This window comes from Andrographis paniculata, unplaced genomic scaffold (assembly GCF_009805555.1).
Source record: "Andrographis paniculata isolate CXL003 unplaced genomic scaffold, ASM980555v1 Contig46END, whole genome shotgun sequence".
Classification (NCBI taxonomy): Eukaryota; Viridiplantae; Streptophyta; class Magnoliopsida; order Lamiales; family Acanthaceae; genus Andrographis; species Andrographis paniculata.
Genome location: NW_026137580.1, coordinates 2,439,425 through 2,511,513, shown reverse-complemented (window position 1 = coordinate 2,511,513; position 72,089 = coordinate 2,439,425). Strand labels below are relative to the sequence as shown.

General features: G+C 33.5%; 3 protein-coding genes across 5 annotated transcripts; all 3 read left to right on the top strand.

Annotated features, from left to right (window-relative positions):
- The first annotated feature begins 23,074 nt into the window (after window positions 1-23,074).
- On the top strand, window positions 23,075-28,903 carry LOC127252669 (U-box domain-containing protein 10). Of its 3 annotated transcripts, XR_007839116.1 has the most exons (4): window positions 23,075-23,562; window positions 26,857-27,733; window positions 28,388-28,505; window positions 28,626-28,903. XR_007839116.1 is itself a non-coding variant. In XM_051276948.1 (2 exons), exons 1-2 carry the CDS (start codon window positions 23,141-23,143, stop codon window positions 27,638-27,640), a joined length of 1,206 nt encoding a protein of 401 aa, XP_051132905.1. In that variant the 5' UTR covers window positions 23,075-23,140; the 3' UTR covers window positions 27,641-27,905. The 3 variants fall into 3 exon arrangements, 1 of the variants encoding a protein (XP_051132905.1); XR_007839117.1 differs by lacking the exons at window positions 28,388-28,505; window positions 28,626-28,903 and adding an exon at window positions 28,307-28,382; XM_051276948.1 differs by lacking the exons at window positions 28,388-28,505; window positions 28,626-28,903 and having other exon boundaries at window positions 26,857-27,905.
- Window positions 28,904-51,848: 22,945 nt separating this feature from the next.
- Window positions 51,849-56,855, top strand: LOC127252552 (putative inactive flavonol synthase 2). The gene is made up of 2 exons (XM_051276770.1): window positions 51,849-52,439; window positions 56,179-56,855. Exons 1-2 carry the CDS (start codon window positions 51,913-51,915, stop codon window positions 56,750-56,752), a joined length of 1,101 nt encoding a protein of 366 aa, XP_051132727.1. The 5' UTR covers window positions 51,849-51,912; the 3' UTR covers window positions 56,753-56,855.
- An 8,772-nt stretch (window positions 56,856-65,627) lies between these two features.
- Window positions 65,628-70,728, top strand: LOC127252553 (flavonol synthase/flavanone 3-hydroxylase-like). Its single transcript, XM_051276771.1, has 2 exons — window positions 65,628-66,256; window positions 70,025-70,728. The coding sequence occupies exons 1-2, from the start codon at window positions 65,730-65,732 to the stop codon at window positions 70,584-70,586; spliced, it is 1,089 nt and encodes a 362-aa protein (XP_051132728.1). The 5' UTR covers window positions 65,628-65,729; the 3' UTR covers window positions 70,587-70,728.
- The last annotated feature ends 1,361 nt before the right edge of the window (window positions 70,729-72,089 follow it).

The window sequence follows — 72,089 nt, the reverse complement described above, 5'->3', positions numbered from 1 at the left end:
TGGAAATTTCTTACTGGTAAGAATGTTTTGTTGTTTATACTTTTGAACGACTTTGTTCAAGGACAAACAAAGGAAAGTGTGAGATGTTTTGTTAGCACTAATTTTTGGTACGTTTCGTAATGATTTCTATAAGCATGTGTCCTGATTATAGACTGAACTTTCCATTAAATGTGTCAAAATGCCTTGGTAAATGAGTGTTAAGTCTTTCTTGTATAATTTGATATGCCTTGGTATTTTTAAAGTGTTTTAGATGCATTGTAAGGAGAAAAATGGAAAAATAAGGATGTGTTTTGAGAAGGAATGTGAGCCAGCATGTGCCTTGCTTGGTCGCAAGCTAGAAGATGATTTCATAGGATACAAATTGTACGGTAGGTTGTTTGTATTAGAAGAAAGACTGACTTGATAAGGATCCATGTCAAAGTGATTTGAACCGTTGATAGATAATTTACATCCATTGGATTAAATGATGGAGAATCAATTTGCCAATTGGCAATGGTAACCAAAAACCTTATAGAAGTTTGGCCGAAACCTGTAAATAGGACTCAATTTAAGCTTATTTAACAAGATTTTACAAGTTGAAAATCACATAGTGTAGTGAAGAGATCAAGTTGTAAGAACTTTGGATGCTTAGAAGCGGGTGGTCAGCAACACTCGTGACATGAGTCACTTTGCTCGCCATCCATCCTATTTAATTTCTGCAGTTAGATAAATTTACATCTTTGCAATATAAACACAATGTTAACTTCATAGGGTAATTGCAACATTCAATTTTTTAAATGCTTTAAGTAATGAAATATCACAATTTATCTATCATATTATCACATACGGATAACATATACTTATAATAAAGACTCAAGAAGCACCTCATGATAAATTCTATTAAAATGCAAATATAAGTCACTTAACCAAATGTAGTTAGATGAATCTGAAGAAAAATATGCTGCTAGGTAGACCCAAGACTATTGTGAAAGCGATTCTTGGACTCAATTTGACTTGGAAAATATATTAAAAGGTAGTAGTGAACTAATTTTTTGTTCAGAGCCCAAATCATGGTTTTTACTTCAATTTTATTTAGATCTCGAGTTTCAACTCTCATTCTATTTAGAACTCCGCTCCCCCTTCCAATTCTAAATCCATTCAAATCTTTATTTCTGACTCTGACTCTTATTTCAAACTATGATTCTATTAAGAACCCTAGTTATAATTGTGATTCCATTCAGAGCACTGTTTTTGCTTGAATATCTGATTCTCTTCAAAGCCTTGCTTTTGACTTTACTCTATTTACAACCTTACTTCTATTTTTGAATTTATTTCCATTCAAAGTCCTATTTCAACTCTGATAGAGCCTTAACCCTGACTCTAAGTCAATAGATGAGAAAAAAGGTTGAGTTGATAAGGATATGTGTCTTAATCCATATCAATGTAATCTAAGCCGTTGATTAACAATTTGCATTTGCTGGATTGGAGAGTGGAGAATCAATTCTCCAGCTATAAATGGTAATCGCCAATCTTCTAGAAGATTGACCAGTGATTATAAATAAGAGTCAACTCAAGCTCATATGAAAGATTTCACAAGTTGAAAATTATATTTGTGTTGAGAAGAGCTCAAGCTATAAGGAGCTCTGGAAGCATAAAAATGGATGGTTGACAGCATTTATGATAGAAGTTGCATTCTCACTATTCATCATATTTAATTTTTGCACTTAGATAAATTTACAGCTTTGTAGTATGAACAAAATGTTAATTCATAGTGTAATTGCAATATTCAATTCTCTAAATACTTTAAGTAATGAAATATCACAATTTCTCAATCATATTATCACTCATGGATGGTATAAACTTGACATAACAACTCGTAAAGTACCTCCTGATAACTTTGATTGAATGTGAATATAAGTCATTTAATAGAATCTAGTTAGATGAATTTGAAAAGAAATCATGCCACTAGGTGGACCCATGACCATTGTGAAAGTGACTCTTTGAACTCAATTTGACTTTAAAAAACATAGTAAGAGGTAGGTAGTGAGAATGCTTGATTTATCAGTCACGAGTGTCGATGATGATGACTCGCAGAGCAGTAAAGTGTGAATCTAGATAACAGGTCATCCGCTCAATAATTAGGAACCAAATTATTTTTCCACGTTACATAGAGACTAGAAACGTCTTAGAATCGTGAAGTATAATAGCAAGTGAATATTCCCAGTAATTATCTTCACGGAACATTTTAATGCACAAAGTATATAAATATGTTGCATTCATCTACACTCACCAGACGGGCATTATTTCAATTCTCCAATACTTATATCTAAGTAGCATCCAACTATTCATTAAAATGCATCCATACACCCATTGCATTCATCTTATCACCCAAAACCATAATGCATTTCAATCAAATTCCACCTCTTCAATCATTCTTTTAATTATACACTCGCAGTTTGGTTTGATAGTATAAGGTTACATTCAATCACACTAAATCCAATTTTGGATTCATAAACTGACACTTTTATTTGAATTTGTTTTACACAAATAACCTGAGTTCGATCCGACACTCACTAGTTAATATGAGAAAGTTTATCATTTGATGAAATACTTTTGGGCTACAATTTGACACATTTTTAATATGCTCTCAGCACACTTTTAACATTGAATTTATACAAAAACTAATTTTCAAACATCGGTTTATTGTGTAGACTATGCTACTGCTATTCCAGAATAGATTGTTAATATTTGTATATAACCAATTTGTATAAGGTCTATGCATAAGCATTTGATTTTAGTATTATAAAAAAAACAACTCTAAAATTCTACAAATTATAGTGTCGATATATGGCTATCAAAGTAGAAGATTTAATTATTTTATTATTCTCATATTTGATAAGGTAGCGACGCGTAATAACATCACGGGAAAATTGAAAAAAATATTTCGCACGTATACCTCAGTATCATTTTTGTCATGTATTTATCTCACTGGAAAAATATATCCTATGTGTTTGTAGAAGTCGCTATTTATGTCCTTTGGCCGCGTGTGACATTCACACCACGCACAGCCACGCGCGATCACGTGTGGCCAAAGGATATAAATAGCGACTTCTGCAAGCATGTAAGATGTATTTTGTCAGCGAGATAAATACAAGACAAAAGTCATAATGGAGTATACATGTGCCATAATTTTTGCAATTTTTGTATTTTCTAATATTTATGTTTTGTCTTCACATAATAATTAGGTTTCATATTCACATCACATGTTTTATCAAATCTTTTATTTTGTCGTTAAAAAAATAAAAACCCATGCATTATTTTTAACAATATCTTACTATATGTTTTCACTACAATAATTAGAAGCATTAATTAACTTTATATATATCAGCAACAAGAATTAATTTACCTTGCAATAATTGTAACTTACTAGTATTTGTAATTTACAAATCATGTTTACTCTATATAAATGTATTAATATAATTTACATTGTATTTTCAATATAATTTTATTTAATCTCATAAGTTCATGATTTTTGAGAAGTTACCATAAGTGTTGTAAATACGAAAGCCGCAAAAATCCATCTATAAAGTGGAGACAAATAAGGCTCGAGGAGGCGTGAATCAGAATATGTATAAGGAGACGAATGAATTTGGGATGATGAAGCGTGCACCATCAGTTGGGTTAAAGACGCGGGCGTCTCCAAATGTGGTGTTGAAGGTGGCCGGGAAGGATGCAGAATTTAGCAGCAACTGCCCCCATACCAACCCCAAGCCCCAGCTACTTGACAATGTTTGTTTCGTTATACGCAAATGCAACTTCCTTCTAGTCAATACACAGCTCAACACCACTTCTTTGGGACACATGATCTTCCTCCGTGTTAATGTATTTTCATTCTGATTTTCAATTACTGATTCATATTTTTTCATCTTAACTTGATCTTGGGATTGGAATTTTGCAGGCAAAATGGGCACCAGATCACGTCCCAGAGGCGCTTCGTTTATTGGAAGAAATTTATCAGGAAATCGCTTCCTAAATCACAGACTTGGTTAATGCTTAAGTACTTACTAAATGTCTTTCTGTTAGCCCAATTTAATATTGACATTGTTGTTTTTTTCTTTAAGTCAAATATGACAGTTTATATGCGGCAACAAGTTCCATCAGTTATTGATGGTAGGCAAAAATATATCGTGGCTACATTATGTGCTTCATAGTTTTCAATTTTATTGCCTATGCTAAATAGAATTTATTACATATATGTGCCTACATTATGTCTTCATGTATGTTTCTGTTGTCGTAAAAGAATTACCTTCGATGGCTTAACCAGAAAAGCGTATCGAAATCGATTTGTTTTAAGGGTTCCCCACCTCCTCAAGAAAGGAGTCGGGCTATCTCACGATATTTGAATATTTTACAAACGGGGAAAGTAAAAATAACGCTGATAAGATAAAGAATGAGGCTAAAAATTGAAAAAAAACTGAAAATTAAAGCTGGAATTGAAAAAAAAAATGTAATAAAATGTTGTTCTCGAAAGAAAAAATACAGAGAAAAAATTTTAAAATGAAAGAAGATGATGAAATCCGTGTGTTCTGCTCTAGAATGATCTCCAAACTTGTTGTTAATTTTTTGAATTTTTTTTGGATAAATCTTTGTCCCTAATTATTTTTAACAGCTCCAACCACCTTCACCACTAGTTCTCAGCCGGGTTTGTACCTTCATAGCTTCAATTGGGTTGTTTGCACTTCCAACTGGGTCTTTCTGTGCAATGGGCCAGGCAGGTCACCAAACCCGCTCGTCGATCTAGACTAGCTATAATCATATATCGGACAGTGAATGACTTTGGGCCAAAGGTCACTTCATTTTGGATTGTACTTGCATGGGGCCGGTGCTGATTAATAACTTGGGTTATACAATTTGTTTTTTTTTTTTTATGTTCTAATGATTCATTTGTTTTTGTTTATGTTTTTGCAATTGGTTTTGTGCTTACCTTATATTTGGCACAACATCATATCAAAATTGTTTCATTCATTTGATCATAATTGAAGTACATGAATAGTTATAATAATATATAAATGTTGTAGATTTTAATTCCTAGTATACTTAGTAGTGAAATATTATTTTAGATGATTCACAATGGTGATTTAAATAGTATTGATGATTAGTTTTAATTTCTGATATGAATTTCAAAACTATGAGTGGTCTAGATGGCAAATTCGAAATATACCATGTTATAGTTTTTTTTTTTTTTAAAAAAAAAGGTTGATGCTAAAGGTAGTAATATGTATGGTAAAAGTGATATGTAGTTAGTTTGATGAAGATATGACAGGGATGCCATCTAGTGGATGAAAGTGCTTGCAATATATGTATAACCTTTGTGTGTGAGAGTGTTGCGTGAAAGTGATTACATAAAACTTGTACTTGTATATACCCTAAACTCTAAGCTTCCATTTTGAAAACTTATTACCCTCCCAGAACATTAGTATCTGATGCAAAGAAGACAACACACATTGGGACGAATGAATTCAATCTCTTCCTTGCGGCACTGAATATGTGGTATCTTCATCTACCACAATGAAGATAGTGGATATTATTTTTGGCCCCACCTCTATTGTAGCCACCATCGTACCTTTTGGCTTGGTCGGTTGACCCGCAAAACTCGTCATTTTAATGTCTACCGATGACAAATCAGAGATTTTTTTGCCTAACCTTTTAAGTGTCTTTAGAGAAATAAAGAGGCTAACCTTTTTTACTGATTGGTTTATCACAGATATGAGTGTTGACATAAAGAGGCTTCAAATGCGGAACCATCCCTTCAGGGAGGGGAAAGAAAGTCATTGGTGAAAAAGTATCCATTGATGGATCCGGATTTATTATCCTTGCCCATTCAGGTTTCTCAAAATAATCATTGGCTAAACTAGCCCAAATTGGCTCTTCCTAGGTCGGCTCCTCTTGTTGCCAGTGCAATCTTGTCATCCTGACCTCGAAAGAGGATCGTCAATGGCTTGATCCGTCTGTTGATCCATAAGTGATTGAATCTCAGTTGGTGAAAAAGACGTAAACAGAACTTTACGACAGTCTTCCTTGATCTCTCTTATGGTTGGATCTATATTGATTCTGTTGTAGTATTGACACATGTAATACTTTGTTTTCTTAATGAGCCTCTCTTGATCTTCCTTCTATACGGTTCTGTGGTCCGTTGCAGTATCAAGAGACACTCGAATCTCAGGTTCAGGCCGCATCCCAGGTTCAAACCCCGACTTGAGAAATCCTTTGTTGTTAGTATGACGACTATGTCAAGCAGCATATCTATACTTAGCATTACGAATCTGAGTATGATTCGTACCTAGAAATTGAGGATCAATATTTACTGGCAATGGCTTCCTATTTTGACCACATTTACCGTCGACTAGATATGGCTTTCTAGTTGGCCGATTTCGTACTAATATATGGTGTTTAAGCTTCACCTCATATGTTCCGTATGGGCGATCCTACTTTTCTGCAACTCAATCTTCGCATATTTTGAACTCCTCTTTTTGGTTTTCATTTGGACGTGCCTTCTTTTGGAATCCTTTGTTTGGGCAATTCCGATTGTGGCTATCGTCATTTTGGGGAATGATTGTTATTCTACTCCTCGGGTGACATATTTGAAATGTCTAGCTTTGATGGCCCTTTGAATTTCTTTTCTGAAATGTGTATACTAACTTGTACTATGGGTAAATGAATTGTGCCATTTACAATATAGCCTTCCTTTGATTTATTCTTTCGTGGCTAGATGTTGGCCTTTAGGAATCCGAATTTGTCCATCTACTAATAAAATATCGAAGATTTTTTCTGCTTTAGAACTATCGAACGTCAGCTGATCCTTTCCTTCAGTTCTTGGAATTGGTTTCAGCTTTGGGCAGACATACGGCATCCCACTTACTATCTCTGCCCCCATTTCTTCTGCTTCCACAGTCGGGTCCATATCTGGGGCATATAATTCTATTTCTATGCTAGCTACCTACTGGACCTTGTTGTGCCAGAAATTCTAATATTTTTCTCTAAACAACAATTCTAAACGTCCAGCCTTAGATGCCAGACAAGCCAGATCCTCGACATCATGGGCGGTTAGTGCCTCATAGATACATCCATGTATATTTTGGACCACGAGATTGGTCATTTGTTTCTCCTCTATCACAGTTGGGCATCTACCCTTCATAAGATAAATCATCTCTATAAATTGTGCAGAAGATTCTTCTGGCATTTTCCTAATTTTCAACAAATCAATTAAAAACATTGTTCGAACAAGATTGATAAACCTGGCATGAAAGACTGCTCCAACCATTCCCAGTTATGAATCTACCATGGCGGCAGGTTGACAAACCATGAGAACGCGTTCTGGTCAAAGATAAACCAAAAAATTGTAGCTTGTAAAAAGAGTTGTTGCCTATTTTTCTCAATTGAGCCATGAAACGACCTATGCGCTCAATAGTAGACGAACCATCCTCTCCCGAAAATGCATGAAAAATAGATGGCCGATAATTCCTTGGAAGAGGACGTTCATTGATGATTCTCTCTGGGAATGGTCGTTGATGTGTTGGTCGGTTGACAACTTTGAGAGCCATACCAAAATAGACCCTCAAAACTTGTGCAACATCTGCTGGATCAAATCTGAACGGATGGTGATCCGGCACCGGGATAGGATGATGTGTTTGCCCCCCTAGTTGCTCTCCTCTTTGCACATTTGCAAAAGGTTGAGTCCTTGCTCCCAAAAGAATGTCGTTAGGATAAGTAAGAGGATTTTTTCCCCTTTCCACCCTACTAGGGGCGGTAGCACTTGGAATGGTGTTGTCCACAAAAGATGGCCCTACAAAAGTTTCTTGTATACATGAAGGAGACATTCCTAGAGGAGTAGGCACGGAATGCAAAGTGACCCTAAAAGGGCTTGATCCAACATATTCTGCATTAAATTTTGTTGATCATGCAACATTGCTTGCATGGTTGTTGTTTACTGGTTGTTCATTTGCTAAACATATCTTATCCATTCCGATGGTACTTGTGTTGGTGCCTGAGAAACCCCCCTGTAGTAGGAATTGACGACGGAGTTGTTGTGGTGGCTCCGACGGCTGTGCTGATACTTAGGGATTGGGAACCCACCATCAGGTTCCTTGCAACTATTCAAACATATTGGAGTTGTAAATAATACTCTTTGGATGTAGGATCAGCAATTTTTCCTCGACTCCCACTGTGGTCGCTAATTTGTTGATGTCGATTTTCAACAATAAAAAGTAAAATTTGAAAGTATATTCCAAACTTGAAATAAAAGAGTGTGAGAGATCACAGATCCCTAAAACAAAATACATAATGAACTAGAATATACACTAAAATTGAGAAATTAAAATGAGTGATCCGCAATAAAACTTTCTCGTGAGATGATTGAAGATCCCCTTTCCATCCTCCATCAGTTTGTTTAAATAAAATCCCACTTGAACCATCTTAAACCGTCTCTGGGTTGGTTACCTAAGATCGTGTACTGAACCTTCGTCGATTATCCTATCCATACGATCGTCAGTTTGCTTTAGGAAACCTTCTGCCGATACGAGGTATATTGAAACCACAGACGTCCGATTCTGCTGTTCTAGTCGGTTCCTTCATAACCACCCGACCCAGCACTCGAGATCGGATGGGCCACTCATCTGATGAACTGACTAAACAAACCTAATAGTCTATTGGGTTCCGTCAGTCGGCCCGATTGAAATTCAATCATGTCCCATCACTGGGCCCACACCCTTTCCCTTTCTTGGGCCAGAACCATAATTTCAAACTTTCGTGCTCAACAATATTCAAACAACTGTAATGCATAGCTAATTTTTATTTGACCCTTTTTGGTTAGGTGTTCAAAATATGTAAACAATACAACAACAAATATCCTTTAAAAAAAATAGATATAGCAAGGGCAAAAGCACAAGCCAATTATTAACGTAGATGGTAAAATTAAGAAATGAATATACAAGTGAAATATATATCTCTGAGGTAGCTAGCAGATAAATTTTAGAAAAAATGCAAGTGGGGTTTGACCCTTGTTGATTATTTTTCATTTCATCCTTGATTAATTGAGGTGGTTATCATTAATCCCTCATCCCTCGTTCATAGGCTGTTTTAACATTTTTTTTAAAAAAAATCTCTACATAGTTCAAATCTAATAATGCATTATTTTTCTTTCCAATATATATCCTTTTTACAAATTAAAAAATTCTATGATCATACAATCATACACACATATGCACTATTTTTTATAATAATCCATCTATGGTTCTTACATTTTTTGGAAAATTATTGAAATGGGTTCATCTGCATTCATTTCATATTTTCTATTCCATAAATAAAAATTTCATTTTAAAAATATTCTCTAATTCTCTTCTCAACTTTTAGTTTAAATAAATAGACTTTGAAATGAGTGAGGTGTAATGGGTAATGAGTTTGTCTGTTGTCATCCTCCAGGGCAAGCCTTTGCTAATGATATTGATACAAAACAATAATTTACCTTTATTTTTTATCACTCATCTACTCTCAGATGCTCTTCTCCTACAAATGGTGGATTCATGAGAAATAGCAAAGTATGATGTCCTCAATGAGGTCATGTGTTCTTGGCACTGCAACATAAATGAAAATTACAAAATTTTGTTTTTTAGATAGACCATCATATCTAGGTGTAGTAAAACGAACTTCTAATGAATGAATGTGCTTGGAGACAGATTGTATTGTAATATATATATATATATATATATATATTAATGTTACATTTAGATTATAAACTCTCTCTCAATTTCTATCATATTTGTTCTGAAACAACTAAAAAGAAAAAGAAAAAAAAAAAGAAACAATAATTTCAACAATTTTGATTTTTGAGATAGAAAAAGATGGTTAAATATATATTTAAGTAGGATATAGAAGACACAAAAGGATGCTTGGCTTGCGTGGGGTTTGTTGAGTTCATCTATGAACCGGATCCATACTTCACTATATATATATATATATATTGTACTCTATAATTTCAATAATTACCAATCCCAGTATGAAGTAGTAATGTTTGTGGGTGTTGTATTCATGTTACAATTGTGCAACTATTAGGTGTGTTGTTGGCGGCTCAACATGATGATTGAAGTACATAGGATATATATTCTTATCCTCATTTGATGTTATTATGTTCATGACTAAACCTAGTTTTATTTTTTAATCTCATTCTCACTATAATATTCTTCGTAAACAAGTACTCATCACAAATTTCAGATAATCCAATAATGGTAGATCGAGCAGAAGAAAATAGAGTGGATGAAGTGCATGAACTGGTTGTGTTGTCTAAAACAAATATTAGGCTTCAAACAGTTCTTCAAAACTCAACTCTTTGCACTGAAAGTAGCCTAGATTTGGCTACATAACAAATGTCTTTCCTGAGCCACTTTAATATAGGTTTCAATCGATTTTTTCCACCAATGCAGTACTATCCCCAGCACGATGATCCGATATTTTTCCCAAATCTGTTAAATTTTGTACCGTCTAGAGCACCACGTCAGGTTCCTTACCAGGATACCCAATCCTCACAAGCCAACACACCACCCTTCAATCCACATCATCGATAGTTTCAAAGTGAAACTTCTTCCCATAGCAACCTACAGTAAGGCCGACTGAAAGTAGCCAACGTGCAAATAAGAATTAGAATATTAATGAGGATGTAGAGCTAACTACAACATGGTGTAATGTGACAACATATGCACAAGTAGGGGAACGTAATAAGAAGCAAAGTTGTGGAAATGTGTACGCAATAACTTTGCTATGCTTATGGAAGATAATCATGGGTCAGAATAGATGAAAATAAAACAATTTTGGGTGTGTGTGCGTGTGAGAAGTTTTGGATGGAACTTAGATCATGCACTAAGTGGACTGCAATAAAAGTTCAAGCAGATCAACATTATTGAAGAGGCTGGAGTCCAGCTGATTTTGTATGTTCATTTTTTTTTTCTCAAGTTGTGGTATTTCTAAAATACATATTTTCTCTAAGGGTGACACTCTCTAATGGCCGGGAACACTTCTGGCATGAAACTTTCAAGGCAAAAAACACAATGCATAGTTCAAACATGAGGCTTGTTGGAATATCCTAAAAGATCAACCTAAGTGGTTGGAGTTTGGTAACGGGAAGAAGAGCCGACCAAGAGAGAGGTCGAGTAATTTTGAGAATGCTATAAATGGGGAACCACATTCGGTACAAGGATCCTTTGACGTGCAAACACCAGTGACCACAATTGACACCTCCATTAGGGCTACACACATAGCTGTAGATGGCTCAAATGGACAAGCTGGTCAAAACAAACTAAGTGAGCCTGCTGAATAAATCTCGAGCATCCTGGGTGTTAAGAAAGAAAAGGCCAATACCAAAGTAACCAACCAATTGAAACATAGAATCAGAAAACATGAAGAGTCTTAAGCCTCGGTACTCGGATGATAATTGCAAGTTTTATGGCACTTGATTCATCGCAGAATGATAGATGGTCTAGAATAGATGATAAATTAGGAAAGGAGAAAAAGATGGACGAGCGCTACGAACACATGTCCGAAAGAGTAAATAAGAAGATAATTATAATTTGTCTTTACATATCATCCATAATTTTAGTAACTGTTGTACTCTCCAATGCATTAACATTTTCTACTTGACGTTTTTCTATGTGCATCGTAGCATAACCTTGATATTGCTAGAGAAAAAAATCTATTAACTAAGGTGATGGCGAACATTGTTGAAGAGATTATACGTGCATTCCACAAGCTTACAGATATGAGTCCAGAGGATCTCTTAACTGAAGTTTTTATAAAAGAGTATTTGATACAAAAAGAATAGTTGGAATACTATACCAATGGTACATTTGCATTCTTTTCATGATTTCATAATATTGTAACTGTAATAACAAAGATGTTTGGATATAAAATATTAGCAATGTCCAAAAATCAAGGCAGCAATTGTGAGCATCAAGATACCGAATTCCCCATCCGTGGATGTCGGTAAATCAAGTGCTTCACCGATTTGAGGTAGAAAATGTAGCCGAGAATCAAGCCTTGAGAACATTAGCTTTTACTTGCGATGGCAGCATCTTGTTTGGTCCTTCTTACAGCCTTAAAGCATGTTTCTTAAATTTTTTTTTTTTTTTTGTGTTGGCGTGTGAGATTAACTAGAGCTCGCTTCGAATAGAGTCGGAGGTATACCAATAGCATGTATATTTTTATTTTGCGCATTCAGGCTCATTCATATTTAAATATTGTGTATTGTAGTGGTCTGAGACAAGTCAGAGCTTCAGTTATTTTTGGGGAAAATATTGTTTTTATTTTGGTTTTGTAATCATGGAAGAAAAAAAATTAGACTGAAAATTAAGGATATGAAAATCTTTTCTAAACTGTAATTTTTGTCGAACAGAGTTTGCTTTATACACTGCTCTGTGGTGGGGGCATGCAAAAGTCTTTTGAATATAAATGAAAGTTGTCCTCATATATATTCTACCTTTAGCAACCATTATTTCATATAAATAAATAAATAAATTTCCATGATATTTCCGAGTTTGCTTCTCCAGTTTAGTATGCGATAATTGTCTATTTATCCATAATGATATGTGAATATAATAACTATAAAACAAGATATCATTGGTTTGCAGGGAACATCAGTAATTATCCATATTTATTTATCCAATATTTATATTTTTTTTACTATAATTATGAATAATATAAATATTGCAAGGACCATTAGAGTTAGTTAAATTTCATTCTAAGTAGGAAAACAACATAAAAGATCCCTGAATGAGATAACCTACTAAACTAAATGGCCACAATCAAACTATAAATCCTCGCAATAACTTAATCTTCCGCCAACCTTTCTTGCAATGCATCTTAATGAAGTAAATCAGAGAACTTTTATGATAAGTTCTTACCTCTCGAAAGTATCCACTGATGATTTGTGAGATCTTATTATAGCCTCGAATTCTTTCCAATCTTATTCGATATAGTAGGCAAACTTCATCAACTGATTGCTCGTGTTGGGGTACAATTTGATATTCTTTGTTTGTTGCTCTCCATTCCAGGAGGTTATGGCCACGCTCATCCTCCACGATCATGTTGTGCAGTATAACACACGTGGTCATCACTTGGAGGAGATCACTTATTTTTTTAAGCCTTGCCGGAATCTGCAAAATTCGTCATTTGTGTTTGCCAATCTTTACGACTTCATCAATGCTATCAAAATAACATTCATAAGTGAGAGCATGCACGGCAGCCATAATTTTTTGCAGGGGTGAAAGGCCCAATCGATTTGTACAATCATCATGTTGTGTAAAATGGTGATTATGGTTGCATACATCATGTAATATTTTGGTGAATACCTCACGTCGTATATGAAATCTTTTCCGGAAAAACAATTTAGGAAAATGAGGAGTTTCAGACAGATAATCATTCCATAACTCTTCATGTCTCCCTTCACGGTCGTAGTAGATGTAGTTCCGTTGCTCAGGTCCACCTCTAGCTCCAACATCAGAAAGAAAAGGCAATGAGTGTTGTAACCTTTCTAGTTGATCACGTTCAAGCTCTAGTAGTAGAAACCTCCTCCACATTCTCATGTAATCACTCTCTTGAATTATCGACTGAAAGTATAATTCTTCGTCGACATGTTGACCACCATCATTATCACTATTCGTACGTTGGAGTGAATGGAAGAAATTTAAGGTAAATTCACTTGTTCAATTGAAGATAAAAATGTGTGTAAGCCTTAAGTTCTGGCAATACATTTTTATAATATAAGATCAAACAACCAATCTTTAATACAATCCTCTTTAATAAATATTATTAGATTGAAAGTGATTGATATAACAAAACAAGTGTAAAAATTTTGCAATTAATACATATTATAATAATAGAATGGTCAAAAGAAAAAATCTGCACACGTACTTGGCATACTTCTACAAGCTAAAATTTTCCTACCAATAGAGCACGAGTACAAAACAATAATGGTTTGATGCACAAACATTACAAGTCAAGTCAGTTGCCCCAAATAAACACAAAAACCTACTTTATGTAAGAAAATTCAATGCATATTCTCACCCTTGCAACTTGCAAGAATTGACAATTTATTCAATCCTAGAAATAAATTCACAAAGAGATAGAGAGATATATATTGTAAAGACACGATATATTGAAAACTATAAATACAAGCTACTACAATTCCATATTTTTCTAGTTCTGTAATTTATTAAAAGATATTAAAAAAAGTGATGTCTCCATGTGTTTGCAGCCCTGAAATTCCACGTAGTAGTGACAATTTGATTTTGTACAGGTACGTTGTTGCCCTACAGTGAATTGCACATCAACAAGAGGCGCAAACCTGTCATAAAAAAAAGAAGAAATATTATATTTATTTTGCTCTTAATTGTGCGAAATGAGGAAAATAAACTACGGAATTGAATATGAGCAAATGAGCTATGCCTATTGAAACAACCTACTTATTAAAGATATTATATTCATAATTGATACAAAAACCACTCTAATAAGTAGGCTAAGGCATTGTGCTGGTTTATAATAACTATTTATTAGATAAGTACTTTCTTAAACTAAAATTGGATTCAACATCAATATACATTACATGAGTGAATTATATACTATACCATCGGGCACTATAAAAAACACTAAATAAATATAATATGAGATAGTCATTAGGAAATTTGACATAATAGTTATTGAATTATTAATGTGAACTTCAAAGAAGAACTCAATCAAAATCTTATTGCTCTTAGTAACATATTTTACAAAAAAAGAAAATGATGTGATTAAGGTAACCACAAATAAACAGAGTTCGCATCAGATTGATGTACCTGTAAAGGTATAAATATACTTCTTGGCAAGCTCCTTTGGAATTTCATTTAATAAATATATAATAAGCTACTTTGCAAGGTTCGTTATCAAAATATATCTACAAGCACAATTATACAAGAACCAATATGAAAAAGGTGACATAAGCATTAGGTTGAAAGATGTCCTGAAAGTGAACTAATACCTGTGTTTTGGCAATTCCTGCAAGACCAATAAATTATGTCACAACACCAAATGGTATTCCACCACAGAGGGTTGCATCAAGTCCTTTTAAATGCATGGATAAATGACCTCATATTTGCTCATCGCCATTCTTTTGATCTAGTAGTGACAAAGCCCTAAACCACCAACCAAAGATAGTGCTTGGAAGCATCATAAGATGACAAACAAGAAAACGAAATCCAATGATTCTTAATAATAAATGCAACGTCTGATAGGGTGCGCATGAAATTTCACTTATGTGCGCCAATGCCAATGCCACTTCTTCCAGACCCATGTCCAACAATTCCATCAACTCAAGCTCACTCAGTGATAGTGCGAACATTAAAGGAATATCAAACAATAGAAGCACAAAAATAACCCAACAAGTTTCAGTTAGTTGCAAGTTCGGTACAAATTTCCGTACAAATTTCCTAATATCAACTACCCTTGCCGAAATAGATATAAGTTTAACCATACCACAAATATTTAAATACTAGTCAAAGTGTTACTGGAAAATACATGTAGCCTTCAAAACAAAAACTAAGTATAAGGATTATTACACAAAGTACAATATTGGCGATCATAAGGTGTTGCAGCATGGGTATTGTCTTTGTGACACCCTGGCCCGCAAGCCACGCAAAGTCGGGTGTGTCAGGATTGTAAACTAGCCCACAGCTCAACATGACTTCTTCCAACGTGCTTTGTCTTCACTCACGCACACTCTGAGAGACTTTCCAAGGGGTCACCCATCCTCAAATTACTCTAGAGCAAGCATGCTTAACTCTAGAGTTCTTTCGGTAGGGCTTCCGAAAAGGAATGTGCACATTGTTGACATGGGTGAAAAGGAATGTGCAACATTGTTGACATGTAGCCTTAAAAAAAAAACTGAGTATAAGGATTATTACATAAAGTACAATATTTGCGATCATAAGGTGTTGCAGCATGGATATTGTTTTTGTGACACCCAGGCCCGCAAGCCACGCAAAGTCGGGTGTGTCGGGATTGTAGACTGGCCCACAGCTCAACATGACTTCTTCCAACGTGCTTTGTCCTCACTCACGCACACTCTGAGAGACTTCCCAAGGGGTCACCCATCCTTAAATTACTCTAGAGCAAGCATGCTTAACTCTAGAGTTCTTTCGGTAGGGCACATTGTTGACATGGGTGAAAAGGAATGTGCAACATTGTTGACATGTAGCCTTCAAAACAAAAACTGAGTATAAGGATTATTACACAAAGTACAATATTGGCAATCATAAGGTGTTGCAGCATGGATATTGTTTTTGTGACACCCTGGCCCGCAAGCCATGCAAAGTCGGGTGTGTCGGGATTGTAGACTGGCCCACAGCTCAACATGACTTCTTCCAACGTGCTTTGTCCTCACTCACGCACACTCTGAGAGACTTCCCAAGGGGTCACCCATCCTTAAATTACTTTAGAGCAAGCATGCTTAACTCTAGAGTTCTTTCGGTAGGGCTTCCAAAAAGGAATGTGCACATTGTTGACATAGGTAAAAAGGAATGTGCAACACTGTTGACATGGGTAGTTAATTAAATCTATTTAACCTATATTCAACCTCGAATGGCCTGGCACCGGGCCAACTCCGGGGTATTACAGTCTCCCCCCTTTAGAATGCAACGTCCACGTTGCACCGCAATGATCGTCAACTACTAGGCTCATCACCAGTCCAGTCAACGACTACAGGCTGTTGCAGGTCGGCTCGGATACCAACTGTGACACTCCGGCCTGCATGCTAGGCAAAGTCGCTTGTGTCGGGATTATAGACTGGCCCCACAAGTCAACATGACTCATTCCAATGCATTTTATCCTCACTCACGCACACCCTGAGAGACTTCCCAGGGGGTTACTCATCTTCAAATTACTCTAGAGCAAGCACACTTAACTTTAGAGTTTTTTTTATAGGGCTTTTGAAAAAGAATGTGCACATTGTTGAAATGGGTAGTTTAATCAATTTATTTAATCTATATTTAATATCGGATGGCCTAGCAGCGGCTCATCACAGGAGCTAACCTAGCACCGGCCCAACTCCGGGGTATTATAGTTTTCCTCACACTTTTATCGCTAATGCGGCAATACAAACAACGATCGTTACCCCTAGGATTACACCTATAATACAATATGCCCGGATGGTTTTCACTTATAGAAATTTTTAAAGTATACTCTCTTCCAAAAATACATCTAGGTACCATTTCAGACCGGGATAACTATACTTCAGCTACTGGAGAAAAAATAAAAACTATTAATCGACTATGAAACAATTTCAACAAACCGATTAGAAAAATTTTATCCGATAAAATCTAAATCATTAAAACATGTCTAAGTCTATAATGCACAGGCTTGACAACGTAGATAGTGACAATCCAATACGAAGAATTCAACGAAGAAGTAAACTGACCTTTATTCCTCAAACCTTCTCAACCTCTCTTTCGTACTCACCTCCGCTTTCGATGACGCCTTATGAAAGAAGAAGACCACGTGCGACGACCTATGAGATCCAAAATAATTTAGAAGTACCCAAATAGAAATAGAAGAGAATAAGAGAAGGGTAGGAGAAATTAAGAAGACCTCACTGAAGATCGATTGGTGAAGAATGAGAGTGAAAGGTTTTGCGATAAAGAATATAGAATTAGAGAAAGGAAGAACTATTGTATTTTGTTTTAAAATAAAATTGATACATTTTAAATTATGGTTGGATACTGATAGGACTAAAGCAATCTAACCTTTGCAAGAATCAATTATGAGGAACAATAACGAATAAAAATAGGAATTCAACAACGCAAGAGACACGGCAATTTTAATGTGGAAAATCCTTCAAATCAAAGGGAAAAACCATGGGTCGTCAAGACCAATGAAATGGCTCCACTATAATCAAATTCAGGTACAAGAGTGTTCCAAGCAGTAGCACAAACAGTGCACCAGTAATCCCAAACCAATCAAATAAAGCAACAACACAAAACAACTAGAAACGACCAAATTCTTCTCCCAAAACAACTGCTACCGTCTGCCTTAAATAACTCGAGGTACAGACCTCCAAACAACGATCCAACTGGTAAAAACTAAAAACAGAGTGTTAAAAACCTTATGTTCAACTTTTACCCTGATCCAACGATTAATGAGGCGGGAATCGTCAATTTTTCGAAGCTGCACAGTGTGTTGCGGGAGTGGTGACTCATTGGCGATTTTTGTGTTATGAATTGATCTAGGGCATGGTATGTTGTGTTGCACCCTTCAACCTAACATGATTTACAAGTGGGCTTAAAAATTGGGCCAAAAAAATAGTGTATATAGGAGTGAACCGGCCCAACAAATCTTTCCCTCTCGACTATGTGGAGGTAATCGCCAAACCGTTGATTTGGCAAAGAAAATCAAAGTTCAACCTCGGCAATGGCTTCATCATCATATCAATGCCATTTTCATCAGTATGATTTTTAGCCAATTTCAATGCCTTAGCATCCAAGACATCGTGTATCCAATGATACCTCACGTCAATATGCTTGGATCTAGAATGAATTGTAGGATTTTTACCGAGATGAATGATGCTTTGACTATCACAAAATAGAACGTACTTTTCTTGAACGAAACCAAGTTCATGCAAGAATTTCTTTACCCAAAGCAACTCCTTACTTTCTTCATTGATATTAATGAACTCTATCTCAGTAGTCGACAGTGCAACACACTTCTGTAATTTAGATAGTCATGCCACAGATCCCCCTGCAAACGTGACCAAATAGCTTGAAGTGGATTTTCTGGAATCAATATCTCCAGCCATGTTTGAATCTGTATATCCCACAAGAATAGGCCTATTTTCTCGAAAACAAAGTTTCAAACTACTTTTATCACAAAGATATCTAAATATCCATTTCACTGTATCTAATGTTCTTTGTTAGGATTATATAGAAATTTGTTGACTGTACCAATGGCATGTGCTAGATCTGGTCTTGTGCACACCATCGGATACATTAAACTTCCCAAAACAGATGCATAAGAAACTCGCGTCATATCAGATTTCTCATTTTCATTTAGAGGGATTTTGTTCAACACTTAGCATAATATGAGAAGGAAGAGGAGTACTCACACCATTAACATCTTCCATTCGAAATCTCTACAAAACCTTCTTGATGTAGTGTTTCTATGACAACCAAAGTTTTCTCTCTTTTTTGTCACTAGTGATTCTTATACAAAGAATCTGTTTTTTCAACCTGTCAATTTTGGAAACATCTTTTCCAATAAGCATGTCATCAACATACAACAATAGAATAATGAAGTCATCGTTAGAGAATTTTCTAAAAAAGACACAATAGTCAAAAACAGTCTCTTGTAGCCATGTTCACATATGAGACTCAAACTTCTTATACTAGTTTCTTGGAGCTTGTCTCAAACCATGCAGGCTCTTTCAAAGCCTACAGACAAAGTCTTCATTGCTTTTAACTAGAAAACCATCCGACTGCTTCATATATATCTTTTCTTCAAGATCCCCATCCAGAAAAGCAATTTTTACATTTATCTGCTCAACCTCCAAATCAAGAGTAGCAGCGAGACTCAACACTATCTTGATAGATGACATTTTCACTACCGGAGATAATATGTCACTAAAATCAATGTCTTTCCTCTGTCTAAAGCTTTTCACCACTAGTGTGGCTTTGTATCTAAGCGATGAAGAATGATTCTCATGTTTTTTTTTTTTTTTTTTTTTTCTGAAAATCCATCTGTTTTCCAAGGCCTTCTTTCCATCGGGCAGTTTCACCAAGTCAAAAGTGTGATTATCATGCAAAGATTTCATTTCATCGTGCATCACATCCAACCACTTTTGTTTTTCTTCACTTTCAATTGCCTCTAAATAGCACTCAGGTTCATCCGCATCAATTAAAGTAACATATTCATTAGATGGATACCTCCAGATGGTAGTTTCTGTCGTGAAGACTATCTAAGTGGAGCTTGCAATGACTCGGGGCGATCCAATTCAAGTTTTTCATATTTTGACATCGCATCTTCTTCTTCGGCATGATCAAGAACATTCAATTCATCCTCAGTGTGTTCATCATTTTGAACTCCATGTTTCGTACCATCTTGGCCGTGATTAGGCAATTGCACTGGATCAGAGTCAGTCAAAATAGTATCTTTCTTGGTGCATCCTTTTTCATGTTGTCAATATTTTCAATGTTTTGGTCTTCCATAAACTCCACATCACGACTTCTGACAAGATTTTTCTCAACAAGATCATAAAACTTGTAGTCAAATTTGTCTTGTCTATAACCGATAAAGATACACTGCCTAGTCTTCGCATCCAAGTTGGACCTTTCATTATTTGGAATATGCATAAATGCTTTGCAACCGAAGACTCGCAGATGATCATACTTGACAGAGTTACCAAACCAAATTTTATTTAGAACCTCAGTATTTAAAGCAACCTCTAGACTCAAATTAATAATATGCACAATTGTGTGCAATGCCTCACCCCTGAAATGATTTGGCAATTTCGCTTCAGTAAGCAAGCATCTAACTATTTCAATAAACGTTTTATTCATCCTTTCGGCTAAACCATTCAGCTGAGGAGTCTTTGGGGGTGTCTTTTCATGTCTGATACCCTGCTACTTACAATAAACATCGAATGGCTCACAATACTCGCCACCGTTGTTTGTACGTACACATTTCAACTTCCTGCCAGATTTCCGTTCAACCAAATTCTAAAATTCTTTAAACTTCTCAATTGTCTGGTCTTTAGTCTTCAAAGTAGAGACCCAAAGCTTTCCGGAACAATCATCAATTAAAGTTAGAAATCTCCACCAAAAGATTTTACCTTCAATGAGCCACAAATATCATAATGCACCAATTCCAACTACTTTGGCTTCCTTGATGGATAGTACTTCTTGAATGATACCCTGGTTTGTTTACTAGCTATACAATGAGAACACTTTTCGAACTTTGCATTCTTCAAACCTGGAAGCACTTTCATTTAACCAAACACTTTAGCCCCTTTTTCACTAATATGACTAAGTCTCTGATACCATAAATTGGAAGCATCCATATCCATGGCATGTACATATCTCTAGCAAGCAAAGCTTTTGTTCAATACATTTTAGATATTTTATCTGCTTTAGCCACAACCAGATTTCTTTTAACAAGCTTACAATTTCTATCATAGAAATGATTGTCATAACCAACATATCAAGCATAGGAACTAATATTAAATTGAAACGGAGATCAGGAGCATGTCAAACACCTTTTTGTAACAATTTCATGCCTATATTAGTCATCAAACATACATCGCCAATGTCTACTACCTTTGAAGCACTATCATTGCCCATCCATAATATTCTAAGTCACTAGAAGTGTAGGATGTGAAGAATTTCTTCATTGGTATAACATGTAAGATAACACCACTATCAACGATCTACGAGCTTACATCGGACACATGATTAATAACTTCAGTATCATAAAGAACAATGAAATTATTACGTGTCGTAGTGGTAACAGGATTATCACTTTCTGGATCTTTTTATTTTTGTTTTTCCTATTTGTTTTTCATTTCTCTTTTGCACAATAGACAGTTCTTCTGGATATGACCGGTCTTGTGGCAGTAATGAAACTCTATATTTTTGTACTTAGACTGAGACTTGCTCCTGCTTTTCTCTCTATTGCCCGACTCTTTCTTCTGAGTTCTCCCCCTACTTTCAGTAAAGAAACCTCTGAATGAGGCGAAGATCCTTGTGCCTTCCTTCTCATCTATTCATTAAGCATACCACTATTTGCCACTTCCAATGATACATGCCATAAGAAGCAGAACTAATAATAGAAACCCGAAATATTTCCCAAGAATTAGGTAGAGTAAATAGAAGAAGAAGCCCCAGAAGTTCATCATCAAACTTAATTCCCATTCCTCACATTTGATCAAGAAGCCCTTGAAATTTATTAAGATGGTACAAGATCGAAAACCTTCTTGATACCTCAAATTTAGAAACCGATTTAACAAATATAATTTGTTATTTCACTTGGAAGCATACAGAGATTTAATCTTCTCCCACAATATTATAGCATGTGTCTGATTAACAATGTGGTTATAGACATTGTCATTTTCCTCGGGCATTTTTTCAGGCTTCTGCGAAGCAAAGACAGGTAGATGCATACTTTTAACAAACAATAAGTATTTCATCTTCCCCTTCCACAAATGATAATTAGTTTCATTCAAACTAATCATTCTATTCGTATTAGCCTCAATCATTCAAGCAAGTAAATAACACCGCAATTCAACCGAGCTCTGATACTACTCTAATAGGACTAAACCAATCCAACATTGCAATAATCAACTAAGAGAAATAATAACGAATAAAATAGAAATTCTACAACACAAGAGACACATAAATTTTAACGTGGAGAACTCTTCAAATCGAAGGGAAAAACCATGGGTTGTCTAGACCAATGAAACGGCTTCACTATAATCAAATCCGGGTACAAAAGTGTTCCAAGCAGTAGCACAAAACAGTGCACCGACAATCTCAAACCAATCAATAAAGCAATAACACAAAACAACTAGAAACGACCAAATTCTTCCCCCAGAATAACTGCTACCGTCTTACTCGAATAACTCGAGGTATAAACCTCAAACCAACCCGTAAATACCAAGAACAGAGTGTTACGAACCTTGTGTTCGAATTTCACCCGATTCAACGGTTAACGAGACAAGAATCATCAATTTTCTGAAGGTGCAAAGTCTGTTGCGCGAGTGGCAGCTCGTCGGCGATCTTTGTATTCTTAATTGATTTAAAGCATAAAAATTGGGCCCAAAAAAAATAATACATATAGGAGTCAACCGGCCAAACGACGCATTAGACCCACGTAAGTAATTGTATTTGTTCTAAAAGGCTCTCAAAACTCCTCGAAAGAGGTGTTTTTTTTTTTTTTTTTGGTAAAAAATTACAGAGGACCGAAATAACATTGATGCCAACCTTAGGGACTGAAAAGAAAATATCTCCAGAGTGCCCATTACAAGACCTCGTACAACATATTATGCACAGCGTGCACAACCGCTTTTCTCCAAAGAGGATCCAAAATCGTCCCCGTATTCGCAGCTATGCTGGCAGTTCTTCGAGGGAGCAATTCCTCCGCGGCCATGGCTATGGAGCGCGATGTGGAGGCCGACGACGACGAGGAAACAATGCTGAAGATTCCGGAAGACGGAGAAGAGGACGAAGAAAGCGAGAGTAATGGCAAGGACGGCCCGCCGTTTCAGCATCCGTGGAGTCGGAAAATGGTGGTGGAGGAGGTAGCCATGAGGCTCAAGGCTGGAGATCTGGCCGCGCGAATTAATGCGGCGAGAGACGTGAGGACGCTGGTCAGGAAGTCTTCCAACAATTCCAAATCCGCCGTGCGCCGCCGCCTCGCCGCTGCCGGAGTTATTGAGCCGCTTGTTTCAATGCTCCATGGCTCGTTCCCCACCGCTGCTCGGGAGGTGGCGCTCCTCGCGCTGCTCAATCTCGCTGCCCGCAATCAGAAGTATCACCTTTCACTCTCTTTCTACTGATTTAAAGTATTTTGCCTATGAATTTTTATTTTGGTTGTTAGATGATTCTCCGTATACTCTTTTGTGTGAAATCAGGGTTTTGAGTTTTGTGCTACTGATTTTTGTAGATAGATGGCTTCCAGACTGCTATATTCTTACTTGTTAGTGTTATTCGACATTTTCACAAATGCTCACGAAGAAGCTTGAGTTTGTTGGTGTTTTGAATTTGATTATTTAAATAAAAAAATAGTTTATGACAGGATGTTTTAATTCGAAAAATGCAATTTTGCTCATCCAAATTGTATTTCTTGTTATTTTGGTATTTCATATAGACTTTGTGGTCAATATCTTGCTCAGACCCCTTTAATGGTCTTAGTTTTGTGCGTGACACTCCCCCACGCTTGTTTACCTTTATTTTTTTTTAATTTTTTTTTTCTTTTTTTACTCTTGCTGTTTTTTATTTTGATGTTTTTGAATTGAAATAGTTGTTCGATGTGTTGTTTTCAATGAAAATGAATGTTAAGTATGTTTCTGGAGGACAATTGAAAGATCTAGATGTAGTGAAATATTGTTTCTTGTGTTACATATAGCTACTCCATGGATAGTTTAGTTTTTACAACTATGTTTGGTCCCTTGAGTTGATCACTTAGTTACATTTGTCCCTTAATTAGAATTATTTGTTATGATCACCATTATATGGAAAATGTATTACGTGGTGATCCATTTTGTGCCTCTTCAACTCACTAAATTCATGTTTTAGAACATATTCCTTTCACATGGAAAGTACAAATACCAAGAATATATAACTTTGAGGAATGATTTGCTACTTTCTCTTTATAAGTTAGAATTTTCGTTTGATGGAGTAAAAGTTCTTGACCCATAATTTGTGCATTATGTAATGGTTGCTTGTCCTAAGGGCCTATGGAACTTCAACAATTTTGCTTCTTTTTCTTCACAAACTTAACTTTGGATAATGTTTTTTAAAATGCATTCTACTCTAAAAATCAGCCCGAGCTATATTTTTCTTTTTATTTTAAGTAGGATAGTTATTTATTAATAATAGAAGTATAGTCTGTTTATAGACATGGTATAAAAGGTTAAACATGAATAATAACAACTAATCTACTAAATATGCTTGAATAATAACTAGCTAATGTAAATAATATTAACCAATATATCTATTTAAAATATATTTAAATCTTTCCCCCAAACTTAAGATGGTAACTTGACTTTTGCAAGAGAGACTAAAGGCGGTTCGAGTCTGAATTTGGACAAACTTCATAGAACATTTTGAATGATTGATAAGTTGGTAGTATGGGAAGGTCTATAGAACTCCACAATAAGGCACATAACTGAGTATCAACTTTAGACCATTCAAATCGATTTTTGTTCTGATGGTGATCCTCTGTTGCAGCGGGTGGTGGTGATCTTCTGTCGCAGCGGCGCTAAACCTTGCGAAATTAGAGTTTTGCCAAATTAGGATTTCTGGTGGTGGAAAATTCTTTGTTGCGGCGGCTGTGCTAAATCATAGGAAATTAGAGTTTCGGCTAAATTAAGTTAGTAATGCCAATGTCAATCTTTTGTTGCAGCAATAGTGCTAAATTTCTTAGGGTATTTGGTCACATTACAATTTATGTTGCAGCAATGCCGTTAAACCCTAGGAAGTTGAATCCTCAGGACTCTTAGTTAGTTAATCGAAAATCAAACCAAAACTTGATCAAACCAGAAACTAACTTGACAGATATGTCAAAACTATTTTTAGTATGCTTTCCCTCAAAAATTTTGGTGATTGGACGCAGGATGCGCCTCTGTGCCAGAGTTAGTGGCAATAAAAATGTTGATTGCATTGACCGGTCATTGACCAAGTTGACCAATGCCTGACACCCACTGCTTATGACAACGGCCTTTGGCCAATGTTGTCTTACAGTCAAGAACATGGTGACGGTGGTGGTGTAGGTCTGATACGTCAAGAAATTGACAAACGGAGGTGATTAGAATTGGTTCGATACTTTTGGGTGTGGCTCTGATATTTTTCAAAATGGTAGAGGATCTCAAATTTGAGAGGCAGCATGGTTGAAAATCTCAGATTTTGGAGGAGTGCTAAAGAAAAGGTAGATAGTATGTTAGAATTTTGAAGAAACTTTGAGTTGGTTATTAATAATAAAATTATATTTTATTTACAGGCATGATACAAAAGGGATAAAAACAAATAATAATACCCTGATTTAGTAAACATCCTTGAATAGTAAGTTAATAACCATTTTATCTATGTACCAAAATATCTATAAAAATAACCGGTACTATTCAGGTTTCAACCAATGTTTCAAAATTATCAGCTAGATACTGCTATCTCTGATAGCAAAACCAAATGTTTTAGATATTTCTGTTTTAAATGCAAATACAAAGGTTAGGAAATGGAAGACATATTGCCCTTGGTGATGACTTTAGGGTTCTAGTTGAATTATGTTCACTGCATGATTACATTCTATTGATCCTATCATGTTCAGTTGTTTAATCACCTTATAACTTGTCTTCAACCTCATATTGGTCGAACCTAGCACTTAAAACTAGTAACATTTACCAATTTGATTTCTTATGTACAGTTCTTTCTTCCTTGGCTTGATATATATAATCAAGAATATTATGAACACACATATCGATATTTCACATGCCATTAGATTGAAGATATTACATTTATGATTTATCATGTACTGTTTCTTTTAATTACGTGCTTGTTTATTTTGCTTGATCTGTGGCAAATTAGTGTACTTTGTTTCACAGGGAAGATTGATGTCCGTTATATTGTTGATAGATATTCAGGACGACTTGTGATAATGTTAATCACACATAATTCAATTATACAGCATTAAGTTCTCTTTGTAAACTCAAATTATTTAACATGAATTTTGATGGATTAAAATCTCATGGAACTGAAATTGCTTCTATTTGGCCTCAAAACAATAAATTTCTGTACTTGTGGAACCAAAATTATATATATATATATGTATGTACTAATGAAACTACACTTGAAATGAAATTTCTTATAAGTAAATATGTAATTTTGCCAATGACCCATGCTGCTACATTCGATACTTCACCATTGAAGAGTTGTTTGATATTTTTCAAAATTTTCCGTCTATCTTTTAGATTCAAAATAATGTGTTGTTGCTATATTGAAAATAGAATCATGGTATATTATTTCTGTAATATCATGCTCTTTTGTTAGTTTAACTGGAAGCACGATCTTTTTATTTCTAATCTACACTATCAATTTTCTTTTGTTACAGAAACAAGATCAGAATTGTAACAGCCGGCGCTGTCCCATCTCTAGTTGAACTCCTCAAACATCAACCTGGAAATCTGTGTGAATTAGCAGCTGCTGCAATCCTGTCATTATCATCTGCTCCCTCAAATAAGCCAACAATTGCCGCATCTGGGGCTGTGCTGCTACTGATCCAAGTCCTCTGCTCGGCAAGCATTCAAGGACGCGTAGATGCTGTCACTGCTCTTTACTACCTTTCAACATCTGAAGAAGATGAACCAAAACCAGTTCTTGACACTAAAGCTGTACTCCCCCTCTTCGAACTCCTAAAAGAATGCAAGAAGTACTCCAAGTTGGCTGAAAAAACCACATACCTCCTTGAGATATTCTCCCATTCTGAAGAAGGAAGAGCCGCAATCACAAGAGTGGAGGGTGGGATTTTAGGCTTAGTTGAGACGGTAGAAGATGGATCATCTGTTAGCATGTCTCATGCAGTGGGAGCTCTACTGTCTTTATGCCAAAGCTCCCGTGATAAATACCAGGATCTTATTCTCAAAGAAGGTGCAATTCCAGGGCTTTTAAGGCTGACTTGTGAGGGCACTGCTACAGCCAGAGATCGGGCCCGGACTCTCCTGGATCTGCTCCGGGACCCACCTCCAGAGCGGAGATTGACACCCTACGAACTGGAGAGGATTGTCTATGACTTTGCTGCACAGGTTGATGGAACAGATAAGGCTGCCGAGACAGCAAAGAAGCTTTTACAAGACATGGTTAAAAAAAGCCTAAGCCTGAGCAATATGAATTTATAAACACGAAACAGAAGATCAACTCTTCCAACACTAAGTTGCTGATTACGCAAATGTTGAGTGAGTTTCCACTAGCATTGCGTTCCTTGGGTTGAGGTATTTTTCCACAACCTTAACTCACCCCTTGTACATTTTAATTTTCTTGATAACTGTTATGCACGTGTCTGTACTTGTATTTGTATGCCTCTGTTAGTTATCATTGTACAGAGTGGTATTTATCATGCTTTAGATTTTAGTTCATAACGAGAAAAAGAAGCTGTAAAATTTAGGGTCAATGCTCGTCCTTCTTTACAACCTTAGTTTGAATAGATACCCCCATGTAACCTAAGAGTAGACATTTCATTGTCAACGTGGAACATTGCTTTTGTTCATGGTAACAACTTCGCGCGAGTTGAGTAGCTTGAGTGAAGGACCCCCATACCATACACATACTAAGCTCGTTATGTTATATATATTCTATATTTTTAATTGAGTAACTTAAATATGTAACAATAATTTTTTTCTTTCATTTAAATTTACTTCCATTTCTTGGAATTAGTTCAACTAAGTTCCCTTTAGCTATAACTTGTAAATTGAAAGTTCAACTTGGGTTTTCATATTTATATTAAAAGATGGATTAGCTCAAACTTTTTTTAAGAACACTGCATCGAATATATATATATATAATAGTCGTAAGTTGGATCTGCTGCTTAACCGCAAGATTGACCCTGAACTCGCTAGTTCATTGTGGCATCGTGAACATTTCACCAGTGGTCTGCTGTGACGAGCTTTTCTGTTCAACTGTATACGCCCGTGCTGCCTTTACAAGTGTCCTTTCCCGATCATTTCTCATCAACTGTTCAGCATTTTCATCTTTTCTCTCGCTAAGGTATGGAATATGCGTTTATACTTTTTCTCAAGTGAACTGTCAGTTACACAAAGGAAAGTAATTCATTTCAGTAAATTGTAGTTTTGAATTATTAAGTCGTGTGATGAAAATTTTGAACAGACACCGGATGAGTTGACTGCACTGCCAATGTAGATTGGAGGCCTGTTGAGTCACTGGTTGACTTGTTTTCTTGTTTTGCTGATTTGCGAAGTATGTATGAATTACGGGACAGTGATTTGGATCCGCAATATGGTATGTCATATGCGTTGAAAAACTTTGAGCTTAACGTATTCCAATTTCCTTTAATTTTGTAAAGTTTATTTCTAGAATATGTATTAGGGTGTGTACAGATGTTCACTATTTCATGTAGTTTTGGGCTCAAATTCGAAAACATGGATGATGATCTAGTTATGGCATTCCATCTTTGTCTATTTTTTTGCTAATCAGATGTCACCTTTTCCTGACAAGATCTCCAAACGGACCCTCCAATTCTGCGAGTCCAATTGTAACACCCCGGCCGGCTCAAACCGGAGCGTCACCGCCACGCCACACCGGAAGGCTCGTTCGTCAACCAACGAGTTCTACGTTGTGGCGCTAAGGCTAAAATAATAAATACCAACAACTAATAGAAACTTAGAATTAAAGCGCACCGGCTCATTAATTAAGTAAATAAAGTTCAATTTAAAAGCATAAATTGGAAATAGTTCAAAATGCATTTGTCTTTAAACACAATCAATGAATTTCAAAACATTTTAGAAGGTAAGGTAGTTCTCATTTCCCCCGATGTATCATATGACGTGAATGCATCACTTACGCATAACGGAAGCGTGATCACCTACAAAAAGGATCGTAAGAAGAGGGTCAACACAACGGTTGAGTAAGCGCAATTAATTGAAGATAAATTATTATGGTATAATGCCACAAAATCGTTTGAAGAAGATAGTTTGAATAAGATGACACATATCACGTAAGGGAAACTCATACACACGAGTCTTTTAGCACCTCTCTTATACCTCATTTTCATTCTCAAATAATAGCGATGAGCACATCACGAAGAAAACTCCACTAGGCCTTAATCAGGGCCAGCTCGACCCGGTTTTCCAACCTTGTTACTTCGTATGACACGTCCCATAATTTCACATAACAAACATAGGGTCATAACCCTCAAAGGAAATTCCACAATGTGTACATAAGGGTTCGAAATCCAAAGTACACGTAAATCAATTAATTATTAGTTTGCGATGGGCGCCATACGGCCCACAACCCTTTAGTCTCCAATATAACATACCAATAGAGGATTGTACGCAATCAATTCCTCCATCACGGATGACGGTCTAAAGACCTTTCCATCGTGAATGACGGACACCTCGGAATCACCCTAAAAGGGAACCCGCCATCTCGATCCCTCGACCTAGCCCATTCGGGATCTAGTTCAAGGTTAGTTAGTTATCCTAAAATACTGGTATACCCTCACGTGTTTGCAAGGCACAGAGGTGGAAGGCTATGCCTTATCATTCAAACAATCGACGAGTTGATCGGACTCAACGGGTAATTTCAATTACCAATTTGATCAAATACTCAACATGCTCTTAGGCAAATTTCAAAAAGAGTGTTTTAAACTCAAAATATTCCAATTGTCAATATTTAACCATGCAAAAGTAGGATATTAGATCCAACAAGTTCGCCATAATCACACTTTATTTAGCCAAATAAATATTCGAAAAACATGCCAACCACAATAGACATGGTCTAATTCCAAAGATCATAATATTTAAATATAATCGTAAATCTTTTTCCAAAAATCATAACTAGGTTAGGGCAAAACTAGGGTTTCAAACCCATCCCGTAAATTTCATGATTTTTAATTTAGAATCCAATAATAATTTTTGCATAAACATTATAATCAACTAAGAAATTGGCAAAACCTAAGGAAAATCCATTTGACAATAATTTTGAAAAAGATACCAAGGTCTAGGGATTAGAACATATCAATCTATCTAAAATTAATCTCAAGAGAAGAGACCAAAAGGAAGAATTTTGGAGAAGAAGAATCGCAAGGAAGAAGAAGGGCTGGCGGCGGCGGCGGCGGCGGCGTGATGGCTGCTGCTGCTGATCTTTTTTTTTTTTTTTTCTTTTATTTAACATAATATACTTAATCCTTTATTAATTATTTTATTCTACTTTGGCCCAAACTCAATTTTTACTTCTAATTTAAACCCAACTTTTTAATTTATTACACTAAAAGACCAAAATAAATCATGCCCAAAATGAAATTTGTCCGACTCCGGCAAACTTCCGGCGATTATTTTACGGGGTATTACACCAATCCATGAGGAGATCTAAGTCGCAGTTTTCTTTGTTTTCAGCATGTTTAATGGCCATTGCTTTATTTGTGTGAAAGCTCTCCATGAGCCTTAGTACATCCCCTCCTAATGTTTACAAGTAAACATTCTACCCTTTTTATTGAACTTATATTTCTAGCACTAGAAATAAGTTCTCCCATTACTCTACTTACCGGTTACAGAAATTGTAGTTGAGTCCTCATTTGATTGATGATTTTTGGTGATGAAAATTCTGTAATGTCCATCAATAGCTCTTTTTGAACAGCATGGGTGTAATATTTAAACAAGCCCACAAGATCATTAGTATTCGGCTATTTGCTCACGAGCATGAAAAGGTAACCATACGTAATCTATTCTGGATCTACTTTTCAGCATGTTTAATGGCCATTGCTTGTATGGAAGGCAGTTTGTGGGTTTCATTTTGTATTATCATTATCTAAAATATCATCCTCTCTGCAATGCATGCTTTTTAGGTGACGGAGTTTCGCCTTTTCTTTTATTGAAGGTGATTACCAATTTCAGTTGCGGACAATATTTTGCTTGAATGTGTAGTAGGATTAATTAGGCATGAGAATGGCCATTTTTTGATTCACGGATGAAGAAACACTGAACATTAAGCTATTTGTGTGCTCAGATTTTTACTTTATATTTTGAAGAGGTTGCTGCCCTCATTTCTGCAATAACTCTGTATTGTTCTGTGGACTTGTTTTGCACTCTGATGTTTTCCCTTTTTCTAAAGTTATTGGAGAAGAATGCTTATAATTTTTCATTTTTATTTTTTTGACAGGGCCATATAGGCCATATATGTATATATATATATAATATGTATATATTTCATCTAATAATGCATGGATGGTAGAAATATTATGATGATTTCAAGAAGCCACTCCTCTTCTTATTTCAAATCCTTGTGTTGGAATACATGCTTGCTTGCTTGCTCCGTGGTATGATCTTCTTATAAGAGTGTGTTTAGGTTTTGATTTTGAGTTTTAGTTTTGAATACTAAAATTTTGAATTGAAATAGTTTTTTGATGTAATGTAAATATGTATTGACGTGAAAAGTTAATTTTAGTATAATATAATAAATAAAAAATAGGTATTTGATTTGATGTTTTTTTAGGAGAAAAAGAATTGAAATAGTAGAATCGAAAATCAAATCTCACCACCAAGGGCTGCTTTGTTGTGGCAATAGCAGAGAAGTATAAATATTATGTCCATCTCCAAATCTTGAATCAGCTGCTTGTAAACATCACTACAAAAAAATAATATATTTGTAACGGAATTCCGTCCCTAAAGTTCACGTAGCTAACGTAATTCCATTACTAATTCCGTCTCTAATGTCATTAGTAACGGAAAAAATAGATTTAGAGACAAAAAAAAAATTTTGTTACAAAAATGATTTTTTCTTGTAGTGCATGTGACACTGAGGGTTTGTTTTTATTGTGGATTCTGATAGGTTTTGCATTTTAAATTTTGTTACTTGTGCGTAATTTTTATGAGATTAGAATTCGCAACCGTTACTTTTCAAGTGTGTTTTAATAGTTTCAAATTAAATGGGCAAGACAAATTACATCATAGAATTTATATATGGCAAATAAGATAAAAAAAAAAAAAAAAAAAAATTGTTCTTGCAAGTAGAAGCTGTTTTGGGAATACCATTCATCCGTATGCTTGTATTTAACATTAAAAATATTTTTATATTTATATATTTTTATTTTATTATTTCTTTTTATATACAAACGTCCATCTATTATCTATTATAAGACAGTAACAGAAGGTTTTTTGCAATTTTTTTTTATTTTGTATTACGTTTTGATATAATAATCAATATTCAAATATCAACACACAAAAAACGAATAGGATCCTTGGAGCGGGACGAAAATTGTATTACTTTACATATGAAGTTATTAGAATAAAGATATACTATTTGTAATTTATTTTGTTGTGATTTAAAATTATTTTGAAATAAGATTTTTAAATTTGAGTCTTGTGTAATAGATATGTTATAGTTAGTGTTTTCACTGCATTATTTTTTTATTTTTATTTATTTCCCTTATTTACATCATATACATATAACTCTTAAATTATTCTTTTAATATCGTTATAGCATTATCACATTCACTATATTATCTTTACAATTTTATAAAATTTATAATAATAATAATTTATTTTTATTGTCTAATAGTATATAAATATTATGTATTATATAATATTATATTTAAATTTAAAATATTAATTTAGATAATTTTTATTATTATTTTGAAATATTAAAATTATTGGAATTTGTGAGATTAGTGACATTAGAAAACTTGAATAATTAAAATGAATTTAGATTAATAAATTGTCGGAACAATTTTCGTTTCTAACCATTTTATTGAAAAGCTGGTAAGGAAAAATTAATATGAAAAAATTATAATTGAAAAATATGTAGGTGAATGTGATAATTTGAAATAATTTTGAATTGTATTTGTATAAATAATCATTGATAAATTTAAATTTTTAAAATTTTAAATTTCAAATTTTGGATAATAACTAGAAATAACAATAAAGATAACAAAAAAAATGTGATTGATGTTCTAAATAGTATTTTAATATAACATTTTATATAAAAAAAATAGTGTATTTTAATTGAAATAATAAAGTGAATATTGTTAATTTCAATTTAAAATTATAAAAGAATAAACCATAAGTGATGAGTGGAAAATTCAGCATTTTTAGAAATAAGCATGTAAATTTATAATTAATAATAAAATATAATTGAAAATCAAGATAAAATAAAAATAAAATAAAAATAAAACAAAACAAAAATGACAAATTATAGAAGAATCAAAGTTCCATAACAGTTTGAAGTTTTAGTTAAAATCCGGAATCAATACTCAAGTCGTATGCATGATGGCTTGATGTTCTATCAAAATTGAAAATTCTAACTACCAATTATAATTGCAGAACGGTTCAGTAGCACAATGAGGAGCGTTTTAATTTAGGGATGGCAGCGGCCGGGGTCCTGCCCGAATCCGCCCCATAGAAAATATTAGACTCCGGGATCCCTCATGCCCTGCTTCACCCTTGCCCCAAGACCTGTCCTGCCTTGAATTTATTAGGTTCGAAGTCAACTCGACAATTTTTTTTTTTAAAAAATAATAATAAATATTATTTTAAAAATCTAATACTAAAAAACAAGCATTGAAAGCACAAAAAGATATTATTCCAAAAATAATCAAATATTGATCAATAAGATAAAAGTACATAAACACAATGCAAATACTGTATATAAAAATTCAAAATATAACCTAATTAAATATATATATATATACATATTATTATATTATATTATTCAAGTAAACAAATTGAAATGTTAAAAATAAATATTGAGTGCACATTAATGCCTTCAAAGTAGATGGATTAAGTCTACTACGATGATGATTAACCAATTTTTCACTCGTACTAAATGTGGAGTCAAAAGCAACTATTGAAACAGGAATAACCCACCCATCTCATACAATTTCTGCAAAGAAGGGTATTTCACTCCATTAGTTTTTTTACCAACTCAAAACATCAAAATTTGAAGTTCTTGACCGCACATTTTCCTCTAAATATAAGTCCAATTCAGATGTTGATGACACTCTAACAGAATAATTTGAACTAGAAGCAATATAATGATCACACAAAGTTAATGGATCACTCTCATATGTGTCACAAGTAGAATTATACGATGATATATTTCCCGAATCCAAACCTTCAGAATGTCCAATACTTGAACATGTATTCCTAGATTGGTAGTCATGCAAGAGATCATAGTAATATTTTCGAATGTCCTCAATTTTTTTCTGCCGATTATCACCATATATCAAGGGAAAATAGAAATTAACCAGCTTCATTTTGTATCGAGGATCCAACACAGCAGCAATACCCATTATACTATGACAACTATTCCAATATTTCTCATATTTCACCAACATTTTTTTAGCCATGTCTTTAATCATCATATTTGAACTCTTCCCACACTCATCTAATTTCAATTTGATACAACATATCTTTGGAAAGAAATAATTAGATATAGGACAAAGAGTGCTAGAAAATATTTCCGTGGGGTGATAAAAACGTTTCAACATTGCACAAATTTCTTTCACATTCTCCCAATATAATGTCCCTCTCGAAGTTCAACTCTTATATAAAATAGTTGTTTCTAGCATCAAATAAGTTGAGTTCCAACGAGTTTTACAATCAAGAACCAACTTTTTACCACAATCAATATGCAATTGGCGTGCAGCATCCTTAAGATTTTCAATTCTAGCAGGTGAAGCAATTCAATATACAACATTATCTCAAATTTTTTCAATAGCATCATTTATTATTTCTAAACCGTCTTTCACAATCAGATTTGAAATTTGAGCCGAGTATCGTATATGTAGTACTTTTCCATCCAAAATCAAATCTTTCCGTGAAATCTTTTCCAGAACATGACGGAATATGATGTCATTGGTAGAACAATTGTCAATGGTAATTGTTGACAACTTTCTATCAACATCCCTATCCATTAGTGATTCCACATGAATTTCATACAATACTTCAGTTGTATGAGTAGCCAGAACATAAATAAACCTATAAAAAAATTAACAACTAATTAGTATTATGCATATAATTACATATAAACTTTTAATTCTAAAATTAAAGTTACCTCAATATAAAACTTTGTAAAATCTATGAGTCATCAATAAAATGACCGGTGATTGTCATAAAACCTTTTTTTACTATTGTTTGATATCCACATATCAGTAGTGATTGCAATCCGGCACTTAAGCTTATCCAATAATGAATAACACTTAGCCTTTTCACTTTCATAAAATTTGAAAATATCATTTCTGAGAGTATTCCCTAAAATCATGTTGAAGGCAGGTTGAAGACTTGTAACAAATTCTCTAAATACAATATGAACAACCATTGAAATTGGATAGTCATGTAGAATAACCATCATAGCAAGTTCCTCTCTTGATTCATCTTAGATAAACATGTGACTTTGAAGATTGTTGGTTCCATCAATATGTTTAGTAGCCTTGATAAAAGCTTGTCGGATATCTATCTTTTTTGGTCTTTTCTTACAAGACTTTTCATAATGCTTATGCAAATGATTAGTCTCGTAATCACTTGGATCTTTCAAATGAACTTGACAATACTTGCACTCGGCATATGATATATTATCTACTTTAATCCTTTTGAAATGATTCTAATACTGAGGCATTCTTTTTCTTCTGCTACTATTTTCATCAATATCCAAAGTTTTAATAGCATCTACAGGATTATTTGCATCAAAATCTAAAATGCATATCGATGGTAAAGAATTATCTGTTTCGTAGTCCATTTGCAATTGCATAAAAATAATAATATAAAAATTATATCTTAATAATTAAAATTAAAAATTAATACTTTCACATAAAAAAATATATAGTATGGCACTAAACAGTATAACTTAACTTACGATGTACTTGCTATGATTTTGCCTTGTCTGCTTAATTTATTGTTTCTTTATTCAATGACATATGCTATTTTGTTAGTAAAATAATCAGTTTTCTACTAATTGTTGTAAAGATAAATTAGGGATTTAGAGTTGGGCGCAGACAATTAATTAAGTTTTATGTTTAAAATTATTTTAAATAAATAAATAATATATTTCTATTATATAAATATACATATATTAGTTATCATAATTAAAAAAAATATCCGGGTTCGGGTTGGGGCGGTTTTTTAGTAAAATCCGTAACCCACCCTGAACTCGGCCGGGTCTAAAATTTAAAATTCACAATCCGTCCTGAAACATATTATTTGGACCTGAACCCGCCTAATTAAGAACGGGTCCGGGGCGGGTCCGGGGCTAACCGGCTCCATTTGACATCCCTATTTTAAGTTTCTACAATATAAAATTTTCACACATTAATTGGCGTCAATGGATGAAATTCAACAAGCTTCCACACTGATGAGGAATTTTTAATGGATCATTATAAATAGAATAAATGGATAACATAGAGGTAGCACATCAAAGCGTCAACAATGGCATTATTCAATTAATTATCTTCTATTTTAATCATTTATTTAAATTATATGTAAAGTGTTACCGTGGGTTGAAATTTTTCCAATACGAATGATAACTAAGGCCTTCTTTCTAGAGAATTTAGAGTAATTAAGTCCTTAATTTGTACCAAATGCAGTGCCCAGATGTTGATAGTAAGAAATTAGAAAAGAAGTAAAAAGAGTGCGAAAATTATATAAATTGCATAAATAAAAAAGACATATAACTTTGTATTGAGATTGTGAATTTATCTTACCATGATTACAATATATCCTAATTATAGTTACTTAATGGTATTTACCAATAGACACATGGTTCTAACCTATCAGAATTATAAAAATAAGCAACCTGGAAATAAGAAATTTATAATAATTAATATTTGTTTTCTAATTAAATCTAAATTTATAATGTTATCAAAATACCAAAGATAATCTTAAAATCTTGTAATAAATCTTGATATTTGTTAACAAAAATCCAAAATATTTTAATCAAGATGAAATCCGATATCATATCAAAATCAGATTTTAGTTGTTGTTTATTCGCAGCCATAATCGATTTTCTGGAATTTCTTCTTCCTTCTTGGCTTGACATCACAATCTTCAAGTCGAGTCCGTGGTTTGATTCTTTTATGTGTTTTGTCCACGTATAGATATACTTGTCCGCATATCTGATGATTTCTCAAAAATTCATTGAATCTAAGTGCAAATATCACTCTTGACTTTTCCACAGCTATCCACTTAACTTTCTTGAAAAACATATTTTCCCCTTGTCCATGGAATTTACCTTTTCCGTGGTTTCATATTGTCCATGGTAATATATTTAAAAATATCTTCTTGCCCATGGATTTCACTTTTTTCATGGATTTCAACTATTTTTATGAAATACTATTTTTCTATGGTAACATAGACCTTCCTTTGGCCTTATATTTATTTTATTGCAGAACTATTATTCTTATTGGAGCTGGTCACCATTGGAATGTCTATACGCCTAAACTATTTGGTGTGTTTGGACGATTAATAACATAGGCCTCCTCTCAGTTGTATGGCTGAATATTTTGAAGACGTATGATAAATAAAATTTTAAAAACTCAGAACTCAGAATCCGTAAAAACCTATTGCGGGGTATGATTTGACGATAGAAGAAGAGTTATCGTCAGATCATTATTTCGTTGTAGCTTTGATTTGATATGTAGCAATACAGATCTCGGCTACAGATACAATACAAGCGTATTCTTTAGTCGTTGATGCATGTTTTGGTTGCTATCGATACATCAACTTCTAGTTTTTTTTGAGTCGGCCTCATTTTGGACCTTGCATCGAAATCTTTAGAATGTAAATCGACACAAATTCCAAGGCTTAATTTCCATAGAGGCTATGATGAAAATTTGTTTTATGCCTTTTAGGTATAAATGTATCAATTCATATAGTTTGTAGTTGTGTCCGAAAAATTTCAGATCTACTCCCCCTACTTTAATCTTATCTCTGTCTCAAAATATTAATTATTGACAAATATTGGATGGAACGTAATGAGAAGAATGGACCCAATTCCTAACTTGATGGACGATGTTTCTAGTATTTCCCAATTTAGACAGTACACCTACATCTTTGTGTCTTCGGATGTAGTATGGCTGATTTACTTGACTGAGTGTATGATTATCACGTGGAGCTATACTTTTGATTACGGTATTGTCAACCAACACACTAACTTATGCTTCTATCTCAATTTTTACATTGTTTTTCTCAAGCTAGTATGGAGACCGTACTCAAAGCGTTACGTTGTCCTGAAGGGGTACCTCCCCTAGTGAAGTCGGTTGTGCCGTTACAGTGGTGATCTAAACCTTAGGGAATTGTTCATTATCCACTTTCATACCGGCAAGTTTGAGACGCCCGTTTTTTATGGATTTATGTATGAACATCCTAAAGTGAAGGCAATTTATGGTGGAATGTCGAAATGAAATGTGCCATTTGCAATATATTCGGTCTTTGATTTTCTGAGGTAAAGCCAATTTCGGACCCTTAGGGATGCGGATTTGACATCCCTTTAGTAGCTCATAAAAAATTGCATCAGTCTGGGTAGTATCAAACAAGCAATCCTTGTTCAGTATTTTGGGTACGTCTTTATCCTTTGGAGGCTTCAGATTTGGAGAAAATGTAAGGCTTGCCCGGTACCAGTTTTGCTGCAGCCTCTTCAATAACACACCCGAAAGTTCCTACATTTTTATTGTATCCTCCACATTAATTACAACAATTTGATGCCTGTCTCGTTCGTTTCTACTCTATTTCTCATAAAAAAATACATTCTAGGCAAGCAGCTCTAGCTATTAAATTGTGCCAAGTCTTGCATTTTATGGGCTGTAAGCAGATCACAGAGACGCGACAACATGTTCTTGACTGCTATATTGGAGAGTTCGGGTATGATACAAAAGGTCGGGAACACATCCACCATCTTTGGATCTGTAGTGGGTGACATTGCGTGAATTTTTCCACAATATAGTAAATTTCATTGCCGGGTATGTCCATCTTAGATTATTGTACTATGTCACATGAGAAATGAAATATTTATTTCCAAATGTCTCAGGTGGTTCTTTGTCCTAGCCTGTGATGAATGCGATCACACTTGTTCCAAATATGACATGGTGCTATGCTCGAGTTGGATAGGTTGCACTAATTTCATTATCAAACCTAGTAAGGACGGATTGAAATGTGATTGAATGGATAACCACAAGCTACTACCTTCGGCCTCATCACTGTTTGAGGGTTGCAAACATACAAATAAAATGTATCGCACAATAGAAAATTTAAACTTCTGGAGTCATTGATAAACTACTCACAAATTGAAAACAATTTGGGAAAATTAGGGCAAAATATTTTGGATTCATTTTTTGAGGAATTTTAGGGCAAAACTACGGCAAAATTACTACTCAACTACATATATTACGGCATAAAAGATTGAAAATAAAAAATTGAAGAAAAATAGAAATGAAAATTGAGTACAAAAGTTAGGGCATCGACCTGGTTATACGGGTCCATATCCAACCAATGTATGACTAAGAGGGTGCACGGAGGTGTCGGTGAAGGCGGGTCGCGTAGAGGCAACAACGGGCGACGGTGAGTGGTGTGCAGGTGTCACGGAGACAGTGCACAGGGTGAAGACATCGATGGGGTGACGGCGATTGGTGTGTGATGAATTTGAAACAAAAAAAAGGAAGCTTTGAGATACGATGTGGAATAATATTCTAAGTTTGGTTATATATATTTAGACGGGTAGAAGATTTTAAATTATTATTATTTTCTAAAATGATTTTAAATACCTACAATCCTATAAAGTGTACCTTTAAAGAACATATATAATATTTTACCATATATAATTGTCTAAAATTAATTTTTAAACTAGCAGTCTTTTATATTTGATGAACAGAAATATTGTACCTAAAGGTAGATAAGTATATACCTAAATTAAAATTGTCTCGTACCCAATGCTTGGAAAAAGTTATACCTAAGCATTTAACACATATTCCGAAATATATAAAGTACTATGTGCTTGGACAAGTGTTTATGTAAATATATATATATATTTTATTGTTAAATATGATGTATGTCAAATATATAAATGTATATGTAAATATGAAAGTTCTAATTGTATATGTAATTGTATTATGTAAGTTTTATTTATAAATATTAGCAAATACCTTGAAAAAATTATATGCGAAAAATTGTACGTACAATAGAAGATAGTTATGTTCTATTATATTCCGTTTATTCACTATGAATTTAAGGCATCCAACACAAAGTTGGAAAATTGACCTATGTAGTGGGTACCAGTAGATCTGGATACGATCTAGCAACGAGTGAAAGACAACTTTTAAAATTTGGTATTGACTTTATGAGTGGATAGTGACGCCCTTCGGGTTGTCTAATGCCCAGAACACATTTATGACATTGATGAACTAAAATTTATACCCTGTTATTACATATTTTTAGAGGTTTACTTTAATGATATCTTAATATTAAAAAAAAAAGACGTGGGGGAGCACTTGCAACATCTTGCCAAATTTTTTGAGTTGTTACCAGAGCAGAAGATTTTTGCTAATGCTAAAGAGTGTTGTTTCCTAACCAAAAAAGTGATTTTTATGGGTTATGTGGTGTCTAAGGAAGGGTAGACAAAGCGTACTCGGTTTGGTTGTTCATGACGCCTTGCGAAGGTTGGTAAGCAAAGCATCATAGGTATTCTTCCGGATTGGAGATTACCACGTCTGCTCCGGCTGATCCCCAGGTAGTGGACCCATAATTAGCCAAGGTTTCAGCCCTACATAATCCAAGGAGGGGGCCTGAACCATCCCGGGATGTTTGGCCAAAAAATTTGCAATAGCCTGCCCTTTTACAGCCTTAAGGGGCTGGTATGTCAATGTGAACGATGCTAACTTCAACACCCATTTAACTAAATGGCCTTGGAGGACCGGCCTATTTAATAAATAGCGTAAAAGGTTGACGTTTCATATTACTCTAGTCTTAACCGGCATAAAGTAATACTCTAATTTTGTGGATGTATTATATAATAATAACAGTTTTTTTTTATATATACACGAATAATGATTTTCAGCGTTATATAAAGTCTTTTTAAGATAATAATATCTCATTTTTAACCTTCATCATTATCTTGAGCGATGAGGCAGCCTATTGTATCATCGGTCGCGGCTATGTACAGTTTCAACTCTTTTCCACTGATTGACGGCATTAACACTGGAATTGATGATAACGCCTGCTTAATCTGGTCTAGAGCTTCTTGCTGGGCTATTCCCCACTCGAGCACATTTTTATTTCCACGTATTAGCGCCAAGAAGGCCTTCATTTTCCTGGAAACATTAGAGATAATCTCCTCAGAAAGTTGACATTCCCCATCAAACTTTGCAGCTCTTTAATGTTGCTTAGGGGCCTAAGGTCTCGAAAAATCTTAGCGTTATTCTTGTCAACTACGATGCCTCTTTTATGAACCATAAAACCCAAGAAATTTCTTGTTTATACTCCGTAAGTGCACTTTGTTGAGTTCATCTTGAGGTCGTGTTGCCTCATCCACGTAAGGGCCTTCCAGAGGTTCAACAGGTGGTGATTGAATTCTCAGAACTTCACCACCAGATCGTCTATGTATATCTCCATGCAAGTACCGATCAGGTCGTGAAATATTGCATTCATCGCTCTCCAGTAGGAAGCTACGACATTCTTAAGATTGTAATGTATAACTATCCATTCGAAGATACCGATTGCTCCGGGACAGCGGAAAGTTGTTTTATGGGCATCTTCCTCGGCCAAATATATTTTTTTATATCTAGAGTAGTCATCCATAAAATAAAGGATATTGTATCCAGCCGTAGAATCCACAAGCCTGTCGGCAATGGGCATCACATATTCGTCCTTCAGCGTTGCCAAATTGAGGTTCTAGAAGTCCATGCAGATCCGGATTTTTCCATTCTTCTTCACCACTAGTATAATATTAGAAATCCACTCCAGGTATCTGCATGTTTAGATCAAATTAGCTTTAAGGAGTTTTTCGATCTCATCGTTCACCTTCGGCAACAATTCCAGATTGAAGTGCCTAAGGGGCTATTTATGAGGCTGAAAGGATGCTTTGGTGGGTAGTTGATGCTCCACCAAGCTCCTTGACAACCCCGACATCTCGTGATTCTCTCACGCAAAGCAATCTTTAAATTCTCGGATTAAGGAAATTATTTGCTCCTTTTTTTTTTGCGCCCAGTAGGGTGCTGATCTGCATCGTCTGAGGGGCTGCTTCATCTCCCAGGTTGACCTCGTCCAGTGGATCATGTGCTTCAAAAGGTGGAGCAACTCTTCAAATTAGAAAGTAAACCTCATCTTCGCATTGATCCCAAATAGGCGGTTAGGAGGATGTCCCTAACTGCCTGTCAGAAGGGTGACTGGCATGATTTTCAGCCCATATAAAGGGGAAGCCGGACCTGTCTGCTCTTGCCTCCAGATCCAGCAAAATCAGGTTATTAGTCATGATAAATACGTGAGTTACTGGGCTGTGCATCGGCCTCGATTTTGATTTCAAATCTCTTCATTCTTAAATTGCATTTTTTTCTATATTCCAACGTTCTTTAGCATCATGGACAACAGGTATAAATTGGGTGAATAATAAACAACCTCTGTAGAATGAACCTCCATAGCTAGGTCAGCCTCGGCCTCCACTATCTCAACTTGGTCCCCATTCCAAAAATATGACCTTCTAGTGCAACATCGAGGGGACACACTAGGTAGTGTGGATCCAGTCCCTCCCGAGAATGGCCGAGTAAGTTGGCTTTCCTTTGATGATGAAGAAGACCATATGATCCATCTTTGTTCCAACTGTCACTTTTACCATCAATACATCTGCTCCCATGTGTGCATTTTTAGTGAAATCATTTGTTCGCATTATTATCGGTACGAGGTTGTTTCTACTTTTTTCGATCTTCTGTAGAGTAGATAGGGTCATTATATTGACGAAAGCTCCTCCGTCGACTAGAACCTTGCTGCCTGTCTGCCTGTTGAGATGTACCATAAGGAATAAGGGCTTCAAATGATGCATACTCTCATCTGCTAGTTTCTGAAAAATTACCGATTCTGGATCCCTTTTTGAAATGTCGGCATCCTACCACACCCAACATAACGGACCAGCTCCTTCCAACATCATATCCCCTTGGAGATAATCAAGTTGGTCCTGAAGGGTTTGAATTCTCAGGGTAAAACTCCAATCGTGTTAACCTTAAAGTCACCCTCGTAGTGCAAGGCTCGTTAAAGGTCTTGATCGGTTGCGATTATGTCCAAACTAGCTTCTGACACCTCATCGCAATCAAAGGATCCGATCATCGGTTCATCTTTAGGAATCTGATCCGTCCCGAGTGTTACAATAAAGCATGGTTCGGTAGGGTATTCGATCCTTGCTAAAATATCATTTGGGCTCCATTCATTCGAACATGAAGCTACAAATGTAGGTCCTTCTGACCAAGCTTTGGTGTTCCAGCAACAGCTTCTTCTGGGTCCTCGGCCTACTGCATCCCAGCCTGACCTTCGTGGTCATTAGTCTGCTAACCCTGACCTCATTCTCCTGGTAGAGGCAAGTGGCTAAGCGTTATCATTGCACTATTCTATTTTGAGTCCTAATAGGAGGTCGCAAACACCTGCTCATTCTGGTTCCTGGCCCAACTTTTTTCGTCTGGAGCCTTCTCGGGAAGACAGGTCTGATATGGTGTATTTACCACCTGATCTACTAAGGTCACTCGCCAAACCTCTCCGACTTTCTTGAAGCTCACTTCTGCAACCATATTGGTGGGGAAATTCTGTCCCACACTGAACTCATTCCTGGCAGTTTGATCGGCCTTCCGAGCCTTTCAAACACTGGTCAGATGCACTCCAATCATCTGCTCCAGCTCCTGGGTTTGACCTTCTGGACCTGGCCGGATGCACTCCAATAATGTTTATCGGTGTGGGGAATGTCTCTGTATCCATCTTCCTATCAGGCTTCCCGGCCAGCTTGAGATGGCCTTCTGGACCACATTCCTAAAAGCAATGCAGTTACCGATTTGATGGTCATATACTTCATGCCACTTACAAAATGATTTTCCATTCACCTCCTCTTCAGTTGACATTTTGTATCACTTCTTGAGGCGGAGCTGGTTATCCTTCAATAAATATCTCTTTCCATCGGGGTGGCTTAAAAGCCGGGCATGTATATGATTTTCTCTAGGAAATCCTGGCTAGGAAGGTCTCATTTGGTTCCTCCTCAGCCTCCGCAGCTTCTTCCTGGACATAGACATGATGATTTCCACTCTGGAATTTTTTATTTCAAGCCATTTGAGCTTCTTTAATGAGTTGTTCGGCCTTCACAGCTTGGATGTCAGCTTCTGGAAGTCATGGTACTTTTGGAGGGCCAATTTCTCATGTAGTTGGTGCATCATGTTTGCAATTGTCATGTTCACCACCTGGTTTTCTGGTATGCGTACTTGACACCTGCTTTCGGACCTCATAAACCATTTCAAAAAGTGCTTCACAGATTCTTCACCATGCTGACGCAAATTCATAAAGTCTGACACTATCACCTCTGGAAGGGAGTTGTACAGCCGGCTGCGGGAAAGCCTAATGAGCAGGTTGCCATTGTGGGAAACAAACTCAGGGAGCCTTCAGTAATTTCTCTAAGAACTAGAGCCTGCTGGAATGCTGGATTTCCAAGGGCTGGTTGGGCAAAAAATTCGTAATTGTGTTGTAGCTTGGAACCAGCAGGAAACGGAACTTCCCTAATGGCTCCCTGCCCCCAGTGTATTGAGATGGCACAGGGACAGCTCCCCCCGGTCCCCACATCGTTCTAGGAGGCATTTAGGTGAAGGAATGTGCTGAAACCACTTTCGTCCCTACCCCCTAAGCATTGCAAGTCCCTTGTCCAGTCGTCGGATTTCCTTGGAGGCACAGAATAGAAGTTGGGGTGCTGAAAGTAGTTCTAGTGAATGAAGAATTCAGCTTCCAATGTGAAGCTTATGGGACTGACCCAAAGGTCATCCCAAATCTGTCAATCGGAGGCGGCCTGAAGGAAGACTGCCAAACCGGTGTACTAGATTCTTCGAGCTTCTGGGCATTGAACAGAGGTTCTTCATATCCGGTACCGCTACCAAAGATACTGACATGACCAAACTTGAGCGTCTGGAAGGTCGGATCTACTACGGAGCTGGTTGTAAGGCTTACGGGAGACCAGGTATCTGGCGGGTTGGAGCTGGCCATCGAAACTTTGCCTTTTCGAACTTTTTCCTCCCGAAGCAGCGCAAATTCAATATGGATGGTACGCTTAAACGTCAGTAATGTACCTGGAAAGTTCCAAGGCAGATTCATGCAAGGAGGACTGAATCTCCCCACGGATTTGCTCCTGAAGGACGTTGGCTGGAAGGCCAATAATCTGCTCTAACCTTCAAGCTGTCGCGGAAGCTTCTTTGCATGAAACAGCTTCCTGCTCCGGCCGACAGGGCGAATCGCCAACGGTCTCGTTGTTTTTTTATATCTTTATAGTCATCGGCGGTGTCAATTTCTTCTTCCGAAGTTTTATACAAGATCGCGAGATGTTGGTGTCCCACCATTCGTGCCAATTTTATTGTCATAAAAAATCACCACCGAAAGCTTAATCAGAAAAGGCCATTGAAATTGATTTAATTGTAGTATTCTCCGGCCTCCTCAAGAAAGAATCCAGGCTACCTTACGATATCCGAATAATTAATGTAAAGAAAAGGCAAAAATAAGGCTAATAAAGCATAAAGGAAGCTGGAATTAAAGAAGCTGTAAGAATCTATAAAAAATACAGTGCTCTTGAAGAGAAAAATAAAAAATAAATAATGCAGAGAAATTATTCTTAAGATGATGATGAAGAAGATGAAAATTCGTGCGTTCTGATCTGATCAAATCTAGTCTTGGATCTTAAATGTTCTTTGGATAAGTTTTTCTCTAATTCTCCTCCAACAACTTCACTCTTCCTCAACCCCTTCTTGACTGAGCTTTCTGCCTCCACTGGGTTGTTTCCATCTCATTGGGTCCACGAATTGGGCCTCTGGTAGCTTCCAATGTTGGCTTGGTCCTGCTGGACCTCATCCTATTTGAGCCTTCAACTATAGGGACTAGACTGGGCCAATTGGGGTTGGATCAATCGGATAAGCGGGCCAAGGAGCTGTTGAGCTGATCTAGTTGGACCTTCAACTGCAGGAACAGGATCGGATGAGTTGTTGGGCTGATCCAATTGGTCTTTCAGCTGCATAAACTGGATTAGGCCGGCTCGGAGTGCCCATTGCCGAACTTGGGCCTGATTTTGGATTCGGTGGATTACAATTTTATATTAGCTACGCAATTATTTATACCTCACATAAGAAAATATACCCCAAAACACTAAACAAGCAAATCATTAATTGAAAATGACAAAACTTTAAAATTTGCACCGACCATTTTCTTTTCTTCCCTGAATATATTGAGCCATAGGTGGCGGTGTCGGGATAAGTTTACATCCACTCACAAAATATAATATAATACTCTCTCTATCCAATTTAAATTGATTTATAGTTTTTATGTGTATCATTTTGATCGACATATTTTTATTTTGAGTAAAATTTACGAAATCAAAAATATTTAACAAATATAAATCAGCTTAATTAACTATATAACATATAATATCATACATCATGTACGACCCACTCAAAACTCATTTATTTATATATCTTCTAAAAAAAATTAATATTTTTGTCTACATTTAATGAAGGATAATTTAATATAATTATAAATATATATATTTATACTAAAAAAAAAATGGGGGCAAGGCCATTCAATGATGATATATTTTATAGCATATATTTATTTAATTATTTATTTATTTATGTTGAATTTGGTATTATTTATATTAATTTATTTTAATAATTGTATTTATTGTATCTTGTATGTAAAAATATTAATTTATTAATTTTTAGGTGTAATTTATAATTTATTTGATGTATAAATTAAAGTAATTGATATGTTCCTTAAATAATATTTTTAGTATTATTAATGTGTTATTTAAATATTTAAATTTGACTAAATTATTATTGTTTAATAAGTATTATTTAGTAAAATAAATATTTATAAGATGTTTATTATTGTACAGGTAAAAATAATGCTTGAAAATTGGTTTGGGAGTCCAAATATGGCCTCAAAAAGCGAAAAATGGCTTTAGGAGCAAAAAAAAAGCAGATTGTGCGAAAGTCAACAATCAATGCCAGCGGGTCAAAATCAACGGTCAACGATCAATGCTGGCGCGGAAAGTAGCGAGCACAGAATTTCTACGGAGCGGAAATCCTTGCCTAGAATTGAGCGAAGCGGCGGAATTCCAGTTGCGGCTGCATATGAGTCAGTGAGCGCGGAAAGCAAGCGGCGGAATTCTAGTTGCGGCTGCATAGAAGTCAGTGAGCGCGGAAAGCAAGCGACGACTGTGCAGAAATTTGAGTGAGCACAAAAAGAGAGCAACAGTTATGCGCAAAGCAGTGAGCACGAAATCCATGAGCAGCGGTTGCATTTACTCAGCACGGAAGGCCATGCATGAAATTGAGCTAAGCGACGGCAGCTATGCGGAAAGCGAGCAGCGGCTGTACGGAATCCGTGAGCGGCGGCTCACCTTGCATTTAATCCCCCCAGATCACTGGGCTGCTGAATTTACTCTTGTACTGCTCTCATTGATTTCTGCACCTTAGCCAATTTTTCGCTATTTTGTGTATTTTTATTCTGAAACCTTCTAGAAGATGCAATTTTTAGTAAGTTATAAGTAATTATTAGTAACTATTTTTAAAGGTAATTATTTATGAGTGGTTGTAATCGTCAAGCTTCTAGAAGCTTTCATACCCTATAAATATCCTATCTTATTGTATATTATACATAACCATACATACAATCCATCATTCCATACACTCCATTTTCTCCATTTCTTTTCTGTCATATTTTTCTGTAGTTTAATAATATGAGATTTTCAATTTTGTATCGCGAGCAAGCTGATTTTCTCTCATTTTCTCTTAATTCTTGCATATTATTTTTAGCTTATAATATTCTTATCATACTTCTCCTGCATATTAGTTTTAGCTTATAATATTCTTATCATACTTCTCCACCTAACATTCACAAAAAAAATTCCATGTTCACATTTGAGTTGTTCAAGCTAGACTTTCGACAAGGTTGCAGAAGGGCGGCAGAAGGGTTATCAGTGCCTATGATTGTCGTATTCATTAATAGAGATTAGGCGGTGTGTAGCAGTTAAATACGCGAGAGCCTTGTCGACCTGCTTAGTTGCGAGCCGAATTTAACCCCTATTAAAGAGATGTATCAGAGGGGTAGAACCACTAGCAAAACGGTCGGAAGAATATTTCATTGGACATAGGTGCTTGCTTATCGGGTCACAGAAATTTCCGGTGACAACAGCTTTTCTAGCAAATAATGTTCTTCGTCGGGTGTCGCTAAAGCCTCGTTGTAAATCCCCTAAGATCAAGTACCAACCGAATCGAGAATCGGGCTTAAGCAATCAAATGCGATCACATTCCTTCCTCTGAATCGTTCCGCAATTATACATAGATTATCCGCTAGCACACTATCGTCATCCCGCTCATTTCATTCATGAAAATCCAGCCATTAAGGAACGCAGAGGTTACACACAAACGCTTCGTTCCATCTTCTTCAAGATACGTACATTTTATTATTTTTTAATTAGATTTAATTTCTGCAAATTTATCCTTTCAGTTCTTCAATTGCATTAATTCATTACACTTATTCAAATTAAATATAGGATATTCGCATATTCCCTGAGTTCGACCCGAACAGTCACCGGTTAATGAGATTTTTTTTTTTACGAATCTTTTTGAAGTTACTATACAAACACACACGACACTATTTTCATTTTATATATATATATTTTTTTTGTATCTTAAAGATATTTTTTGAATCTGTAAAAACTCTTTGATAATGCACATTGAATTTAGAGGAAATAAAAGGTAAAATAAAAATATTATAATTTTTTTTATATATAATTAATAAAAAATATGAGAAATAGAAAAAATAATTTTAAATTAGTTATTATTTGTTAAAGTAAAATAATAAAATTTTAACTTTTATAAAATCTTTTATTATAAATAGATTAAAATAAATTTTAGGAACAATAATGAAAAATAGTAACATAATTTTAATCATTGGAATAAGGATCATTGTATATATATATATATATGAACAATCGTATCACACGAATATTCATTTTAATTTTTTTAAAAATATATATATATCAACAATCATATGAAATTAAGATTCATTTTAATTTTTTAAACAATATATATATAAACGACCGTATCACCCGAAGATTCATTTTAATTTTTTAAACAATATATATAAACGACCGTATCACACGAAGATTCATTTTAATTTTTAAAAATATATATATATATATAACTGTATCACACGAAGATTCACTTTAATTTTTTAAACAATATATATATGAACAACTGTGTCACACGAAGATTCATTTTAATTTTTTAAACAATATATATAGATATATGAACAACTGTATGATATGAACATTTTAATTTTTTAAACAATATATATATAAACGATCGTATGGTATCACATGATGATTTATTTTAATTTTCTAAATTGTATATATATGAACAATCATATCACACAAATATCCATTTTAATTTTTTAAACAATATATATATCAACAATCGTATGACATTAAGATTCATTTTAGTTTTTTTAAACTATATATATATATAAATGACCGTATCACACGAAGATTCATTTTAATTTTTTAAAATATATATATATGAACAACTGTATCACACAAAGTTTCATTTTAAATTTTTAAACAATATATATATATGAACAACCGTATGACACGAAGATTCGTTTTAATTTATTTATACAATATATACATATATGAACAACCGTATCATATGAACATTTTAATTTTTTAAACAATATATATATATAAACGATCGTATCACACAATGATTCATTTTCATTTTCTAAATTGTATATATATATGAACAATCGTGTCACACGAATATTCAATTTAATTTTTTAAACAATATATATATTAACAATCGTATGACCTTAAGATTCATTTTAATTTTTTAGACAATATATATATATGAACGACCGTATCACCCGAAGATTTATTTTAATTTTTTAAACAATATATATATATAAACGACAGTATCACACGAAAATTCATTATAATTTTTAAAATAATATATATATATATATATAAAAACAACCGTATCACACGAAAATTCATTTTAATTTTTTATATATATGAACAACCGTATCTTAGAAGATTGGTTTTAATTTTTTAAACAATATATATACATATATGAACAACCATATCATATGAACATTTTAATTTTTTAACAATATATATATATATATAAACGACCGTATCACACGAAGATTCATTCTAATTTTTTAAACAATATATATATGTGAACAACCATATCACATGAAGATTCATTTTAATTTTGTAAATAATATATATATATATATATAAATGACCGTATTTCACGAAAATTTATTTTATTTTTTAAATAATATATATGAACAACTGTATCACACGAAAATTCATTTTAATTTTTTAAACAATATATATACAATAAACAACGGTATCACATGAAGATTTATTTAATTTTCTAAACAATTATTTGTCCCATTTAATGCTCTTCCCCTTGTTCTCCTTTCCCTAATATTCACCTTGATTCATAAAAGTCTTTCTAATTCGGTCTGGCCTGGTCGTCCGACCTTATTTTTTGATACTTTAGGCCCTTCAAAGCAAAAGGCGAAATTCTCATCGTATTTTGACAACCTATCTTCAGTAGCGGCCTTTACTTTTTTTTTTTTTATTATTATTATGTGGGAATTCGCAGTCCCTACCCGAAAGTGCACATTGGGTAAACTTCTGGCCAAACTTAATACTCTTTTGATTAGAGTAGAGATGCGAGAGAACATACGGTATCTATTCTAACTTTTGTACACTATATATATGAACAGTCGTATCACACAAAGATTCATTTTAATTTTTTAAATAAATATTTATTCCTTTTAACAAACCGAGTGAGTATAATATAATACTCTCTTCTTCTAAGATTAAAATAATAAAATAATTTAATTAATATTAAAAGATTATAAATTATAAAATCTAGAATACGACTAAAATATATAATTATTTTTAAAAAAAAAAGGATCAAATAACGTGGACAACGACAATGATAAAAATTAACATTTTGTGTCACTTGGAATGGGAAGAATATACTCGTGGATATCAATGATCATATCACATGGAAATCCAATTTTTTATTTCTATGTTTTTCAAAACAATTATTTGTCCCCAATCAAACACCGCGACATCAATAAATAAATCATGCAGTCCAGCCCAGCACAGCAACAGTAAGCATTTAGTGATTCTAATCTGATCGATCGATTCTGGTGCAACAATGGAGGGCAACGCCATCACCAATTTCCACAAATCCGAGTTCTTCAACGCACAGACAGGCCTCTTCCAGTCCATCTCCATCCCCGTCGTCCAGGACCTCGCCCGTTCAAGCACCATACCCGAGAGATTCATCAAGAGGCCCGGCCCGGCCCGAATGCTCCCGCCGGAGGTTTTCGAGGCCGTCGACATGGCCCGTCTCCGGGACCCGTCGGGCCGGGCTGAGGAGCTGCAGAGGCTGGGGCGAGTGTGCAAGGAATGGAGTATGTTCTTGGTGGAGAACCACGGCATTGATCTGGCGGTGGTTGACGCCCTCCGGAGAGTGGTAAAGGGCTTTTTCGATCTGCCGTCCCTGGAGAAGAAATCGTCGGTAGGGACATACAATGACACCGACAATTTGGGCTATGGCCGGAATTTAATTAGGTCCGAAGATCAGCCGTTGGATTGGATTGATCGGTTGGCTATGAAGGCTGCGCCGGAAGGGGCCACCGACGGCCTCCGCGTTTGGCCGGAAAATCCACCCGATTTCAGGTCAATTAATTAAACTATGCTGTTTTATATTCCTTCCCTTCACTACTAAGCTTCAAATTTTTTATTTTAGTCTATCCAAATCAAAATTTCATATATTTTTTTCTAACTCTCAATTAAATACCTAAATACTTCTATTTTTTACTTTTCACATTATTTTAAAGGATAAAATAGATAATACATTACTTTTAAAACTACATATTTAGAAAATAATAATATTCCTTAATCCAGGTACAAAAGTCAAATAAAAAGTATTACCATTGTACTAGGGAGAACTATTTATTTATTTTTTTATCAAATGAATAGTATAGGAGTGTTTATAGGATGAAAAATTTATTAAGCTTAGAACTTATGTGGATAATGATTATATATAGTTTTGTTTCCCTTATAGCAGGAAAAAGTAAATACAATTTAAAAATTCGATTCGAATATGATATCAAAATAAGTAGTTTGAGTTTCAAAATTTGACCCTAATAACTTTCAGATCAATCCAATACATTGAATAATTATGAAATAAGTTTTTAATTTAAATATTTTCAAATATATTATAAATATATAGTAAAGTACAAATAATTATATATTGATGTTAAAATTTGTAAATATCACTACAAATATTATTTTAGACATAATTATGTAATAAATTTTTCATTTGAATTTTGCATGAATATTAAAGTACATTAGTATTTTATAGATATATAATATAATAAAATAATACAATGTCTATTTTATACTTGAAAAGTATGTGAAAGTAAAAAATAGAAATATTTTGTTATTTAATTGAGAGTTATATTTGTTAGAAAATATAAAAAAATTTATTTGAACATACTAAATGACAAATAAAAGATTTATTAGTTGACAAACGGAACATAATCTATTTAAAAAAATAAAAAATAAATTTTAACCTAAAAAAATTTTAAAAATCAGGTTGACCCACGCCGAGCATAGTTTGAACTGGGCTGTGTCGGGCCTATGCTTCCGAGTACGGGTTGGGCCTACTCCAATACAAAATGAAAATGTATCGGATTGGGCTGACACAAAAAAATTAGATCGGTCTAAAATTGTCACCTCTAACCATCCCTTTATTTTAAAACACCCTATAAAAAGGGGTTTTTGAAGTTATGAAATTTTAACAAATTTTGAAATGGTAAAATATTGAGGGTATATTTGGTTATGAATTATGATTATAAACATATTTCAATACTAGGGAACTATATATTCTCATAAAAAAAAAAATTAGGGAAAATTAATTTTAGTCCCAATATAACTAAAATTTATCAATTTTAGTTCAAATATAAAAAACTCACTAATTTTAGTCCAATTACAAACAATTTCAATTAATTTTGGTTCTACCGTTAAAAAACTAACGGAAATGGCTGATGTGGACGTAACGGGGTTGACATGGCAGCTGACCTGAAAATTACACGGCCATGTACAATTATACACGGTCATGTTTAACACGGCCATGTATATTTCAGTATACAATTATACACGATCATGTTTTCACACGACCATGTTTAATTCTACACGGCCGTGTACATTTCTATTTTTGTCTAAAATTTTATTTTTTGTTATATTTTTTTTAAAAGAATATTTTAAATTTAGAATAGTTGATATAGTTAAAATAAAAAAAAATTAATAGTAATCCTAATGTAATTAAAATGTTTAAATTTTAATTTAAATATAAAAATTTATCGAGTATGTTCTTTGGAAATTTTTTTCTAAAATTCAACTATTTACAAAAAAAAAAAAATTCTCTTAAAAATATTCAATTACACAATTTTTTTTTTTTGTATATAATAGTATTAAAAATTAATTTTACATTTAAATACAATTATATATGCCTATGATGAAATTATTTTGAAATTGTATTGAAATATAATTTTTTTAATATAATATAAAAAAATAAAAAAATGTTTTTTAATTAGATTTTGTAAAAGGAATGTTTTTATTTTTTTTTATGAAAAGTAGAATTTTTTGCAAAATATTTCAAAAAGAATAAATTTTTATATTTGAATTATAATCGATACATTTTAATTATATTAGAATTACTTTTTATTTTTTTGAATTTTAATTATATTATGATTACTATTCATTTTTTCAATTTTAACTATATCAACTATTTTAAATTCAAAATATTTTTTAACAAAAAAAATAAAATTTTAGACCAAAACAGAAAAGTACACGGTCGTGTAGAATTAAACATGGTCTTGTATAATTGTACACTAAAATATACATGGTCGTGTGACAACATGATCGTGTATAATTGTATATGGACGTGTAGTTTTGAGGTCAGCTGCTACGTCATCCCGTTATATACACATCAACAATTTTCATTAGTTTTTTTAATTGTAAGATCAAAATTGAATGAAATTGTTTGTAATTAGACCAAAATTGATTGAAATTGTTTATAACGACACTAAAATTGATGAGTTTTTCTTTTTTATATATATTGGAACCAAAATTGATAAATTTTGATTATATTGGGACCAAAATTAACTTTTTCCCAAAAAATTATAATAATCTTTAAATTAAAATTCAATTCAAGATTTTAATTTCAAAACAAAATATTTGACATTATATTTTATAATATAAAAAATATCTAATTTAATTTTTTTTCCTAAAAAATTATAGGCTTAATTTTGGACACCAATTTTAATTTTCTGTATTTTCTATTATTGCTTTTATAGAAAAAATATAGAATACGGGTAAAGTACATATATATATATATATTAGTGATGTTATATAAGAAAGTATGGGATATAAATTAAATATATTGGATTATTTCATGTTTTGAAAATATTGTAGAATATTTGAGACATACCAAAAAAAAATATTACAGCTACTTGGGGTCGAGGGAATATAATGTTTTATTAAATAAAGAAATAGAATAATTTTACAAAGACAATTTTTTTTAAAAAAAAAAGAAGGAAAAACCACAATTTTCTGAGATAATATAGTATAATACTCCATCTGTCCAAAACAATAATATTATTTTTTTCATTTTTGTCCGTTTCAAAATAATAATCTCGTTTCAAAAAGTAAGCATATCAACTTAAAATTATTCATATTTTTTCATCATTATTACAAAGTGTCGTTGCTTTTTGTTTTCTATGATTAAAATTTGATATTAATGAAGGCATGCCACTTATTTGTTTGGTTTAGTTGACAAGTTAGGGCTTGTTATCAAGAGCTTTACAATTATATATCTAATTAGGCGCCGTTAGCACGCTGGCTGGCATATATCATAACATAATATTGTATCATATAAAATGATGCATTGTGCAGTATGATATGCTATCAGAATATGTATTATCACTACAAGAAAATATAATTTTTGTAACGAGATTTTTTCGTCATTAAATTCACTTTTTCTGTTACTAATGATATTAGAGACAGAATTAATGATGGAATTACTTTAGCTACGTGATCTTTAGTGACGGAATTCCGTTACAAATATACTATTTTTTTTGTAGTGTATATATAGTTATAAAAAAAAAAAAAAGAGTATATATTATATATTGTATTATTATATCCTATTAAATATATGCTATCAATCTTATTAATTTGTACTGATTAGATCAAATAAGCACTACGAAACCCTAGTCAATCCCAAAGGATCGTTTGTCTTGGATTACTCCCTGTCCCGCTATGTGTATGTGACAGCGAGACAGGATTTGCGTCGGGAGAGATGATCCCGTCTGCTAATCTATTTAATTAATAATCGGCATGAGATGGGATGCAGGGCGGCGATGGAGGAGTATGTGAGAGCCGGGAGGAAAGTTCTAGACGAGGTCCTTGAAGCGTTGGCGGAGTCCATATCCCTCCCGAAGAATGCATTCTCCAAAAGCTTCAATCTACAAACAAGTGAAGTTAACGTTCGAGTCAACTATTATCCTCCCAGCCCTAATCCCGACCTAACACTCGGCATAACTCCCCACAGCGACAACAGCATGCTCACTCTCCTAATCCAATTCGACTCCACAAATGGCCTTCAGCTCTTCAAGAACGACCAATGGCTCACTGCGCCGTGGCCACGCAATGCATTGCTCGTAAATTTGGGTGACCTGATCGAAATATCTAGCAATGGCAGGCTCCGAAGCTCGTGGCATCGGGTAGCTTCTCAGCAAGATGTGCATAGGTACTCGGTCGCTTTGTTATATCGCCCGGGAGAAAATGAGGTCATCGGCGACGACCATAACGACAACGACGGCAATGAGTATGGAAAAGTTGTGGTGGGAGACTACACCAGGAATTATTACAAAAGCCCAAAGCTTAGTAAAGAAACTGCCCTATCCTTTGCTAAAATTAAGAAATGAATTTCATTTTGTGTCATGGGTAATTACGGTTTCATTTAATGGAAAATTATTGTAAAAATAGTTTAGTATTTCGAACCTTATATTTTCTGTTGAGTTTTAATAAATTAACACATTTTTATAAAATATACTCCTTCCGTCCTAGCTAATTTGTTCACCTTAGTTGGAGCACGTTTTAGGCATGGTCTAATTAGTAAGTAATTAAGAAAGTGTATTAATAAAATTAATCATGATTTAATAAAAATAATTATAGATTAAGATTAAAGTGATCAAATAGTTTACTTAAAATAAAAAATATATTTATGAATTTTAAAATGCGATTAAAATCTATAATTATATTTTTTTTAAAAAAATAAATAAATTATGAGAGTGAACAACGTGGAACGGAGGAAGTATAATATTTGTATATGTGTGTACAGAAAAATTGTGTATTAGTATATATACGTGTGTAGATGTGTAAAGATATATATATATATATATACAAGTACTAGTAACTCGAAACGCTCGCCGCTTGAATGTTTATAATGTAAAGATATTTAAACATAAAATTAGAAATATAATATAATACATCAAGGGTGTATATTTAACATAAAAATATGTAGTAGAGCGAAATAAATATAATTTGAAGGCATATTATTAATAACATAATCAATTGATACAAAATATAAATTTGCATAAGAAAAACACAAGAATCATATATAGAAAGCATCTCAAATTACTATAAAAAAATCCCTCAAACAAAATATAGAAGCTCCTCCATAGTCGAACCATTAATATAATTTTTCCCAAACTTTAAAATTTGATATGCCACAAGACTAAAACCAACAACACAACTAATATCAAATATAATTTTTATCAATTATATATATAAAAAAAAAGTCAAAGAGATATTCCAAATATAATTTTCGTAAATATAATTAGAAAAAGGTTCCAAGATACAATCAGAACATATTCTATAACAATAATACTTAAGCTTCATTCCATTTGAAAAACACAAATTTACCTCAAGCATATTTCTAAAGAAACAACATTTATTGAATAAGTCACTACAAACAAATACAAATGATATCTTGTATGTCATAACTTAGACTGATCCTGTCCCATATCCTTTACCTTTTGTAATGCTTCTTCTATAAATCAAATTAAACATGGACAAAAGCAAATAATTAATCAAGCATACAATCAAATGCAACAATGGCATCACGAGTGCATATATCTTTCAACAACTTTATTAAATTTGGAGCAAGTGTGACACTTTTTAAAAGAACCATAAACCTAAGCCTAGAATAGATGAAAGCATTTTAAAATTGATAGTCATGGTATTATACAAATCTTAGAATGCAATGTCTAGCTTGAGTGTGGTGTTACAAAGCATGGGTGGCTGATTTAGAAAAAATTATTTTGCGTAAGCATGATTCATTCAATCAAGACATCACATATTACCTTTAGGAAGATTGGATAAATTTTTAACTTGGAGTAGGGCTCATCCTGAAAATAGAGACGAAAAAATTTAAATTTTGACAAAGATGTAACTACTATGTTTCATACACACAAAAAAAAAAAAAAAAAAAATACATAAAGCATCACTGCAAATGACAGACATTGGACTCGATTTCTAACATATGACAGTAACATGATAAACTATTGGATAAACCAAATGGCTGAAAGGATTTTTCAATAGTTGGATTCAATATGGATTGGATATTGAAAAGATCTTTTTTTTTTAAAAAAAAAAAGACGAACAAGATTCGGAATGTCTGATAGAAATATTTCATGGTCTATAAAAATACATATGAACACAATCAGTTAAAAGAATTTTTTCGTTAGATACTTTGTACATGATGGCAACAATATGAGACAGCTCACAGCTGATGACCAACAAATAAAATTGTGACATCAAGAAAGCAGCCAAAGCTTGCTCCAACGCGTCTTCATTCATCAACGAGATGAACAAATTTCAATAGATCATGGGATTTTTTTGATGAAATTATAGCAAATAGCTAGAATAAGAAAAGAATAATAAAACAAAACTACATATCAAAATATATCACTTATTAAAAAAAAAAACTTTATGCTTCAATGCACATGATTTAGCTTCAAATATCCTAACTAAGAATTGAAGACTATATGACAATTTTTAGAAATTCAAATGGATTCATTCTTATCAAAGCATAAAAGGTATATAATGGCCAATATTAAGTAAAATAATATTCATGTTTCTTATTTATACTACGACACAAGCTTAAGATGACCTTAAATCAATTAGTATATTTGGATACAATTAACAAATGGATGACAATAATATATAAAGCAAGAAAACGGCTATTCAAATTAAATGATATGGAAAATGCATGGAAGTTGTCCTCTATGCTTAGAAATATAAGTAGAGATAAAACCATATTCTCACAAATACCAATTTTAGCAAAATTTTATATTTGAATATAAATAACTTCAACACCAAGCTAGGAATCCAATAAGGGAGGGAAAAAATTATCAATAATTAAGGAGAAGAAGAAGTTTCATCCAAAAATGACAACTAACCTGCAAAGTACATTACTCTAAGCTAGACTACGAGTCTACTGGTGTAGTTACGGCAATGTAACAACCAGTCTCTCTGTGTTTGTAAAGCAAGGGGAGTTTGTATAAAGGCTAGGTTATAGAGGTTGATTGGTATCTTGAGTGTGTAAACCTGGTGATAGGTTTAGTGAAAACACTCTTGGATTGGAATCCCCCAAATGTAAGTATTTACACCAAACTGGGTCAACAAAGCATGTGTGTTATTTGTTTGTGTCATTGCACTTAACCAACCATAGGTTGGTACTTATTCAACACACTGAAGCTATAACCATGAATCAAAAGTCATGTTTACCTTGATAGGTTTCATAATTCCGTTGTGCATTAGACTTGGATGGGTTAGACCTTTTTTACGGTGGACACTTGTTCCTAACATCTGGTATCAAAGCAGCATGTTCAATACCCCGAGTAGGTCTGTCTGTGGTTCAAAATGAGTCATGAAGTGGCCTCGTCCATTCGTCCACCAGTTTTCGATGGGAACAACTACAACTACTGGAAAAATATGATGGTGGCTTACCTATTAGCCCTCGGTGATGAAACTTGGGTAGCTGTAGAGCTTGGCTGGACTCCTCCAACCAAAGTTATACTTGAAGAAACTCATAATGACCCCAACGATCGTTCTGAAGCCGAAAAATGAGTGGACTTCTAAAGAGAAAATTATTGCAAGTGGAATTCTAAACCTGCAAAGGCGATATTTGTCTCGGTTGATGAAATTCAGTTTCGTGTCATCTCAAACTGCAAGAAATCAAATGATGCATGGAGAGCCTTGGAAAATGCATTTGAAGGGACTGCTGAAGTTAAGGAAACAAAACTCCAAAGGGTGAAAAGTATGTTCGATGCTTTGAAGGTGACAAATGATGAAACCATGTCTCAGTTCTATACTCGATTCAAGGATGTGATTAACCAAGCATACGCTATTAGCTTGGAATACGATGAACAAAGATTGGTTCGGAAAATGATGAGAAGTGTGAAACAAAAAATTCGAAGTCAAGGTGTCTACACTTGAAGATAAAAAAAAAAAGGCAAGAACATGACTATTGAAACTTTGAATGGTATTTCATGACATGAGAAATGAATCATATTGAATAAGAAAGCTCAAAAGGGATTGCTCTTTCTACTGAAGATTTGGAGCTTGTTGAATCTAATGAAGAATTGTCTTTGCTATCCAAGAAGCTGTCTCGAATGATAAGTGAAAAGCATGCTCGGAAGTTCCACAACAAATTTAGAAACAGAAGTTACCCCTATGGTAAAATAATTGGCAAACAACGAAAGTATCCAGAACGTAAAGGTGTTGGTTACAACAAAGGAAATAGAGCTTATGATAAAATTTATAAAAAAAAAAGTTCAACACTGTTTTTAGGCCAGAAAAACTCAAGTGACCCAAAATATTTTGCATGTGATGGAATAAGCCATTTGAAGGTGGAATGTGCAACATTGAAGAAGAAAGGAAAGTATGCATTTCAAGCTACCTGAAGTGATGAGAAAGATAGTAAAGAATATGAAGATACAAGTCATGATGAAAATGTAGTTGTTTTTGTTGCCAATAAAGGAGAATTTAGCAAACGGAAAGAATGTGTGTTCGAAGAAGAATGTAACAACAACGACACTGTTGAGATGGACATCTATGAGCTGATGGAAGCTTATGAGGAAGTTATTGCTAAACAAAACGTTTGTGTCAAAATAAAAAATGAGTTGATCAACACGGTTTATCATTTGGAAGCTCGAGTTGAAAAAGTTGAGGAAGTAAATCAGGAAATGTTCGAAATCAATGAAGGACTTAACAGGGAAGTCAAACAGCTGAAGATGAAGAATGATGATCTGAGGGAGGAGAATGATAGACTCGGAAAAGGAAAAGAGAAGCTTGATGAAGTGTTTTCAATTGGAAAGCCATTTGAAGATCATAAAGAAATTGGTTATCAATAATCAATGGAGCCTAAACCCACTACCTTCATAAAATGAGGTCTCCTTACTGGTGTGAAAATTCCTGAGAAACCCCCAACAGAAAAAGTGACTGAAGCTCCAAGTCAAAACAAAAGGAGAGGCAGAACCGAATTCGTAGAAGGAATAGACATGTCAACTCGTCGTCACAATAAAAGAGTAACTGCAAGTACTTTTTTGATCTGATCATGCTAAATCAAATTGTTTCAAGCTGGCTAGGGATTTAATGTCTGGAAAATAGTTCATTGGCCATCAGAAGAGCTAAGACTGAGTGAATTTTATAATAGAATGGAGACCAAAGAAGAATCAATCTCAAATTATGTGCAATATCATTATATCAAGTCAAGAAACCACTAATTTATCTCGATGGTATTTCGATAGTGGATGTTCACACCATATGACGAATCAGAAGTATCTCTTGAAGGATTATGTAGCTGACAAATATGGAGAAGTGATATTTGGAGACGGTGCTAAAGGAAAATTTTTGGGCTATAGTTCTCTGAAAGCCAAAGGCATACCGAAGTTATCAAATGTATATTTTGTGGAAGACTTAAGCACTAATCTCATTAGTATCAGTCAGTTATGTGATGATGAGTTACAAGTGAAGTTTACTAAGAATGTTTGTGAGGTGTACAACAACAAGAAGGAATGCATGATGACTGGAAAAAGATCGATGAACAATTGCTACCTTCTCAATAAGCCAATGGATATTGCATTGATCTCAAATGATGGTGAAGTTCTTCTATGGCATACAAGACTTGGTCATGTCAAAACCATAACTTGATAAAGTTGAGCAAACAGGGAATTATCAGAGGACTTCCAAAGTTTTCAAAGTTACCTAACTTTTTTGTGGTGACTGTGATCGTGGAAAGCAGAAACGTGTCTATCACCCGTTGTCGGAACATCAAAGCATCAACACATGTCTGGATTTTCTGCATATGGATTTGATGGGTCCAGTGGATACACCCAATATTGGAGGTAAAAAAAGTAAATTCTTATTTGCGTTGATGACTTCTCTAGATACACATGGGTTGATTTTATGAAGGAGAAAGGTGATACATTTGATGTCTTTGAGAATTTGTGCAAAAATATTGATGAATGAGAAGAGATCTAAGGTGAATCGAATTCATACCGATCATGGTAAGGAGTTTGAGAATCAGAAGTTTAATGGTTTCTATGTTGATCTTGGAATACTTCATGAGTATTCAAACGCGAAGACCCCACAACAAAATGGAGTCGTAAAAATGAAGAACCAAACACTTCAAGAAACGGCTAGATCAATAATGCAAGCCAAAGGTGTTGCGAAGTATTTATGGACTGAGGCGATCAATACTGCATGTTATGTGATCAAATAGGTATTAAATTCATATTAAATTGATTCTGAAATATAGGTATTTGTGGGGTCAAATTCAAGTTACTATCAACAACTTGGGTTGAGTTCAGTTAAATCGACAACATTTTCAACCCTTTCACTGTCATCCTTATCTGCCATGAATCTATCTTCTGAAAATTAGAAGCCCATATAATAAGACTAACCAAGTGATGAAATCCAACACTAGCTTTTTTGCATAAAAGATAAAATTGTCTGTTGAAGTTAATGCAATCTAATAAGTAGTCAATCCTAAATATAAAGCAGACTTAAATCTAAGAAATCCATACACTACACAATCAAGGAAACAAGAAACTCTAAAGGAATGTACAATCTCCGGCTTCAAATATAAAAAGAAAAAAAAACATAAAAATTCCAAAAGAATCAAGAAATACTCAATCCAAGGAGATGAATGGTTCTGTTTCTCAAAAGAAAAAAAAATGCTAAAAGAAATCGACGGACAAAAAGTACACATCTTTAATTTCCTAAAAAAAATATAAAAAACTCAATTTTCAAATGCCAAAAGAATAAATAATAATAATAAAAAAAATACAATCTTCAAATTCCTAAATATATAGATATATATATATATATCTTGATCTTTCTCAAGAATTTCCGCAATTGATAGAAGTAAACTAATTTAACAAGAATGTGGATATTGAAACCAAGAAAGTAATTTATATACAACAAAAATACGTACTTGGAATCGACGGACCCGACGTCATAACAGAAAGGTGGGGTGAAGAACAATCGCGGGTGAAGACGCTTTACTGGACCGTGAGAGAAAACATGAGGAATAGTTTTGTTTCTATTTCATGAAAGGAAATTTCTATTTGAATGGTTGAGTTGAAAAGGGGCAAAATAAATTATGTTTGAAAATCAATTTACATATTGGAGTTGATTGGTCAATTTTAAGAGTCATTACGCAATATTTGTAAGGACCGCCATCAAATTCGTCTCCCAGCTTCGACACATTAGATTGCACTAAGCTTTTTGGTCGTGATCTTTGTCCTTGCTCTTAGCAGTAATCATTTTCTTTTCTTCACAAGTATATTGAGCCATAAGTTGGGTGCATGAACAAGTATACAAGCACTTACAAAAACTTATATATAGTAAGTATTGTAGACAAAAAATTATGTTGTTTTTAATAAACATCAAAATTGTACAAATTACGTTTGATTTGAATTTAAAGGGTCACATTTGATGATTTCGTGAAGAACTCGACGAACGCCTTGTAGCTTTAGGATGAATTCAAATGCTCTTCATTGGCTTTGACGGATTCTTACGGCTTTTGGAGCTTTGATCATTCATCTAGTTTAGACATACAAAGAAGAACATTAGCTCATCGATTTTTCAATCAATATTAGATCATTTTTCTAAAATCCGGAGACTTTTTTACGAATAACGCTTCGAAAGACATGAAAAATATGAAGAACAACGCAGAGAGTTTAGAGAGACTTACCCGTACTTGAGTCTTCAAATGAACTCCGTTGTGTCAAATAAATTAGCCAAAACTCTTATTTATAGGAGATGTGTGGCCTCGGCTTCCTTTTCGGATGATGTCATGTGATGCGTCATGATTGACCAACGGGAGAATTTAATAATCTTTAATTTTTCATCATATATCGTTTTCCATTTTTGAATGATTTGATTGTGCACCTTCTTTTCTCGTCAAAATCTTTATATCATTTTCTTTCTTGGAAGATATTAATTTAAATATTTCATTTTTTGACGAGATTTTTATTATGCTGCCAAATTTATTATGGCTCTATTTATCCACGTAATATTTGTATGATATCTTATATTTTAAGCCGATTTTGCATTAATGGTTGATATTTATTGTATAAATATTAACATATGTACATAATTAAATACTACATATTTATTATATCAAAATTTTATTTTCTTGAAATATATGATATTTAATTTAATTTAGATATTCAATTTTTATTGCCTACAAATACAATTAATAATTAATACTACCTCTGTCCGGCTTTAAGATCATATTTACTTTTTTCATGTTGATATTTGAATATTAATTATTATATTAAAACGTAGTACAAATCAAAGAAAAATGACAACAATATTTCTATTAGTGTCTTATAATACTAATATACTATATTTCTACAAAAAAAATATATAATAATTTTTTAATATTAAGTACGATGACACAAAAGATAAATGTAACTCTTTAAGACGGATTGAGGGAGTATTATATATATAATATAATATAATAGTAAATACAATTAATAATTAATATTACATTTGGGCAGTACATAGAGTAGTTTTAACTAGTAACTAGTACTTTCTTAGTCTCACTTAATTTGTCCAATTTTTCTATTTTCGTTCGTTAAACATAATTTTATTATTATTATTATTTTTAAAAAAAATATAATTATATATTTTAATCACATTTTAAAATTTATAAAATATAGTTTTTTATTTTAAATAAATAATTTAGTTATTTTAATTTTAATTTATAATTATTTTTACTAGTAAATTTTACTTATTAATTATCCAACCTAAATTAATATGAACAATTTAAGGGAGAAGAAAATAGTAATATAAATCATAAATTAATGGATTTATGATAGGTTGTGGCGGCCGGACAACATTTTATTTAAACATTTACTCCGACTGACAACTTTGATTATCTTCCGTTCAAGTCCCTAATTTCTGCCAAATATTAACTACTACCCGTCTCCATCATCAGGCACATGTAGCTTACAAACACACTCATTATTATATATTCTAATTTTATTTTAAAATTTTTAATTTAAATTTTTTAAAATTTTAATTATATTAATTAATTCTTTTAATTTTTATTTAAAATTATTTACTAAGTTCTTGATGTCTACCGTAAATGTGACATGTTTGGACTAAAAGAATATTTTAAATATATATATAGATAAGATAGATATCATATCAGATACATATCCAATTTTTTTTTTTTATTTTATTTATTTTAAACAATTATTTGTCCCCTATCAAACACCAAGATATTAATAAATAAACCCTTCAGCCCAGCACAGCAGCAGTAACCATTGATTGATTCTGATCCGATCTGATCTGATCTGATCGATCGATTCTGGTGCAACAATGGAGGCCAACACCACCATCAATTTCTACGAATCCGAGTTCTTCAACGCACAGACAGGCCGCTTCCAGCCCGTCTCCATCCCCGTCGTCCAGGACCTCGCCCGTTCAAGCACCCTACCCGAGAGCTTCATCCGGAGCCCCGGCCCGGCCCGGCCGCTCCCGCCGGGAGTGTTCGAGGCCGTCGACATGGCCCGTCTCCGGGACCCGTCGGGCCGGGCCGAGGAGCTGCGGAGGCTGGGGCGAGTGTGCAAGGAATGGAGCATGTTCTTGGTGGAGAACCACGGCGTCGATCCGGCGGTGGTCGACGCCCTCCGGAGGGTGGTGAAGGGCTTTTTCGATCTGCCGTTTCCGGAGAAGAAATCGTCGGTAGGGACGTACAATAACACCGACAATTTGGGGTATGGCCGGAATTTCGTCAAGTCGGAAGATCAGCCGTTGGATTGGATAGATCGGTTGGCTATGAAGGCAGCGCCGGAAGGGGCCACCGACGGCCTCCGCGTTTGGCCGGAAAATCCACCCGATTTCAGGTTAACTATTTTAACTATACCCTCGCGGTCCAGTAAAATTAGCCACTCTGATCACAAATTAAATATTTTTAAAAGTTTAGTTACAAATTAAATTAAATAAAATAAAGAGGGAAAAATTTAATAAAAGAAGTAGTATTTATTATAAATAAATATTAAATAAAAAATAATAATTAAATATTAAATTTGTTTATTTTTATCAAAAATTAATTTATTGAGCAAATTAATTATTTTTTTAAAAAATATAATTATACATTTTAATTATATTTTATATTTTATAATTTTTTTAATTTTAATTAAAATATTTAATTATTTTAATTTTAATTTATAATTATTTTTATTAATATATATATATATATTTTTTTAATTATTTATTAATTATTTTATCTAAATTCTCTACCGTAATAATCTCATATCAAGTCGGACGAACTTATGGAAAATAATGTATTTATTTATTTGTACTTATAACGACGTGGACAATGAGTAGGCCAACTTCAACAAGAGGCTATTTCATTTTTGTTTTTTCGTTTTATTAAAGAAAATTACATTTTAGTCATATTTTAATCATATAGGGACTTATTTGTAATTTGATATTTTAATTATTTATATATATAGGATGTTTTTTTAAAATCACCAATATCTTTTCTAAGTATAGCTTATTTTTATATTATCTACGTAATTTTTTATATTTTACATAAAAATTATTCATTCAAATTATTTTGCAAAATAAATATACCTATAGTTTTTGTATTTAATATAATACTTCATCAGTTCCAAGATAATTGACCCATTTAATTTTTGACACGGTATTTAAGATAATGATGTTTAATTAATTAATAATAATAAGTTTTGATATTAATTTACTACTTCTGTCCCATAAGAAAGAGTAACCTAGATTTTGTGCGTATTGATATTTGAATATTAATCATTATATCAAAACTTAAAACAAATCAAAAAGTAACGACAAAAATACATTTTTTAGTCTCTTATAATACAAATACAATAACATTTATGGAGTATATTATACAAATATAAGAATCTTTTTAATTTTAAATACAATGATGTAAATGACAAATAGTGTTTGATTTCAGGGGATGGAAGTAATATTATTATTTTTTTTTTTGTAATTAACTATATTGATAATTTCAAATAAATTTAATATATATGATTAAGAAAAATTAGAATGTACATTTAAATATTTTAAAAATTATATTGCAATAAAATATATATGTAATATGAATATTATTTTGTAAAGAATATAAATAAATAAATAAAAATATGTTTATTTATTTATAATTAACATAAACCATTTTTTATAAAAGATGTAAAGTTTTAAAATCTCAAAATAATCCTAATCATTTTTTCACTTTTGTCCATCTCAAAATTAGAATATAATTTTTTAATTTAGTAATTGTACTGTTTATCTAATATAATAAATATCCTTACAACTTGAATTTTATTACAGAAATACCATTACTTTTATATTACAAAATATTAATAAGAATATTTTTGTTCTTTTTACTGCAAATTAATATAATATTAATATTAAAAAATTTACCTAAAAAAAACAAATGGTGTACTTTAATTTAATATATATATATATATATATTCTGTTTTGAAAAATGAAGGGTTTGTTTAGTGTTTTGATTTGAGGTACTTTATTATATATTGTACAAAAAGTTAAGCAAATAATATAAAAACAATATTTTATGTTAAATGTTATATACTTCCTTCGTCCGCCTCTAAGACTCACATTTATTTTTTGCGTTATTGCATTTAACATTAAAAATATCTTTATATTTGTATAATTTTTTATACAAATGTCATTCTATTAGTATTATAAGATACTAATAGACGTATTTTTACAATTTTTTCTTAATTTGTACTATATTTTGATATAACAATTAATATTCAAAAATTAGCATGCAAAGAGTAAATGAGACCTTTGTAAGTGAACGAATATAATATATTATAAGTATTTTTTTTTTGAGATGATAAAATATATATTATATATAATGGGATCATTCCGGAAATTATGTTTATGGGAAAAACAAACTCTAATAATCCCTCCCTCGTCGATTAATAGGCTTAAAGCTTTTCGGCACCAATTTTAATTTGATGTGTAATTTTTCATTTCTTTTTTCTTTTATAATAAAAATATAAAAAATGGGCAATGATTTTCTACTAAAGAGTTAGCATATATGTATATGTTTATCAAGGATAGTATTATTACTGAATGTTAAACTTAAAAAAATAATACTACTTCCGTCAAATTTTTATTGTCCTAAAGTATATTTACACGATTTTTTAGGTGATTATTTTTTTGTTATGAATTGACAAATTTGCCCTTAATTATACGGTAGAGATGAAAAGTAATAAATGAATGAATGATAAATATGTAAAATTTGTGTTTAAAAAAAAATAGGACAATAGTTGTTTGACGTCCAAAATAAAAAAGTAGGACATTTGTTCGTGGATGGAGAGAGTATATAAACAGAGCTAAATCTAGATTTTTAGATTTGTAGTAGAAACTAATGTTCACTTGTAGGTCATATTTCCTTCATCTCTAAATTTGTGTTCAAAATTTTTTTCATATGATTTTTAATGTGATATTTTAATTGATCTTTTTTTTTTAAGTAATATATATATATATATATAAGATATTATATCTTTTCATTAAAAAAATGAGAATATTTTTAAAGGAGCAATAAAAAATTAAAAAATAAAAAGGAAAAATCACAATTTTATGAGACGGCAGAATGCAATATTATTTAATTTAACGTAGTTATTTGTTTATTTTCTATGATTTAAATTTGATACTTATGAAGGCATGTCACTTAGAGGTTTGTTTAAGTTGACAAATCAGGGTTTGTTATCGACTGCTTTACAATTATATACTCCCACCCTCCGTCCCAATACGATAGTTTTGTTTACTATTTTTGTCCGTCCCAGAATAATAGTCTTATTTTCATAAATAACCATATCACTATAAAACTACTTATACTTTTTTATTTTTATTACACAATTGCCACTATTTTTTACACTAATACACTCACAAGGGCAAAAATATCTTTTATCCATACTTTTTACCAACTACCAATAATATCAATATTCCTTAAATCCCGTGTCCAACCCAATTAAAACTATATTTATGGGACGGAGGGAGTATCTAATTAGGCGGCGGTTAATCAGCAGGCGAGTCAAATAAATTAGATCGTCAACACAAATCAATCAGTTAAACTGCGCACGTTTATAGTTATAACACAATATTGTGTCATATACAAGTATACGGTGTGTGATTTATAATTATATTGTATTATATATATATATTTATTATGCTGAATCAATAATATATTATAGTATGGAAAAATATATCAAAACATATACTACTTCCGTCCGGCTCTAAGCTCTGATTCTGATTTACTTTTTGCATGTTGATATATAAATATGAATTATTATATCAAAACGTACTATAAATTAAGAAAAAAATGCAAAAATACTTTCATTATCATCTTGTATATAATACTAATAGAAGAACATTGGTACAAAAAATTATACAAATATATGGATATTTTTAATATCAAGTACAATAACGTAAAAGGTAAATGTGACCCTTAGAGGCGGACAAGAAAAAAGTATCATATATTATATATTGTATTATCATGTGCTATCAAATATATGCCATAAATTTTACTAATTTGTGCTAATTGGATCAAATCAGCACAATAAAAACCAAATCGATCTACTTAATCGGCATGAGATGGGATGCAGGGCGGCGATGGAGGAGTATGTGATAGCTGGGCGGAAAGTTCTAGACGAGGTCCTTGAAGCGTTGGCGGAGTCCATATCCCTCCCGAAGAATGCATTCTCCAAAAGCTTCAATCTACAAACAAGTGAAGTTAACGTTCGAGTCAACTATTATCCTCCCAGCCCTAATCCCGACCTAACACTCGGCATAACTCCCCACAGCGACAACAGCATGCTCACTCTCCTAATCCAATTCGACTCCACAAATGGCCTTCAACTCTTCAAGAACGACCAATGGCTCACTGCGCCGTGGCCACGCAATGCATTGCTCGTAAATTTGGGTGACCTAATCGAAATATCTAGCAATGGCAGGCTCCAAAGCTCGTGGCATCGGGCAGCTTCTCAGCGACATGTGGATAGGTACTCGGTCGCTTTGTTATATCGCCCGGGAGAAAATGAGGTCATCGGAAACGACAGCGGTGAGTATGGGAGAGTTGTGGTGGGAGACTACGTCAGGAATTATTACAAGGTAAGCCCAACGCCTACTAAAGAAACTGCCCTATCCTTTGCTAAATTTAAGAAATGAATTTCATTTTGTGGACAGTTAGTGTGAAAATAGTGATGTATTGGAATACCAAATGATATATAACCATAATGCATGTTATAAATCATATACTTTGATTATATTTGTATTGAAATATACATAATAGATATACTTCACAATGAGAAAATATGATAGATATTTAGTTTATCATCCTATCAAATATGTTTGTCAGAAGACATAAAAAATAGTATCTCCTACAATCACATACAACAAATATTGTTCAAACCCCGACGACTCAAGTCACCTGCCAAACATGGTTCGCCTAGTGTGTCTTGTCTGTCGGACCTAGTTTACAAGGTATTAGGTTCGGCTGAGGGTTTACCCAGTGCGCACTTTCGGGTAGCGACTACAGTTCCCACGTCATAAAAAAAAAAAAAAATGTTCAACCATGCGACATGGCTCATCAAACTAAATATGAGTTAGAACTATGAATTCAAAGCTTAACAATAATGATAAAGAATTAAAAATTGGCCCTCAACACTTCAACGAAGCCCAACAATCTCATCAATGTGTACGATTTAACAAATAAAACCATTCAAAAGCAAATGGTACAATAGTACACACATAGGCGGTTTATTGGTGACAGATTAAAGGAACACTAAAAATTAAATTTTGGGGGTCTTTTTTATTTATTTCTATTCTATATATTTTCCTTATTTTTATTATCATTTTGAAATTTTCTTCTATTATATTAATATTTTTTTATAAACTTCTAGTTTGGTTCTTCAGAGGATGTTAAAGAGTCAGTTTCCACTTTGTCAGAGTTATGGTAATTTAGGCAACTAATTTTATTTAACTTTTTGGTTAACTAGCTAAATTAGATTTTAATATAGCAAGGGTGTCTTCTTTTTGGCAAATAAACACACATTTATTATTTTTATATTGCCTACATAATTCATTATACTTCACATAAGAAAAAAATAAATAAATAAATACACCTTAAGACTTGGAATGATTTTATTTAGGACAATATTATTGGAAGAAAAATTTATTGAATATTCGATATCTTTTGGTGAACTTCTTAATTGAAAATGAGGGTTAGATAGATCGTTGAAATATTCTTTTATTCCTTTTAGAGATTAAATCTTGTTGAGCCCAAAAATCGGAATTAGGATTTAGGCCCATGGGCCTATGCAAGATAGAGTCAGTGCCCAATTGCTAAACAATTCAGGGAACCAAAAGTCAAGAGACCATGTGTGATCGGGAGGAAATTGAGTCATAAAGGAAGCCAATTTGGTGGCTTATGCGTGATCGGGAGGAAAGTGAGTCATAAATGAAGCCAATTCGGTGGTTGTATGCATTTGGTTAGGTTATATGGCGGTTCAGTATATCTAAGTGGTTACAACTGTCCGAGCGGAAAATGGGGCATTCGGGAGCTAAATCGCCGACGGTTATCCACGATGCTTATAACCGAATAACTGATGAAGTATGCGATTACTAGCCAGAGGATAAATAATCCGGCTGGTGTCCGAACAAAGGACGGAT

Bases quoted from the DNA above. Each gene is read 5' to 3' on its own strand.
- LOC127252669 (XM_051276948.1), top strand. From the start codon at position 23,141: ATGCTGGCAGTTCTTCGAGGGAGCAATTCCTCCGCGGCCATGGCTATG. The intron at 23,563-26,856 runs GTATCACCTTTC...CTTTTGTTACAG, and splicing joins CTCGCTGCCCGCAATCAGAA to AAACAAGATCAGAATTGTAA.
- LOC127252552 (XM_051276770.1), top strand. From the start codon at position 51,913: ATGGAGGGCAACGCCATCACCAATTTCCACAAATCCGAGTTCTTCAAC. The intron at 52,440-56,178 runs GTCAATTAATTA...GATGGGATGCAG, and splicing joins GAAAATCCACCCGATTTCAG to GGCGGCGATGGAGGAGTATG.
- LOC127252553 (XM_051276771.1), top strand. From the start codon at position 65,730: ATGGAGGCCAACACCACCATCAATTTCTACGAATCCGAGTTCTTCAAC. The intron at 66,257-70,024 runs GTTAACTATTTT...GATGGGATGCAG, and splicing joins GAAAATCCACCCGATTTCAG to GGCGGCGATGGAGGAGTATG.